The 69,114-nt window shown below is 48.5% G+C and overlaps 6 protein-coding genes and 1 pseudogene across 14 annotated transcripts in view; 4 read left to right on the top strand and 3 right to left on the bottom strand.

The window, feature by feature from the left end:
- Positions 1–1,068, bottom strand: part of LOC120690856 (phytochrome a) — a 7,355-nt gene extending 6,287 nt beyond the window's left edge. For 2 of the 6 annotated variants that reach the window (XM_039973708.1, XM_039973711.1), the window contains exon 1: positions 914–1,068. The gene's annotated coding sequence lies outside the window, so the exon portion shown is untranslated. Of the gene's footprint in view, positions 1–611; positions 823–913 lie in introns of all 6 variants that reach the window. The other 4 variants (XM_039973709.1, XM_039973712.1, XM_039973710.1 and 1 more) reach the window with 4 other exon arrangements.
- Positions 1,069–5,666: 4,598 nt separating this feature from the next.
- LOC120688582 (probable protein kinase At2g41970) lies at positions 5,667–7,812 on the bottom strand. The gene is made up of 5 exons (XM_039970947.1): positions 7,426–7,812; positions 6,886–7,272; positions 6,386–6,792; positions 6,203–6,289; positions 5,667–6,068 (listed from the first exon to the last, which is right to left on the bottom strand). The coding sequence occupies exons 1-5, from the start codon at positions 7,508–7,510 to the stop codon at positions 5,943–5,945; spliced, it is 1,092 nt and encodes a 363-aa protein (XP_039826881.1). The 5' UTR covers positions 7,511–7,812; the 3' UTR covers positions 5,667–5,942.
- A 3,276-nt stretch (positions 7,813–11,088) lies between these two features.
- Positions 11,089–14,969, bottom strand: LOC120688581 (protein NRT1/ PTR FAMILY 8.3-like). Its single transcript, XM_039970945.1, has 5 exons — positions 14,572–14,969; positions 13,702–13,807; positions 13,391–13,608; positions 12,365–12,921; positions 11,089–12,195 (listed from the first exon to the last, which is right to left on the bottom strand). The coding sequence occupies exons 1-5, from the start codon at positions 14,629–14,631 to the stop codon at positions 11,373–11,375; spliced, it is 1,764 nt and encodes a 587-aa protein (XP_039826879.1). The 5' UTR covers positions 14,632–14,969; the 3' UTR covers positions 11,089–11,372.
- A 21,842-nt stretch (positions 14,970–36,811) lies between these two features.
- Positions 36,812–45,794, top strand: LOC120690436 (glutamate decarboxylase 1-like). Of its 2 annotated transcripts, XR_005681746.1 has the most exons (8): positions 36,812–37,188; positions 37,301–37,505; positions 43,885–44,085; positions 44,210–44,424; positions 44,508–44,761; positions 44,847–44,899; positions 45,015–45,551; positions 45,619–45,757. XR_005681746.1 is itself a non-coding variant. In XM_039973076.1 (7 exons), the coding sequence occupies exons 1-7, from the start codon at positions 37,100–37,102 to the stop codon at positions 45,480–45,482; spliced, it is 1,485 nt and encodes a 494-aa protein (XP_039829010.1). In that variant the 5' UTR covers positions 36,812–37,099; the 3' UTR covers positions 45,483–45,794. The 2 variants fall into 2 exon arrangements, 1 of the variants encoding a protein (XP_039829010.1); XM_039973076.1 differs by having other exon boundaries at positions 45,015–45,794.
- A 1,706-nt stretch (positions 45,795–47,500) lies between these two features.
- On the top strand, positions 47,501–50,577 carry LOC120693494. 3 transcript variants are annotated; one of them, XM_039976939.1, is made up of 5 exons: positions 47,501–47,722; positions 47,826–47,855; positions 47,952–47,993; positions 48,099–48,166; positions 50,195–50,577. In XM_039976939.1, the coding sequence occupies exons 1-5, from the start codon at positions 47,591–47,593 to the stop codon at positions 50,217–50,219; spliced, it is 297 nt and encodes a 98-aa protein (XP_039832873.1). In that variant the 5' UTR covers positions 47,501–47,590; the 3' UTR covers positions 50,220–50,577. The 3 variants fall into 3 exon arrangements, with proteins under 3 accessions (XP_039832873.1, XP_039832872.1, XP_039832871.1); XM_039976938.1 differs by having other exon boundaries at positions 48,091–48,166; XM_039976937.1 differs by lacking the exon at positions 47,952–47,993 and having other exon boundaries at positions 48,089–48,166.
- On the top strand, positions 48,174–50,013 carry LOC120693493 (protein ALP1-like). The gene is made up of 3 exons (XM_039976936.1): positions 48,174–49,065; positions 49,150–49,375; positions 49,460–50,013. Exons 1-3 carry the CDS (start codon positions 48,580–48,582, stop codon positions 49,753–49,755), a joined length of 1,008 nt encoding a protein of 335 aa, XP_039832870.1. The 5' UTR covers positions 48,174–48,579; the 3' UTR covers positions 49,756–50,013.
- Positions 50,578–65,813: 15,236 nt separating the features above from the next.
- LOC120693255 lies at positions 65,814–68,587 on the top strand (annotated as a pseudogene).
- The last annotated feature ends 527 nt before the right edge of the window (positions 68,588–69,114 follow it).

Below are 69,114 nucleotides of genomic sequence, written 5' to 3'. Positions count from 1 at the left end.
GAGCAAGATTTCATTTTTTTCCATTCTTCCCCAACAGATGGGGGCTTGAAGTTTTCACTTGAGAGTGACATGAGAAAACACAGAAATTAGGATAACACAGTGCTAACAAACAGCACAAAGCATCAGCCACAAAGACCCAAGGGAAGCAGGTCAACGGATCCCCATTTCCTGCTCACCCTGATCAAGAGATTGCCCTGGTGCTGACGTGCTGTTACTTCTCCCCTCGTCCTTTTTGGTCGTGTCGGGAATTTTATTTGGTGACCACGGACATGGAACAATTTTTTTTTAGATTACATGGACATGGAACATGGACAGTACCGACTGCTGAGAAAATGCAAGTGCAAGAACCACCGGGCACAGGAAAAGCCCCGGGGTGGACTTGCAGCACCCCTTCTCCAGCTCACGATAAGATATAACAGCGACAGACACTATCCTTTCACTAGCCGTCAAGAACCCCAGAAAGAAAAGGGTTTCCTTTTTTTTAAAAAAAATCGTGCATGTGAGAACAAGTTCCAGAAAAGGGGGGTCTCGGGATACTCATCTTCCATTATCTAAACACTAGCTTACTATATTTGCTAATCGCAGCAACCAAACATGATGGCAAAGCTAACCAGAAACGCGGAAGAACCACCCTCTGCACTGCAGCTCCTGCTTGTCCATCCCCCCTAATCCAACAAACCTATCAATCAATCCTTCTAGCGATTGACTAAGCGTCTCTCCTGCTGATTCGCCCACAAAAAAAAGCTCGTCATAACCCCCATACGGCCATGAGTGAGCAAGAGAGACGCGGCGGAGGATCAAGTAACCAGCCCAAGGGCCTCGCTGCAATTCGTGCCCAAGAACAGAACGTGAGCAGACGACGATTAGAGCTAGGCAACAGGGGAGGGGAGAGGAGAGGAGGCGGAGAGCGGACCTGCTGTGGCGGAGGAGCGCGAGCGGAGTGAGCTCTGGAGCAGGAGGACGACGCCCATCCCCGGCGACTCTTGCTCGGCGAACAAGTACACATAAATAGCGGGAGAGGTGGGGGGCGCTGCCGCTCGAGCTCGACGGCAGGGGCCCATATGCCCGGCTCGGGTGGGCGTGCCACCGGCAGGTGTCGAGCGCTGGTTCGCGCCGGCACTGGCTTGTTTGTTCCTTCCCTTCTATTTCATTTAAAAAAAATGAAGCATGCATGATGTACTAAATGAAGTCTATTTGTAAAATTTTTTTAGAGATGAATGTAATTTTTCGCGATGAATTTAATGACGGTAATTAATCAATGATTTGTTACACTAACCATCTTTTAATCGTGCGGTCAAAGGTCTCATTAGATTCTTCAGACTCACTGTAGCAAATCATCAATTAATTACTGTTTTTAGATGCGTCGTGAAAAATTACACGTGTCTCTAAAAAAAATTTACTGATAGACTTTATTTAGTATTCTATGCATGCGAGATTTTTTTAGACCACGTGCGCTAAAGTGCTCCAAGCTAGAGCTGACGCCGACAGGCGGGCAGTGGATAAAATCGCCGAGCTGACTGCAAAGGCTGCGGCGGCCATCTTCTCCCTCGCCGGCCCTGTTTTCCTTCTCCGGGAAACGCTTCTCTCCCCGGCACCGCGGCGACCTGCACTTCTCGGGGATGGGGCTTTCCACTAGGGGACACGGGCACGTGAGGGGCACGTGGGCGCGCCGTGCGCCCCATCCGGGCTGCTCGGGAGGGAAACCGAGGCAGCCCAGGCCCAGCAGCCAGCACAGCACACGGCTTCCAGCGAGTTCTCTCGAACGATGATGGGCGGCGACGTGCCGCGTGCGAGCCCGGGCGACGGCCGTGATGTGAGGGAGACATTCTGTAGATCTGCAGGGATTTTTTTTACCGGTTTCCCGCGCGCACATGCACGCCGGCCAGCGTGTCGGCGGCGAGAACTCTCCGTCGCTGCGATTTTTTTTACCGGTTTCCCGCGCGCACATGCACGCCGGCCAGCGTGTCGGCGGCGAGAACTCTCAGCCGCTGCGATTTATCAGTATAGATCAGAGGATGGAGAAGTATCCAACTGGCTTTCCCTAGTGAAAAAAATTAATACTGCCTCTGTCCCAAAAAAACAAATCATTTTGGGATTTAAAATTTATACTAAAAAACAAATCACTTTACCTTATTTAGAAAGTACATGAGCATGTAAAAATCAATTACTGTCAAATATAGGCAATAAATAAACGTAAATATAGTCATTTTACCTTCTTGTTAATATGTCCTAAAATTTATAGAATAACTTATATTTTGGGACGGAGAGAGTAAGAGACTGGATGGTTGGAAAGGAGACGCTTTATCCTTGGGGGGTAGGTTGACATTGCTCAATGCTTCCCTCAGTAGCATACCTATTTACAGTATGTCCATGTATCTGTTGCCAAAAACAATTTTAAAAAAATTGATGTGATCAGAAAAAGATTCTTTTGGCAAGGAGGTGGACTGAAAAAGAAGTACCATTTGGTAAAATGGAAAAGAGTCAGTCAGCTAAAAAAAACAAGTGGCTTAGGTGTGAAAGATTTAGGGAAAATGAATGTAAGTCTTTTATGCAAATGGTGGTGGGAACTGGAGCATGATCAAGGTTTATGGCAAAGAATAGTAAAGAAAAAATATTTAAAGAATTCCTGCATTTCCCTGCTTAAAAAGAAACCCAAGAATTTCCCTATGTGGAATCAGCTAATATCAATCAAAGATATTTATACTTCCGGCAGGAAAATTATTGTGGGAAAGGGTAATTCCACCAGCTTTTGGAGGGATATCTGGTTATGTGATACTTCTTTAAAGGAAAAATTTCCTTTGCTCTTTGATATCTGTACTAAGCCAGATGCTACTGTTGCTGAGATAGCACAGCAAGGGTGGAGACTATCCTTTAGAAAATGGTTGAATGAGGGACTCCAAGTCCAATTCAGGAAGTTGACTGATCTGTTGAACGTCTTTGCAGTAAACAGTGAAAATGATAAACCCGCTAGAATTGGGGAAATAATGGGCTTTTTTCTGTTAAATCTTTGTATGAACACCTTTGCGTCAATGAATTCGGCGCCAATTACAACTTGATCTAGAAGGCAAAACTTTCCTTAAAGATCAAAGTATGGCTTTGGCTAATAGAACACAATGCCATCCTTACTAAGGATAACCTGGCCAAGAGAAAGTGGTCAGGGGATATGATGTGTTGCTTCTGTAATAGCCTTGAATTCATAGATCACCTTTTCTTTAATTGCTCCACTGCTAAATACATTTGGAGTTTGGTAGCTCTGGTTTTAGGAACTAACCACAGACCCACTTCTTTTGGTCAATGCTGGCAATGGGTTTCTGTTCTCCTACCAAGCAGAAAGCATTTTCATATGATTGGGCTGGCAACCATTTGCTGGGCGATCCGGAAAACCCGCAACACATGCTGTTATGAAAAGAAACTAATCAAAGCTCCAACAGAGATTATTTGCTTAGCTAGTTCTTTTCTGAAATACTGGGCAGGACTTCAGGCAGGGCACAAGAAGTAAGATCTAGAGGCTGGGGCAGCGGCACTTCTCAAGACGGCGCTGCATTTACATGCTCAGGCACATGGAGAAGATACAGGAATGGTGCTCCTTCAGTGACGCGTCAACCTCTGCATCAAGGCGCGCTTTTGCTAGTTGTTGCTTTTCTTCGATAGGTTTGGAGAGAAACTGTAACAGAACGGGCCAAATGCCAGTTGGGCCGGGTTACTGTAGCGACATGCTACTGTAGCACGGCGGCAGTTTAGTCCCATACTGAGAATAGAAATGAATCCAGATCAGCTTAAATACCAGGCCCCGGGAAGCTAAATAACTCCGGTTGCAACCTTTTACGCGAAGCGAGGACGAAAGCGCAAGAGAGTTATTTAGCAGGTGTGATTTACTCAACGTGCAGAGTAGATCTTAGCCGTTATCCCAGGGTAGGTCGTTACAGTGGTATCAGAGCCAACTCTCGCGGTTTCACGCCACATACGGGCAGAAGTGCGTGGGCATGAGCACGGGCGCGTGGTCGCAGATGCCAAGGCATGTGGACGGGCGCGTGCGAGGCACGGACGTTGCACAGGGACCGTTGGCACTGGACGCACGGACGTGGCACATGGGACCGTTAGCACTAGACGTATGGGACGTGGCCAAGAGAGGAGATCCTGGTGGTATTTAGGTTGGTCTGGTACTCGACGGGGACGTCGAGTCCTAAGGGGGGATGATTGTAACAGAACGGGCCAAATGTCAGTTGGGCCGGGTTACTGTAGCGACATGCTACTGTAGCACGGCGGCAGTTTAGTCCCATACTGAGAATAGAAATGAATCCAGACCAGCTTAAATACCAGGCCCCGGGAAGCTAAATAACTCCGGTTGCAACCTTTTGCGCGAAGCGAGGACGAAAGCGCAAGAGAGTTATTTAGCAGGTGTGATTTACTCAACGTGCAGAGTAGATCTTAGCCGTTATCCCAGGGTAAGTCGTTACAGAAACTGTGTTCCTGCTGCTCGTCCCTGTGTGGACGCCTGTTACCTTTATCTCGTTTTGTAAGGCCCCGCTAGAGTTTAGGGGGCACACACTTGTGCTTTTTGTGTCGTTGAACTGATTGCTTGTGTCACCTGACAGTTACCGAGACTTTGTAATTTCGTTACTCTTATAGTAATGAAACTCGGGCTTTGCCCATCTTGGAAAAAAAAAAATCAGAGGATGGAGGCGGCGGCGCCATGCTGAGATATTCGCGCCCGAATTACGTTTGCCCGTGCGGCTTCGCTCGCCGTCGGCAGCTCGTGAGCGATGGGCATGGCCATCAGCCCATGACATGATCTCGCTGACGTTCTCCCGGGCATCAGGTCTCTGTCGCCGGCCGACCTGACTTCTCTGTCTGGTCACCGGCCGGCCCTGGTTGTGTCGCACTGGATACGGGATACTGTAGCACACTTTGATCATTAATTAGATGTATTAAATAAAATCAGTTTGTAAAATTAACTTCATAATTCCTGCGCTATTTCGCGAGACGAATCTAATGAGATTTTTGCCCGTAAAATTAGATGATAGTTACTGTAGTATTACTGTATCCAATCATAAATTAATTACCGTCATTAGATTCGTCGCGGAAAGTTACACTTATTTTTAAAAAAAATTTATAAATACACTTCGTTTAGTACTTCATGTATACAAAATTCACTTAGCACGAGTAACAGCGCCCTGACTACGGCGACACACGGCGGGCGGGTGCTGTGGATGAGCTGACAGCTGAGCAGAGCGGGGAAACAGACAAAAGGTTCAGAGATAGAGGCAGTGACTGGGCCAAACGGGCCATAACAATTCGAGCGTGACTTGTGTAATAAAACGGAGTTATTGGGCTCATGGGCCTAAACCGTGTTCTGTTCCAGATTCGTATGCATAGTAGTAGGGCCGTTACAGTTCCGGCCCGGCTCATATGGTTGAATCTCTGAGCTTGGAGCTGAGAATTTTTAGCTTTTCGTGTTGCGAGTTTCGAAGTTGGATTTCCGACTCTGAAATTGGAGCTTGGAACTTCCGGGTCAGGATTGTCGAAATAGGTGACGTGTCGTGGCGCGCGAACTTGCGATTACTCTTAATTATTTCCAGATTTCACAAGTAAAAAATGGTGCGTTCACACTATCTTAGATTGGCCGAGCAGGGACTTCTCGTGACAACAATTTGACAACAGTTCCGTAAACACGAACGGATTACAAAAAATTTAAAAACTTGCTCGATTACAATATCCGACAGCCACTTTCTCTTTTTTTTTTGAGAAACCACTTTCTCTATCTAGCTACTGGCAGAGGCGGAGCCAGCGTGGGGAGCCCCCACAACCCCCCTTAAGAAATTTTTGGCATAGTGAAGAGGAGGAAGAAGGAGAAGAGAGGAAGAAGAAGAAAAAGAGAAGAGAGAAGAAAGAAGAAAGAAGAAAATGAACCCACTTAGTTTAAGCTCTGGCTCCGCCGCTGACTACTGGTGATCTCCTGTACCTGCAGGCCGGGCGTTCACGAGGGGCTGCAGGGCCTTGACGACGATGGTCATGTTGGGCCGGAAGTCGGCCTCGTACTGGACGCACAGCGCTGCCACCGCCGCGAGCTGCGCAGCACAGACGAGCAACCCAAGCAGATCAGCAGGACGGTCATGGAGTGAGCAAGCAGATGCAACATGCAAGCCATGCCATTGCCCAATGCAGGAGAAATTGCCGTGTCTCCAACGGCGGCGTTGCGTACCTTGGCCACGGCTTTGGGCGGGTAGTCGTCCTTCAGCTTGGGGTCCACGCACTGCTTCACCTTGTCCTCGCTCAGCCTTGGAGTGGCCTGGACAAGATCACCATTCTCATCATGAGAAATCAGAAATGTGATCACGGCAAAGAGGGGGGGGGGGGGGGGGGGGGGGGCGATCTCGGGACCTACCCAGGTGACGAGGCTCTGCTGCCCCTTGGGCATGGTGTGGTCGACGGGCTTCCTCCCGGTGAGGAGCTCCAGCAGCACGACGCCGAAGCTGTAGACGTCGCTCTTCTGCGTGAGCTGGCCCGTCATGGCGTACTCGGGCGCGTGGTAGCCGAACGTGCCGAGCACCTTGGTGGAGTGCAGGCGCGCGGCGGAGTCCGGGGACTGGTTGGTGAGGTTGAAGTCGCCGATCTTGGCGTCGTGGCCGTCGAAGACCAGCACGTTGCTGGAGCGCACGTCGCGGTGCACGATGGGCGGCCGCGCCTTCTCGTGGAGGTGCTCCAGGCCCCGCGCCGCGCCGTACGCGATCCGGGCGCGCTGGCTCCACGTCAGCACCGGCCCGGGCTCCGCGCCCTGCACCCCCTTCTTCCCTGCAACAAGCAATGATGCCATCGAATCGATCGATCGATCTCAGACGTTCAGGATTGGCTGCTTCGCTGCTACTGCTATATACCATGCCTTACCGTGGAGTATGTCGTAGAGGGAGCCCATGGTGGCGAACTGGTAGAGCACGATCCGGTTGTTGAGCTCCAGGCAGTAGCCCAGCAGCTGGGTGAAGTGCTCGCACTTGAGCCGGGACACCACGGACAGCTGCTCGCAGAACTCGGCCTCCGACTGGCCGGAGGAGCTGCCGTTGTCGAACATCTTGACGGCGACCAGCTCCCCGGAGCCGAGCTTGGCGCGGTAGACGCGGCCGTAGGAGCCTTCCCCGACCAGCGCCCTGTCCCCGAAGTTGCCCGTGAGGCGGTTCAGCTCCGCCAGCGGGAACGCCGGGACGTCGATGGGCAGCACCTTGGCCGCCGCGGACGCGCCGCCGCCGGCCCGAGGCATGTTCGGCCCTCTCGGCTGGGCTGCGCATTAACCATACATGGCAACAGGGAGCGCGAGTGCGCACGGTGAGATCGCTGTCACGTCTCTTCATCAGGAATTCAGGATGATGATGTCGATCAAGCATCTATCTAATCGCCGAAGGAAAAGGTGGGAAGAAAGGAGAAAGAAAGAACCTGGTGCTCGCGGCGGCGTGGCGGCCGGGTAGCCGGCCGGCGGGGCGGCGAGGGGCTCCTCCTCCGCGCCGCTGCAGCACCACATCGTCAAGTCTAGCTAGGCGCGCGTGCGGGCCGGGCCTGAAACCTTAATCTGAGAAGCGGCGACAACCACGGTGGATCCGCAGCTCTGTCTCCGTACGCGGCAGGTTTGAACTGATCCCTCTCCGAGGCGAAGGGAGGCGCGGACGATCGAGGCGGCGAAGGTTGGAGAGCGGAGGGGCAATGGCCGGCAGCTGGCGGCTGTTGGACGGAATGGTTGGGCGAGGAAGAAGATGTGGCCCGAGAACTAGTAGGAGCTCGCGCGCGGCGGGTCGACGCGATTCCCGGCGCGCGGCCAGACAGGGCGGCGTCGCAATCATTCGTCCGCTCCGCAACGTGCGGCCTGCGCGCGCGGCGGCGCTGATGTTGCTGGCATGTCGAATCGGTAGGTCGGACTCGAATATTTCCCCTTCTTTCTTGACATCTTTTTCTTTGGGGTTAATTATATCTATACTATTATAAATTTGCGACTTCTGAGTTTTACTATTACAATTTGTCTATTCTGAAATTTGTCTATTCTGAACGATGCCAGTGCAATTCGTTACTATTTTCTACATATTCGATGATCGTAGACCCACGTGGAGGCATCCATATTACACCAAAATGCTTCTACTGTAATCCCCTCTCTCTATCCACCCACTGATATTAAGACCCCACATGTCATCTCCTACCTCCATCCCTTCTCCTTCCTCTGCTTCTTCTTCGTCTCGCCGCCGCTGCTGCCGGCCATGACCGGACGCCACCGAGCCCGCCCCAGAACCTTCCAAAACCCGAGCCCCTCCCAGCCTCCCGTGCTCCTCCCCCCACGCCCTTCCCTCCCAGCCCCGATGGCCGTCGCCGAGGCCATGCTCGAGCTCAAGGGGTGCTGTCGCAGGGGTGGTGCCACAGAGACCTCAAGACGGCGACCACTGCAAGGTTAGGGGCAAATCCGTCGGCAACACAAATTGAAGGGAACAATCGTTGTCCCTAGAGTTCAAATCAAAATCTTGTTGTCCAAATCGAAGCACAAATTAGCGCACAAACACATTAGAGTACTCGAGCTATTGATGGCTTGGATATAGTGCACGAGCTAGCGAAGCACATGAGAAAGATGAAGCTTGCAGCATCGGCAAGTTGCAGGCTCGCTGATGCAAAGGAAAAAAAAATGAAATTAAGAGAAATGCCCTGTCGCATTGCTGCTTCCCACGGCTGTGTCACTCGCCATAGAGCCACACGCCGCTGCGCTCGCCGTACTCTGCGCACTCGCGCCATGTTGTGCACTCGTCTCCTTCCAGCCACGCGAGCAGGGCCGCGCTCGTTGCGTCCATGTGCCATATAGGATATAGCAGGAGCTCACTTTCGCGCCGATGGAGGACCTAGGGTGGCGAGGCGAGGAACGCAGCCACAACAAAGAGAGACGTGGCGGCTGTGAGGGGTCCACCCGCGCGCCGACTTTGTGCCATTGCGCCGGCGAGAGAGGGGCGCGGCATGGATGACCATGGCGAGCGCTGTGGTCCCCACAACAGCTAGAAACCACCTTGCCCCAACGCGTCTGTATCGGGCGCAGTGGCCACTGTGGCGGGGTCGGCGACCGGCAGCGGCGAGAGAGAGCTGCCCGACGGGGAGGGCGAGGGCGACGGGGTGGCTGCACCGTAGATCCGGGCGGCCGCCGGCAATGGCGACGAGATGAAGAAGAGGAGGAAAGGAGAAGAATGGACGGGAAAGGGGATGATACGTGGGGCCCTAGTGAGTGGAGAGATAGGATTCTACCAGAGGTATTTTAGTCTATACGGTAATATGGATGTCTGCATGTGGGTTCAAAGCTGTTGAAGAAGTAAAAAATGGTATATTTGAGAGTTCAAACGAATTGTAATGATATTGTTTGAAATAGACGAATTGTAATGATATAATTTAGAAATTGCAAATTTATAATGACATAAATCCAATTAATACTTTCTCTTCCTGGTTTGAGCACCGTTGTCGTACCGGTACGACGGTGCCGGTGCGGGATGGCACCATTGCCTGTCGTATCAATGTACAAGCACGAGTCAACGTGACAGCGCGTACGTGCGTACAGCCCTGCTGTCCAGCGGCTTATCATCAGCCCTAGTTACTAGTTTACTACTGCAATACTGCATTTGATGGGGCTAAAAGAAGATTACTTAGCTCACTAATCTATTGAAGTTTTAACAACGATATCCTTGCGAAATAGGATCACTTAGGGCTTCTCCAGTCGCTGTGCGTGAAGAGTCGAATCATGCATGCCACGTATGAGCCTAGCTTTTTCATCGGACATACTTCATTAATTTCATATCCAGGGATGGACCTACAACAGAATAGTTAAAAGGTAAAATATTTTTCAAAATCTTGGCTTTTCTCTCCGTGTACGATTGAAACTTCAACACTCAATTTTTTAATCGGTAGGATTCGACTCTTCTTTGGAGGTCGACTCTTTCTCTCTCCTTTAAAGATTGGCATGCTCCAGCGGTGATGATTCGATTCATCAGGTCCACGTCGGCCCAGAGTTCGGCCACTGGAGAAGCCTAGTTTAGCGGCGATGCGTTCAGATGGCCATCAGGCCACGGCACGACCGGAGAGCAACCGGCAACCGCGAACGTACGGGGGCGGTGGTCAGACAGGAGAGATTGCCCACGTTCCCACCGCGCATGCAGCTCCAGGCCCAACCCAACCGCGTTCAGATGGTCCTCCCATGCTCCCTTCACGTCGTCAAACTCAAACAGCAACGACTTGACCTGTCACAACGAAGCTAGTTAAGTTGGACATCCCCTGCAAAAAAAAAACAAAAACAAATCCTAGTCAATCATCAGCCAACCATAGGATCAGGATTTTTTTTTAAAAAAAATACAGGATCAAGATTACAATATTACAGGTTCGTCCGAACGGCAGTCCCGGGAAGAAACAGACGCGTCGGTCAACGCTGACATGCTAGCAATAATAGGCTCTGCATTTTAGGCCCTGTTTAGTTGAAACGCAAAATTTTTTGCGAAAGAATCTTATTAATTTGAAGTACTAAATGAAGTCTATTTATAAAACTTTTTATACAGATGAGTTGTAAACCGCGAGACGAATCTAATGATGCTAATTAATCCATAATTAGCGGATGGTTACTGTAGCATTACTGTTGCAAATCATAGATTAAGTAGGTCCATTAGATTCGTCTCGCGATTTACAGCCCATCCATACAAAAAAATTTATAAATAGACTTCATTTAGTACTCCATACATATGTTGAAATATTATGTGACATTTTTTTTTTACGGGAAGGCCTTACTACTACACGGCAGCACAAACAACAGATAGCTCAGTCAGATGCTCAATCTGCAGCCTGGCTTGTCTGCTCTCCGCAGAGATGGGCGGGGCCGAAGGGGATTGATAGTCGTTGAGGTTGACCGCGAGCCTGGCTGATCAGCTTCCAGCAATCAATCCGGAGTGAACCCAGAACGAAAAAACACGGCAGCCAAATGCCCGACTGTTAATAAAAAACAAACTGGGAAAACACCAGTCAGCTGTTCAGCTATGTGCATCCACTTTCAATTTACAGACATGACCAAGTTAGATGCATGCATACGAAGAGTTACACACATGACCAGCCAATTGAAATCCTTGCTGATACCAGAGTAGAAGCACATGAGATTGTATACATTGAGCAACAACTTCCGAGAGTCAAATATATTACAGAAAGGAGAGAAAATATGAATGTAAAATCAAACTATGTATCCGAGTACAATGAGAGACAGAAGCTTTCAACAAGTACAGACTGTTGTTTCGACCAGATTTAATGCGGCGGGGAACATATATACACTATACAGGTCTTGAAGTGCGCTATCCACATCGACATCGCACCATCGAGCTCCTCTCCCTCTGAACTCAAGTTGCTTTCTTGCTCTTGTACTTGCTGGCGCAGACGACATATACGACCAAGTTCAGAAAACTGAGACCAGCGAGGAGCCAGAAGAAGTAATCGAGGTGCCCTTGGTTCAAGTTATCTGGAATCCATCCAGGGTTGCCTCCCCTTGTCGTGAAGTAGGCGACCATAGTCAAAATAAACGTGCTGAGATAGTTCCCAAATGCTGTCGTGAGGAGCTGGAATGCGCTGCAGAGGCTTCTCATGGCGTCTGGTGACTGATCATAGAAGAACTCAAGTGCCCCGATGAACGTGAACACCTCTGATAGACCGACCAAGAAGTACTGAGGGATTTGCCAGAATATGCTCAGTGGGACTGGGACGTTCTGATCCACCAAGTGTTGCTCCCTGGCAATCGCCAGCCGCTTGATCTCGAGGATTGCAGCTACTGACATGGTTACGACGGAGATTACCAAGCCAATGCCCATTCTCTGCAACTCCGTAAAGCCCTTCTCATTGCCAGTGAATCTCCTAGCTAGTGGGACCAGTATGTAATCGTAGATAGGGACACAAAGAATGACACTTAGCGTGTCAAAAGTGGATAGGGATGCTGGAGGAACCTTGAATGAACCCAAGGATGGGTCAAGCACCATCCCCTGTTCCACAAACATAGTTGACATCTGAGCATAAACAGCGGAAAACACTATTGTTGTTGCCCAGATAGGGAACATCCTTAGCAGTATCTTCAGTTCTTCCACCTGGGTAACAGTGCATATCCGCCATGGATTAGTGAAGTCAGCTGTTTTCACATCAACATCAGTAATTGTAGCAGCCTTGTCCAAACATCTGAAACAAATGTCAGCGGAATATGTTAGGCTCTTAGCTTTCACATCATGGGAAAAGAAGGATACCACAATTCAAGTCATAAATATTCACATCTGGCGACATTATTTAACAATTAAAACATTGATGGCAGGTTAGATGCTTTAGAATTGCATCACAGAAGGAGACTTACCTGAGTTCATCGGTGTGCTCCAATTGTCGGCTCCCTTCAATTGCCGACACCCCATCAGGTAGCTCATACAAGAGGGAGCTGTCCTCTGGGACATGTACATTCCACTTGCGCAAAGAGGCAACAGCCACCTGGCATACTCGTGTAATAGGACTACCTCCTGGTTTCTGGAACCTATAAATTGATGTGCCAGAGAAGAAGCTTATGATTGCCAACCCCATGAATACGGTCGGGATGCCAAAGCCCAGCCCCCATCCTACATTGTCTTGGACCCAAACCAGAAAGCTGCTTGATATGAGAGCACCAATGTTTATTGAAAAATAGAACCAGTTAAAGAAAGATGCCTTCTGGATTCGCTCAGCTGGATCTGTATCATCAAATTGATCCGCTCCAAAGGATGAGACACATGGCTTAATTCCACCAGTACCCAGGGCAATCAGATAAAGACCAAGAAAAAAGACAGTATACTGAAAAGGGCTTGCTGGTGGGCAGAAGGATCCTTCACAGGATGGAGGCATGAGCACAGGCACTGATGCTGAAAGAGTCAGTATTGCCATCCCCTACAATTAAAAGAACAAAAGATGATGTCAAGCTAAAACATAAAAAACTAACAGGGTCCTACCAGGATCAGTTGAATGTAGCACTTTGTGTATGGGCTAACATACAAGCAAGCCTAGTTCACAGAAGTTAGAGGGCACGTTCATTTGTTAAAAAAAAAGAGAGAACAAATTACTCGCATGTACCTTTTCAACATCAATGTTAAGGGTTGACAGATTACAATAAGAGTACAATATCTTTAGATTTTTTTTATTTTCGTGTGTGGGTTCAGGGCGGTGGAAATGGAAAATATCTTTAAGCTTGACAGAGATGCGTCATAGAGATATGTCATTTCGAAGCAAATTGTGTTGTATCAGTAAAAATCACATGCTATCAAGAAGACAATTTCTACCCGCATATGCCATCCATTTGCATTCTTTAATGAGCAGGAACACGGAATGTACCATGGCACTACAGAGCAAAATAACTTACAATGAAGTATATCGTGGAGAATGTTGCAATTGTCCAATACCTCCCCCAGTATGCATCAGCCAGGATTGCTCCAATAAGGGGAGTCAGATAGCAAGTTCCCTGCCATGTAGTCACATTGCTAGCAGCAGAGGCATTTCCATCATGTAGCTTTTTTGTCAAGTAAGTAACAAGGTTTGTAGAGATGCCATAATAGGCCAGCCGCTCACAGCATTCAGTACCTAGGTTAACCACAATAGTTAATTGCAGGTTATAAGGGAATTAAATGGAAGAACATACTTACACACTTAGTGAGCATATTCCAAAAAAATTACCTAATATGAATGGACATGCCTTCCATCTACCAGTTGTTTCCTTCACAACAGGATTTCCAGAAAAGTCGACAGATCCATCTCCAGTGTATATTAGTTGGTTCGGTTCCTGAAACCAAGATCATGTTATCACGCCATTATAATTTTTGTCAAACAAATGGTACAAGTACTAACAGACAAGAGAGCACTTTGACTGCATATGCAGCACATCATACATTGCTGCACAGACTTTGACTAAAACAATATAGCAATCCACAAGGACTTCCTACATTTATTCAGCGAGGCCCAATCCAGACTATTTGTTCAGGTTTTACTTCAACATTAATGTGCAGAGGAAACCACTGCAGCAATATGCTTGTAGCCTGGTACTATGGGGTCATAGCTCCATCAGCTTGGGACAAATTGTTCAAAGAGAAATAGCCTGGAACTGGAAACTTTTCAATCCACACATGAGTTCAAAGAGCCCATAAGACAAATTGTTTAGGCTCAGATACAGATATCAAGCAAATTAAGTAAGAGAAAAGCTTCTAATTAAAACTGCAATTACAATTCCAGAATTTTACTCGTGACCCCGTGCCCATGTATAGAACACCGGAATTATGCCCAAGTATGAAGTGGTGGTGGTGTGCCAAACAGTCCCTAAGAATTGTGTCCTAAAACATCAATCAGGAAGTTCCACTCAAATTATTTCAAATTCGGTGCGCCAAGGTATGATCTTTTTTTTTCGTCCCCTAAAATAGACAAGAAATCTCACGAAAATATCCTCCTACAGATCGAGAGCCGCCACTCATCATCACTAAACACAAGAGCACAAAGCCTCCAAGTAAGGCAACCCCAGCCGGACGAACGATCGAAGTGGTCGAGCCAACTCACCTCCGGAGCGAGGAGCCCCTGCTCCAGCGCGGCCTCCTCCCCGCGCTCCGCGCCAGCCATCCCTAAGGCACGAGCACGCCGGATCGAACCCCGGGCACTCTCCAATCCTCCGCCCGATCGGAGCAAGAGCGGCGGTTATTCTATCCGTATGTCGCGAGGAAGCAACAACCGCTAGTCCAAGGTGGAATCGCGGCGGGAGTGGTATTTATGGGAAGGCGAGCAGTAGCTTGTAGATCTGGGTACTCCTACGTTTCAAGGGCGGAGGGAGTGAAGGATGCGGCACCGGCGCCCCCGCTGCCGCTGCTGTTCCTGTTCCGGTGACCCGTTGATTTGCGCCTGGTGCTGGGATTGGTGCCGGAGTTGGAGTCGGGACGTGCAGGTGGGGTTGGACGTTGCAGTTGGAGTTGGCACTTGGGGGTGCCTTGGAGAGTTGGGGCGAGCCCCCAACGGGTGCAAATTGGTGACTCTTCTGCTTCTAATTTTTTTCAATTCAAAGTTTTGTAGTGCTTTTTTAAAATAATATTTTAATTTAAAAAATTAGTACAAAATTTTGAACTAAAGAGAATATCTTAATTCTAAGAGTCATCAATTGACACCTCTTGCCGCAACCACAAGGGGATAGTTCGTCTTGCAGTACTCACACGCCCGGCGTATAGCCGAAGAGGGGATGCCCAGATTGTTTTTTTAAAAGAGAAGAAGAAAGTCCAAATTATATATTTGGACGCTCAGATTGTATATTTTGTTTTTACTAGGAATTATATCCTACATCCTATATGGATAAAAATATTATAAATATCGGATACGTATATTAGTTATTTAGTAAGGATTGATCCGACTCGCATATGAGATGGACTAAAACACATCTATTAATGACATAACATAGATCAAATCAAGAATTTAAGTAGAAACTCTACCGCTTTAAAAATAGATATAGATATAGAAAAAAAAAGTTTTCTGAAGTTTATTTATACGATCATCTAAAGTTTTTGTGGGTAATGGTAATTGCGAGTCACTTACAGTTTTACTTGCGCTCTTTCCTTGCCGAGCTCCGTTAGGAGGTCAGCGTCCAGTTCTTATTCTTCACATATAATAGTACTCTGTTAAGCAAGATGTGACAGCTTTTGTCTTTGGCTAGTGCGTTCCATTTATCTATTGTCATGCCATAGTTGTCCAGCACGGGGTGGCCTAAAAATTTCCTATGTAAATGCCCAGTCCACTTGCGGGAAAAATATGACTAGACTAGAAGAAAGCGCGCAAAGAGACGCGAAAGGAAGGAGAGAGCATCGAGCCATGTGGCCGACCGCCCACGCCGGCACGGCACGTCCGATCATCCTTTCCTTCGGAGCTCAGACTTCCTCCGCTGTGTCCGCCGCGAGACGCTCAGCTAGCAGTAGGCTGCGATCCGCGAAAATATCGTAGGAATCGGCGGCCGGCGGTGGCGGCCATCGTCCAAAAGTACACCAGCCTGCCGACCCCATCGACATCGCTCCCTCGAGGGCGAACGGAAATGTTTGTTGTGGTATAAAACCGGGCCGGAATAGACCATGAAACCGGGGGGCTGTATTCCCTGAACGGCCCATAACCTACTGTGGCCCACGGGCTAAACAGATGGAGATTATTCTCTCTTGCACTGTGGCCTGTGGGTTCATGTTTCGATGCAACCAGCGGTGGTCGGTGGAGTGCCCCAGGACCCAGGTCAGATGGACAAGCCGAAACGGCGGCACGGCGGCGGGCGGCAAGCCGGCAAGCAAGACGGCGAGAGGCGCGGTCGCTTTGCGGTCAGCGTTGACCGACGCGCAGATTGGGTAGTGGGGTAGTGCGGGAAAGCCGACGCCCGCCCGGTCGGCGTGGGCACGAGCTGCCGCGGCCCGCGGGAGGAATGTGCGCCCGCGGCGAGTCTGTTGTCGAGGCCGAGCCGCTGATCCAACTGCTCGATCAAGATGTTTTTGACCCCGGACACTGGAGGCTGCGGCTGCCTGCCTTGATGCTTGACGGCCATGGGAACGCTGTAATGCCGTGGAGAGCGAGAGGCTCGTTGGTCCTTGCACGCGGCGGGGCCGGGCCGGGTCATCCCTACTCCTACTGCCCGAGCGGGACGGGGATGTCACCGTCCCGCGACGGATCACGGAACGCTCCGCGGCAAGTGCCATTTACCTGGCTTGAGGACCAGAAGCTTCTCACTTTGGGCTTTCTGCCTTTTCTCTTCAGGGATCGTGTTTGCCTTTTTGGCGCCAGAAAACTATGAAACCCACCTCGCATATTGACTCATCGGCTGGACAGGTTTTGCTGGTATGGATGGTCTGAATCACCACGGTTGATTGACTGACATGCGGTGGCTGAGCTAGCGAAAATTTCAGTTGGGTGGAAAACCAAGATCAATATGTATACATTAGATAATATAGTTATTAAGTGTATTTGACATCAAATTTTTATGGCGTTCGTGTAGGCATGTGGTCAGGAAAGCTAGCTGCACTTTACAAAAGGGTCAACTAAAACTAACATTTTCATATAAGTCGTACTTTGTGGTTCTTCTTTGCATAGAGATCATCGATGATTGAATCTGTCGTGAACTTAATGGCAATCTCCCTCAGAGTCAGAGTATAGGGTACATATGCAATATTGAATCCTCGTTCCTTAACAAAAAAAAGAATAGACCTGGGAGAAAAATGTTATGTTTGCAGACCTTAGGTGGGGGGGGGGGGGGGCTGCCTGCCGGTTCCCTTTCCTACTGATGTGCAAAGATATCAGGGGCGGATCCAGCGTGGGGGCAGGGGGGCTCAAGCCCCCTTACCCCCCATGAACTCCATGGAAAGAAGTAGGGGAGGAGGAAGGGAAAGAAGAAGAAGAGAGGGAAGATTTGAGGAAGAAGAGAGGGAAGATTTGAGGAAGAAAAAGGGAGATGAGCCCCCCAACCCCCAAAGCGCAGATTCCGAATCTGAAAGGTATCGCAGATGATTAATTGGGTGATCTGATCATTGTAGGACGCACTTAACATGCACTTAGTTGGAATCCTCGGTTCCAACCGCAGGCTCGATGCAGCAGCAAAATCCGTTCCAGAATACAGCTACGTTTAGAGCCCCCAAGGTGCCAGCTCCACTACGACCAGCAACGTGCACGCCTTACGGGGCAGCGGCTGTAGGTTATCACAAGATAGGATTGAGTAGGATTGAGTGTGTTTCTCCTTTGTAATGATTTGGTGCCTACGTGCGGTCCAGAGCGGTAAAGGTCCGCCCTTATAAACCCGACCTCTGGCTTCATCGCACAAACAGGCGACACCAACAAGTGGTCCAGAGCGGTAGAGGTCCTCCCTCGTAATCCCGACCTCTGATGTATACCACGAATCAAGCAATGAAGGAGATTTACTTTCTCAGTCCTATCTTTGCATTAACCTGATAGCACTTGTCCGTTCAGCTTGCATATTTTCTTCCTTCCGTCCAGAGTCTTTTCTTTTGTTGCTAACGATCCAAATTGAGTTGCTGGCTTGTGGTCAGGTGGGGACACCCCTTCTAGCTGGAAGGCAGTTCGGACCTCTAAGGACCTGCTCAGGAGAAGTGGTGCCCGTATCCTGGGGTAGAGAAGCTCCGCGTAGCTTAGCCTGGTAATGTACCCTAAGCCTACGTACTTCACTGCCCTGTTACGAGTCCCCTAGTATCCGAGACTGCTGTCCCTAGAGGTCCCGGGCTCCTTTCTAGTATAAGGCTTGGTTCCCTACACCTTGCTGCAAGATCCGGTGGCGTAATTCATGGGATCGTCAGCAACGCTCCAAGTCCACTTCGGTGGCCCACTCCGGCGGAGACCGCTCGCCACGGTCGACTCAAGTCCACTCCGGTGGCCCGCTCCGGCGGAGACCGCTCGCCACGGTCGCTCAAGTCCACTCTGGTGGCCCGCTCCGACGGAGACCGCTCGGCACGGTCGACTCAAGTCCACTCTGGTGGCCCGCTCCGGCGGAGACCGCTCGCCACGGTCGCCCGCTCCGGCGGAGACCGCTCGCCACGGTTGCTCAAGTCCACTCCGGTGGCCCGCTCCGGCGGAGACTGCTCGCCACGGTCGCTCAAGTCCACTCCGGTGGCCCGCTCCGGCAGAGACCGCTCGCCACGGTCGACTCAAGTCCACTCCGGTGGCCCGCTCCGGCGGGGACCGCTCGCCACGGTCGCTCAAGTCCACTCCGGTGGCCCGCTCCGGCGGAGACCGCTCGCCATGGTCGACTCAAGTCCACTCCGGTCGCCTGGAGCCGGGTCCAGGGAAGTAGTGCTTGCTCCCTGGGCGGTTCAAGGTCCGTGCAGCCGCTTAGCTCGGTTCCGTACCCTAAGCCTGCACCTTCGCCGCCCTGCGGAGAGCGCTCTAGTACCTGAACCTGGCAACAAGTGCTACGACCTTAAAGGGGTCCGGAGCACCCGCTCTCGACATGAGCACGCCAACGAGTCAGCATTGCGTCACGATAATGGCCCCACCTGCGGGTTCGAACCTGTAACACCTCTGGTGTTTAGCACTGTTAAAACAGGCCATTAACATCAAATGACATAGTAAACCCTATTTTGGTGATTAATTAAAAGCCGAGTTCCGTTTAAATACACCAAAAAGTCAACTCTCGCACCTTTGCTCAAATGAACTTTTGCCCAAAACAAAAGTTGTAGAGTTTGACAAGATAAACAACTTTCGTGTTCAAAGTTTCTCAAGTTACAACATGGAATTTTGAGTTAACCCCGAAAAACAAGCGGGATCATTTAAACTTGAATTCAAATCTTTAACTTTCAAATCGTTGCTCAAACGAAGTTTTGCCTGAAAGGAAAGTTGTAGGAAATTTAATTTTGAACAACTTTCGTGTTCAGAATTTTTCAAGTTTCAACTGAAAATTTTGAGTTTGGATCAAGTCAAAGCGTTGACAGTTCTTTTCTCTCTCCACTCCTATTTCTCTCTCCTCTCTCTCTCCCTCGCTGACCCTCCCCTGCCCGAGCGCGCAGGCACTCGAGCACTGGGCTCGCTGCGCCGCCGCCGCCGCTCGCTGCCCTGCTGCCTGGCCGCGCGCCGCTGACCCCCACCCCCGCTCGAGTGCGCACGCCCCGCAAGCCGCTGACCTTCCCCTCCCCTCCCATCGAGCTTGCAGCGCTGCCCCGTCGACGAGCACGCCGCGCCAAGCGCTCGGCGATGCGCCACCATCGTCGCAGTGGCGCCCAAACAGGCCAGCCATGCCCTGCCGAGCCGCGGACCACGGCCAGCCTTCATTGCCGCGCGCTACCGACGCCACCAACCCACTCGCTGCGCCCTGGCACGCCATCAAGGCCGCCCGGCGAGCACGCCACCGCCAGGCCGCGCGCACGGCCGCCGCTCCCTTCTTCTGCGCCCAGCCCCCTCCTCACGCCCTCACTTCGCCTTTTAGCTCGCGCCGCCCGTGTGCCCGCACGCCCGCACCCCATTCCCCGCGCCTGCGCCCCACCCCTTCGCCCAGAGCGGCCAGCGCCGCCGCGCCACTGCGCAGCGCCGCCGCGCCCCCTTTTCCGCCCGCCGAGCCACGGCGCTCGTGGAGAGCCCAGCTCACCCCTCCTCCACCCCCACCGAGCACCCCGCGAGCTTCATCTCACCCCCAAGCAGCTCCCAGACCCGCCCATCTCCACCCGGAGCCTCCCAGTGCCGCGGAACGCCGCCGCCGCCGTCGTGAACACCGCCGCCCGCCCGCCCACCTTGGAACTCCCTGCTCCGCCCCTCCTCGACTCCAATCAACCCTCGAGCTAGCTTCCTCATGGCTCCGTGAAGCTCCCCGGCCTGCCCTTCCCCTTCCTCCCGCGCCGGAGCGCCGCCGCCGCAGCTCGCCATCGCCGCCGGCCGTGCTGCTACGCCGCCACCCCTGCTCCGGCCATTCCCGTCGACCGCATCACCCACCCCTAGGTAGAGCTCGGTGAGCTCTCACCCCTGGGCGCCGTCCCCGCCGCCGGCGAGCCTCCTCCTCGCTGGGCAACCCCCGCCGCCGCCTCCTCTGTCCCCAACTCCGGCCAGGGGCCCCTGCGCGATTAGTTTTAGGTCTCCAGGGGGTTTTGTGAAATTTCCAGGGGTTCCTTTGCAATCTGTGTTTTTGGTTTTCTAGATTTTCCAGTGAACTTGTAAATTTGTTTAAAAATCGTAGGAAAATCGGAAAAATACAAACTCAACTGTTATGGAATCCTAACAAAGATATCTACAACTTTTGTTACATACACCTTTTCATTTGCTCAATAGTTTTTATTTCATTTAAAATACAAAGAAAATATACTTTATATTAGATCTCAAATTACAAGCATGAGTTGTTAGCCATTTTTGGTCAGTGGGGTACATGTTAGATGTATAACCTTGTGAAAAAGTTTCGTGGACAGTTGACATGCCTAACTATCAGTTTCTATAAATCTTGATGTATGCCTAGGAGGGATAGTTTCATTTATTCAAGTTGTTATGATATGTTTCATGGGCTAAAACTTTTACAGTACTTGTATGTTAGTTCCCAGAGTCTAAATAAAAAGTTTGAGAAATTTTAGTTAAGTCAATCTGGAACACATGATTTTTGGTGAGGATAGATACTTTAAATCATTAAAAATAGTTTCTTTACATTAAAAATTCTAATAATTTTTCAAGGGGTTAACTTTGACTTTATAACCATTCTGGTAAAAGATGAGGTTCTGGAAATTGTTATAACAGTCTGTAGAATTTAATTTTGATCCATGCAGATACGCATTGTACTATTTTTCATGCCCTGTACAAAGCTTGTTTAATTGTGAAAAATTTATGACAAGCTAATCTTTAGGTAAAAAACACTCAGTTAAAATTTCATTACCAGTACTTGCATAGTTTGATCTATAAAATTCATTTTTGTTTCTAGCAGTAGCTGTTTATTTTATTTTTCATGGTTAATAGGCTGCATGAAATGGGCTGAAAATTTCACAGTAGGCAAGTTACTCAGATATGTACCTTGCATAAAAATTTCAAACCCAGAATCTCTGTTTAACTTTATTTATGATAAGGACTTGCTTAACCTAGTAATAAATGAGAAAAACCATTCTTTTGCTGCATAGGAAGAAAAGGTAAAATCCACCGTAGTTACTTTGTAAAGTCAGATATAATGTTTATTACTCTATAAATGATTGCCCAAAATGATGTAACAGAATATTTTGCAAATCATCTTAAGTTGCGTTGGATTACAACTATTTAGTGAAGAATTGAATAAATCGTATCAATAAAGTAACTCACACATATGCATTTCCTATAGATTCGACTACTCTCCCAGACGGTACGTACGAGCTGGTGCCGGAGTCCGGGAGTGAGCAGCGTGAAGCTCAAGTGAATCTAACTGAAGCCACTGAAGACCTGAACCAAGGTTCAGAAGAGCCCAAGGCTAGCTCCGCTCAGGAAGGCAAGCCCCGGAGCATGTCCTACATATTCTAAATTTATGCAACTTTTCATGTTCCTGTTTATTTGTGCATTTAAGTTGCAGGAATTGTTTGGAACCTTAGTTGCATGATCCTAGGTACCTATGTTTGAACACTAGTATGTGTAGGTCGCTAGTTGGCTATGCTAATGGTTCGGTAGAAGTCGAGTGATTTCCTGTCACTCGCGAGCTCATAGGAGTTGAATGCTTACTACACACTGCAATATAAGGATTACGGGCGGGGTTGTTGTACTTGTGATACCCCGTCTGTTTAGTGAAAATGGATAAGGCCGCGGTGTGTGGTAGTGGTGGTTAAGCGTTTGAACGTACTAACCACATGCCGAGAATATGGTAATCGGTAAGCTTAAGTACCTGATGGAACCGGCCATGGAACATACTCCCCACTGTCTGGTCTATGGTCACGCACGGGTGCAGGGCACCCTAGGACGGTGGGCCTGTTTCATGCCCGGGGAAAAAGGGGAAAAGTCGCGTGGGTGATTGCATTCCCCATGCGTGTGTTTAGGTCTGCCTGGCCAGGTTAACAAATTCGATTCGAATCGTCCGTCTCTCACGGATATTGAGACTGCTTAACCCTTTTGCCACATAGAGTAAGAAGTGGAATAAGGATGATGAAAAATATGGTTGAATGAGGAAAAATAATTGTTTTTCACCATGAATGCTTTAGGATAGATGCTAATGTAGAATGGTTAATCAAACTAGAACTTGAAAGCTAAAATCGGAAAATAAGAACTTACTCTTTATTGCTTTTCGGCAAGGACAAACCCCTCAAGCCAAAGGCCTTGCATGTCTAGTTAGAGGGCTAGTTATATCCTAGTCGGGTAAGCCTTGCTGAGTATTAGTATACTCAGCCTTGCTTGTGGCTCCACTTTGTTTCAGGTGATACATTTGAAGATCAGATAGCTAGTTTGACTTGGCCGTGTGTTTTACCTCCTAGTTGGTCGGTGGAGTGGGATACGACTTCGGCCAGCGATGGCAATGCCGAGTGATGTCATGTACGGGCTTCATCATGATATCATGTATCGTCGTTTAGAACTCGTTTTATTGCCGCTGCAATGAACTCCGAACTACTTTAAATTCGGACTTCAAGTACCTTTCGGAGATTTCGAACTTGGTTTGTAATAATTAAGTTAAGACTCTGTAATGTATTGTAACTATGAATTGTTGTACTATCTGGACTCACCTTCGTGTGGGTTACATGTAAGCTTTGGGTTCGATCGACGCTCAGGTGGATTCTTCGGGACTTTACCCGACAGCACTGCTGAATTACTCCGTTTGAAGTGCGTGTTAGCCGGGATTATCTTTAAGATGATGGTTAGCGCACTTGAGCCGGATTAATTAGGACGGTACTGCCACAGCTGGTATCAGAGCCGAACAAAGCGCACACCCGAGAGTACGACTAGATTTTAAAAGTTTTACTTAAAACTTAGCGACATAATCGCGTTTGGTAAATACGTTGGTTCGTTAAGAATCGTGTACAGTACGTAAAGCCCTAGGGAATATTATGGGAGTTTTTTGGTGGCTATCTAACTTATGGTTTATTTATAACTGACTTCCAGCACATTTCTTCTGTACTTTAAATTCAGCATTTTACATTATGTAACGACGCACCTACGCTAAGGTAAGACGGTAAGAATCCTCAGTCAACTGAGAAAGTTTGACCTTCCCGTCGGTGATGCGAGCCGAACGCTGCCCTCAAGCAGTGGCTTACTTGAGGTGCTGCCAATGTACCAACTATTAGTTGGCTATATTGGGAGTAAAGTATACTCAGTCAGCTGAGGGAGTCTGACCTTCCCGTCGGTGATGCGAACCGAACACTGTGCTCAAGCAGTGGCCTACTTGAGCTGCTGCCAATATACCGACCATCGGTCGATTATATTGGGAGTAAAAAGAAACTGTGAATACGTCACCTCGGTAGCGTATGAGCGCTGTCCATGCAATGTTGGACGCATGGATGCTGCTTCTATAGTGAGCGGTAATGTATGGGGACGCTTTCATGTGTGCTTGCATGAAAGGTTCAATGAATATATCTGTCAATTTTCTGCAGGTACACTAACCGCGATTACGTAAGTTAAGCACGGTTAGAACTCAGCTAGAAATATATATATAGGGAGAGACGTAAATTGTGCCATGCCACCGGTGCTAACCCCGTAAGTCCAAAACTATTTGGCAATTGTTTTCCTTGGGAGGACGAATAGGTCGTGCATGCATCATGCTCATATAATTGAAAGCCCTTGAAAATAGATGTGGATTAGTCAGCAAGGTTAAGGGTTGCACGTGAGCACGGTTCATCTTCTCTAAATTAAGGTCTATCTAGAAATGGGTCATTTCTGCTATACCATGGAAGATGGATTTAATTGACATGGTTGATGACTCCATCTGTAGAAGTGCCAGTGGATGATTTTGCCCCAAAACTTGTCTACTAGCTGCTGTGTAAAATTGAGAATTTTTCGACTTGTATACATTGGGGTAAAATCGCTTCAAACCAAATAGTACGACTTGTGCCAATCAAGTTAGGTAGCCTAATCATCAACACCGATCTTATACTCCTACCATTTGAGGGTATAGATATCATATTGGGGATGAATTGGATGACTCAGCATGGTGTTATAATAGATATTCCTGCCAGAGTGGTTGAACTAAATTCACCAAAATACGGAGCCACTACTCTCTATTTACCCTTCCGAGAGTGTGTCAATTCTTGTGCCTTTGCCATGAGCGCATCCAAACTAGAAGAAATTCCGGTGGTATGCGAGTACACCGATGTGTTCCCGGATGACTTGTCAGGAATGCCACCAGATAGAGAGATTGAGTTCGTTATTGAACTACAGCCAGGCACTGCCCCTATCTCAAAGAGGCCATATAGAATGCCACCTAAGGAGTTGGCCGAGTTAAAAATCCAACTTCAAGAGCTTCTGGACAAAGGCTTCATTCGCCCCAGTGCATCACCTTGGGGTTGTCCAGCCCTCTTTGTAAAGAAAAAGGATGATAGTTTGAGGTTGTGTGTGGACTACCGACCTCTCAATGCGGTGACAATCAAAAACAAATATCCCCTTCCCCGCATTGATGTTCTCTTCGATCAACTGGCTGGAGCTAGGATTTTCTCAAAGATCGATCTTCGCTCTGGCTATCATCAGATCAAAATTCGTCCATGTGATATTCCTAAAACCGCCTTCTCCACACGGTATGGACTCTATGAGTATTTAGTCATGTCTTTTGGTCTCACAAATGCACCTGCCTACTTCATGTATCTCATGAACTCGGTATTCATGCCTGAGCTCGACAAGTTCGTCGTGGTTTTCATTGATGACATCCTTATTTATTCCAAGAATGAGGAAGACCATGCTAAGCACCTGCGCATTATTCTCCAATGTCTTCGGGACCATCAGCTCTATGCTAAATTTTCCAAGTGTGAATTCTGGCTAGATAGTGTGAAATTCTTGGGCCACACTATTTCCAGCGAAGGCATAGCCGTGGATCCTAGCAAAGTGCAAGAAGTGATGGACTGGAAACCTCCTACCTCCGTTCATCAAATTCGCAGTTTTCTTGGTTTAGCCGGATATTATCGCCGATTCATTCCGGATTTCTCCAGAATTGCTAAGCCAATGAGTGAACTATTGAAGAAAGGAGTAAAGTTTGTGTGGGATGAAAAATGTGAAAAGGCTTTCCACACCCTAAGGGAGCAGTTGACTACAGCACCTGTCTTAGCTCAACCTGATAATACCAAGTCCTTTGACGTGTATTGTGACGCGTCGGGTACTGGTCTTGGCTGCGTGCTCATGCAAGACAATGGAGTTATCGCTTATGCGTCACGAGCTCTTCGACCTCATGAACAGAATTATCCTACTCACGACCTTGAATTAGCAGCTGTCATTCATGCTCTAAAGATATGGAGGCATTATCTTATGGGTGCTCATTGCAATATCTACACCGATCACAAAAGTCTCAAATATATCTTCACTCAAGCTGACCTAAATATGAGACAAAGACGGTGGCTAGAATTAATCAAGGATTATGATCTTGAGGTGCACTATCACCCAGGCAAGGCTAATGTTGTAGCAGATGCACAAAGTCGCAAAGCTCATTGCCATTGCCTATCCGTGGAATCCTATTCTGAAACCCTCTGTCATGAGATGAGGAAGCTCCAGTTGGAAATGATTCCCCAAAGTACATTAAATCACATCTCAGTTGAACCAACTCTTCATGATCAAATCATTATGGCCCAGTTACATGATAAAGGTGTGGGGATCATTAAACAAAAACTCTCTCAAGGAGAAAGGAAGTATAAGTGTTTTCGTCAGGACCATAACGGAGTTCTATGGTTTGAAAGTCGTTTAGTTGTTCCGAAAAATCATGATCTTCGGAAGCAAATTCTCGACGAGGCACATCTTTCCAAATTTTCTATTCACCCGGGCAGTACTAAGATGTATCAAGATCTTAGGCAAAATTTCTGGTGTACTAGGATGAAAAGGGAAATTGCTAAATATGTCTCGGAATGTGACACCTGCCAGAGAGTCAAAGCCAGCCACTTGAGAGTAGCCGGTTTGCTTCAACCTCTGCCTATCCCATCGTGGAAATGGGAAGACATAAGTATGGACTTCATTGTTGGATTACCCAATACATCCCAGAAGCACGATTCCATTTGGGTTATCGTGGATAGACTAACCAAGACGGCACATTTCATTCCAGTACATACTACTTACACTGCCAAGAAGTATGCTGAGATCTATCTCGATCGTATTGTTTGCTTGCATGGGGTACCCAAGACAATCATTTCTGATCGTGGGACACAGTTCGTTGCACGCTTTTGGGAACAGTTGCAAGCATCTCTTGGGACAAAATTGATTCGAGGCTCAGCTTATCACCCACAAACTGATGGACAAACTGAGAGGGTGAACCAAATCCTGGAAGACATGTTGAGAGCTTGCGTCATTCATTATGACAAGAGTTGGGACAAATGTCTAGCTCTAGCGGAGTTCTCATACAACAATAGTTATCAAGAGAGTTTGAAAATGGCACCATTTGAGGCCTTATATGGTCGACGGTGTCGTACCCCTTTGAGCTGGTCGCAGGTCGGAGAACGAGTGGTATTTGGGCCCGATCTCGTAACAGAGGCAGAAGAGAAGGTGAGGGTAATACAAGAGAATTTAAAGGCCGCCCAGTCTAGGCAAAAGAGTTATTTTGATAAAAGGAGAGACCCTTTGCAATTTGAAGTGGGTAATCATGTCTATCTTCGCGTCTCGCCAACCAAGGGCGTGCAGAGATTCGGAGTAAAGGGCAAATTAGCTCCCCGATATGTTGGCCCTTATGAAATCATTGAGATTTGTGGACCCGTAGCCTATAGACTACGACTTCCTCCTCGACTGGCAGCAGTACATGATGTTTTCCATGTTTCTCAACTCAAGAAATGTGTTCGGGTTCCCACCGAGATCATTGAACAAACAGAAATATTGGTAGAACCAGAACTCTCTTATGTCGAATACCCTATCAAGGTTCTTGATCAAAAGGAAAGAGTCACTCGAAGAAAAGAAGTTAAAATGTACAAGATTCAATGGAGTCACCATACCGAAGAGGAAGCTACCAGGGAAACTGAAAGCTACTTAAATCAGAATTTCCCCGGATTTCTGAATTCAATTGGAGGTACACCTCTTTCCTACACGTAGCATGCTTATCTGAATCTCGGGACGAGATTCTCTTAAGGGGGGTAGGCTGTAACACCTCTGGTGTTTAGCACTGTTAAAACAGGCCATTAACATCAAATGACACAGTAAACCCTATTTTGGTGATTAATTAAAAGCCGAATTCCGTTTAAATACACCAAAAAGTCAACTCTCGCACCTTTGCTCAAATGAACTTTTGCCCAAAACAAAAGTTGTAGAGTTTGACAAGATAAACAACTTTTGTGTTCAAAGTTTTTCAAGTTACAACATGGAATTTTGAGTTAACCCCGAAAAACAAGCGGGATCATTTAAACTTGAATTCAAATCTTTAACTTTCAAATCGTTGATCAAACGAAGTTTTGTCTGAAAGGAAAGTTGTAGGAAATTTAATTTTGAACAACTTTCGTGTTCAGAATTTTTCAAGTTTCAACTAAAAATTTTGAGCTTGGGTCAAGTCAAAGCGTTGACAATTCTTTTCTCTCTCCACTCCTCTTTCTCTCTCCTCTCTCTCTCTCCCTCGCTGACCCTCCCCTGCCCGAGCGCGCAGGCACTCGAGCACTGGACTCGCTGCGCCGCTGCCGCCGCTCGCTGCCCTGCTGCCTGGCCGCGCGCCGCTGACCCCCACCCCCGCTCGAGTGCGCACGCCCCGCAAGCCGCTGACCTTCCCCTCCCCTCCCGTCGAGCCTGCAGCGCTGCCCCGTTGACGAGCACGCCGCGCCAAGCGCTCGGCGACGCGCTGCCATCGTCGCCGTGGCGCCCAAACAGGCCAGTCGTGCCCTGCCGAGCCGCGGACCACGGCCAGCATTCATTGCCGCGCGCTACCGACGCCACCAACCCACTCGCTGCGCCCTGGCACGCCATCAAGGCCGCCCGGCGAGCACGCCACCGCCAGGCCGCGCGCACGGCCACCGCTCCCTTCTTCTGCGCCCAGCCCCCTCCTCGCGCCCTCACTTCGCCTTTTAGCTCGCGCCGCCCGTGTGCCCGCACGCCCGCACCCCATTCCCCACGCCTGCGCCCCACCCCTTCGCCCAGAGCGGCCAGCGCCGCCGCACCACTGCGCAGCGCCGCCGCGCCCCCTTTTCCGCCCGCCGAGCACGGCGCTCGTGGAGAGCCCAGCTCACCCCTCCTCCACCCCCACCGAGCACCCCGCGAGCTTCATCTCACCCCCAAGCAGCTCCCAGACCTGCCCATCTCCACCCGGAGCCTCCCAGTGCCGCGGAACGCCGCCGCCGCCGTCGTGAACACCGCCGGCCGCCCGCCCGCCTTGGAACTCCCTGCTCCGCCCCTCCCCGACTCCAATCAACCCCCGAGCTAGCTTCCTCATGGCTCCGTGAAGCTCCCCGGCCTGCCCTTCCCCTTCCTCCCGCGCCGGATCGCCGCCGCCGCAGCTCGCCATCGCCGCCGGCCGTGCTGCTACGCCGCCACCCCTGCTCCGGCCATCCCCGTCGACCGCATCACCCACCCCCTAGGTAGAGCTCGGTGAGCTCTCACCCCTGGCCGCCGTCCCCGCCGCCGGCGAGCCTCCTCCTCGCCGGGCAACCCCCGCCGCCGCCTCCTCTGTCCCCAACTCCGGCCAGGGACCCCTGCGCGATTAGTTTTAGGTCTCCAGGGGGTTTTGTGAAATTTCCAGGGGTTCCTTTGCAATCTGTGTTTTTGGTTTTCTAGATTTTCCAGTGAACTTGTAAATTCGTTTAAAAATGGTAGGAAAATCGGAAAAATACAAACTCAACTGTTCTCGAATCCTAGCAAAGATATCTACAACTTTTGTTGCATACACTTTTTCATTTGCTCAATAGTTTTTATTTCATTTAAAATACAAAGAAAATATACTTTATATTAGATATCAAATTACAAGCATGAGTTGTTAGCCATTTTTGGTAAGTGGGGTACATGTTAGATGTATAACCTTGTGAAAAAGTTTCGTGGACAGTTGACATGCCTAACTATCAGTTTCTATAAATCTTGATGTATGCCTAGGAGGGATAGTTTCATTTATTCAAGTTGTTATTGTATGTTTCATGGGTTAAAACATTTACAGTACTTGTATGTTAGTTCCCAGAGTCTAAATAAAAAGTTTGAGAAATTTTAGTTAAGTCAATCTGGAACACATGATTTTTGGTGAGGATAGATACTTTAAATCATTAAAAATAGTTTCTTTACATTAAAAATTCTAATAATTTTTATAGGGGTTAACTTTGAGTTTATAACCATGCTGGTAAAAGATGAGGCTCTGGAAATTGTTATAACAATCTGTAGAATTTAATTTTGATCCATGCAGATACGCATTGTACTATTTTTCATGCCCTGTACAAAGCTTGTTTAATTGTGAAAAATTATGACAAGCTCATCTTTAGGTAAAAAACACTCAGTTAAAATTTCATTACCAGTACTTGCATAGTTTGATCTGTACAATTCATTTTTGTTTCTAGCAGTAGCTGTTTATTTTATTTTTCATGGTTAATAGGCTGCATGAAATGGGCTGAAAATTTCACAGTAGGCAAGTTACTCAGATATGTACCTTGCATAAAAATTTCAAACCCAGAATCTCTGTTTAACTTTATTTATGATAAGGACTTGCTTAACCTAGTAATAAATGAGAAAAACCATTCTTTTGCTGCATAGGAAGAAAAGGTAAAATCCACCCTAGTTACTTTGTAAAGTCAGATATAATGTTTATTACTCTATAAATGATTGCCCAAAATGATGTAACAGAATATTTTGCAAATCATCTTAAGTTGCGTTGGATTACAACTATTTAGTGAAGAATTGAATAAATCGTATCAATAAAGTAACTCACGCATATGCATTTCCTATAGATTCGACTACTCTCCCAGACGGTACGTACGAGCTGGTGCCGGAGTCCGGGAGTGAGCAGCGTGAAGCTCAAGTGAATCTAACTGAAGCCACTGAAGACCTGAACCAAGGTTCAGAAGAGCCCAAGGCTAACTCCGCTCAGGAAGGCAAGCCCCGGAGCATGTCCTACATATTCTAAATTTATGCAACTTTTCATGTTCCTGTTTATTTGTGCATTTAAGTTGCAGGAATTGTTTGGAACCTTAGTTGCATGATCCTAGGTACCTATGTTTGAACACTAGTATGTGTAGGTCGCTAGTTGGCTATGCTAATGGTTCGGTAGAAGTCGAGTGATTTCCTGTCACTCGCGAGCTCATAGGAGTTGAATGCTTACTACACACTGCAATATAAGGATTACGGGCGGGGTTGTTGTACTTGTGATACCCTGTCTGTTTAGTGAAAATGGATAAGGCCGCGGTGTGTGGTAGTGGTGGTTAAGCGTTTGAACGTACTAACCACATGCCGAGAATATGGTAATCGGTAAGCTTAAGTACCTGATGGAACCGGCCATGGAACATACTCCCCACTGTCTGGTCTATGGTCACGCACGGGTGCAGGGCACCCTAGGACGGTGGGCCTGTTTCATGCCCGGGGAAAAAGGGGAAAAGTCGCGTGGGTGATTGCATTCCCCATGCGTGTGTTTAGGTCTGCCTGGCCAGGTTAACAAATTCGATTCGAATCGTCCGTCTCTCACGGATATTGAGACTGCTTAACCCTTTTGCCACATAGAGTAAGAAGTGGAATAAGGATGATGAAAAATATGGTTGAATGAGGAAAAATAATTGTTTTTCACCATGAATGCTTTAGGATAGATGCTAATGTAGAATGGTTAATCAAACTAGAACTTGAAAGCTAAAATCAGAAAATAAGAACTTACTCTTTATTGCTTTTCGGCAAGGACAAACCCCTCAAGCCAAAGGCCTTGCATGTCTAGTTAGAGGGCTAGTTATATCCTAGTCGGGTAAGCCTTGCTGAGTATTAGTATACTCAGCCTTGCTTGTGGCTCCACTTTGTTTCAGGTGATACATTTGAAGATCAGATAGCTAGTTTGACTTGGCCGTGTGTTTTACCTCCTGGTTGGTCGGTGGAGTGGGATACGACTTCGGCCAGCGATGGCAATGCCGAGTGATGTCATGTACGGGCTTCATCATGATATCATGTATCGTCGTTTAGAACTCGTTTTATTGCCGCTGCAATGAACTCCGAACTACTTTAAATTCGGACTTCAAGTACCTTTCGGAGATTTCGAACTTGGTTTGTAATAATTAAGTTAAGACTCTATAATGTATTGTAACTATGAATTGTTGTACTATCTGGACTCACCTTCGTGTGGGTTACATGTAAGCTTTGGGTTCGATCGACGCTCAGGTGGATTCTTCGGGACTTTACCCGACAGCACTGCTGAATTACTCCGTTTGAAGTGCGTGTTAGCCGGGATTATCTTTAAGATGATGGTTAGCGCACTTGAGCCGGATTAATTAGGGCGGTACTGCCACAGAACCTCCCCCGAAGGTGGACCCGGGGGCCACTGTCGGTACCTCTGGACTAGGGTACCCCCTCTTGCTCTGTCAAGACTCGTGTAATTATCTGTAGGTTCGCCCAAAGGAGCTGAGCAGCCGGACCCCTGGGGTCCGGCTCCATCTCACCGGACCAACGGCCCTGGACCCGCTCCCAGCTTTGGGACGGGTCCGGTGACGCCACGTGTCCCAGAGAAGGGAGCACTCAGCCAAAAATAGCCGGGGGCCCCGGACCTCCCACGGGGTCCCGGACCCCCATATACTATCCGGACCCCTCAGCAGGGAGGGAACAGACACCCCGCCTGGGGGGGTCCGGAGCCGCCACGTGTCCGCAGGCGCAGGTACGCGCGCACGGCTGCCAAGCTTCCTCGGGAAGACATGACCACCTATCGCATTCAATGCAGGAGACGTTGAGTGCGCTCTGCCATGGCAGATCCCGAGGAGACTTTAGCCAGGCTGTACTGTTGGTCGCGCGTTGCCAAGGTGCACAGCCCAGCCGCTGGCACCACTCATGCCATGCACGTTAGTCTGCCACGCCAGTTAGACACGACAACTCAGCGACGGAGTATCATAACGCCTACGCGGTAGACCCAACAGTCTACGCCGCAACCTATACTACCTCAACGGACACCTCGCCGATGGGACAGGAGAAGACCCCCCTCGGTCAGAGAGTCTACAGGACGATGAAGTGTATCCGGCAAGAGATTCTCTATCACTGTAGCTCCATTAGTGTCTATTTAGTATATTATACATCCTTGTTGAACCCACCTGTCGGGGTCCAACACCTGTGTATGCGCCCTCCTTGCTCTATAAAAGGGAGATGCCTGTTAGAGAAGGGTCAGGTCCAGAAGAGGACTGGAAGGCAGAGGATAGACTCATCCACCGACACAAGAGCAATACTACTCTCAAGTGGACGTAGGGTATTACGCTCTGGCAGTCCGAACCACTCTAAAATCCTCGAGTGTTAATGTGTTCTTTCCAGAGGGGTAGATCTGTCGAATAGCTTGCACTTTCCCGAGTATCCACCCTCAGGGATTAGGCGGGTGCACTACGCCACCCGGCTGTGGCCCTCCTCTTAGAGCCACGGCATCTGGCGCCGTCCGTGGGGATCGTGCAAGAGTTGGCCAGATCTTCGCTCTCCTCCTGGATTCTGAGGTTGAGCTCGTCCTCTGCAACGACGATGAGAAGATGAAGAATGGCACGGCGTCACCTACGCCGCATGCCCTAACACCGAGGCGGTAGCGTCCTCGGTGCGGTGGCGCACGGCAGCGGCGCCTGCTGTGCGTCGCCACTACGACATCTCAGAGCCGGCACGGAGGCGCGCAGGGGCGACGCCTGCAGCGCGTCACCCTGCGACACCCTAGCGTCGGCTCAAGGTTTTCTCTCAAGCAACCACCGGGGGTCTCCTCTGCCAAATGTCGTGGTGTGGCAAACCACAGCCGGGTGGCGGAATGCACCCGCCTAAGCCCAGAGGGTGAGTACTCGGGGGTTAGCTAGGATTAGTTCGATCTCGTTCAAGAACACGATGAACACAGCCGGTTTAGAGTGGTTCGGGCCGCCAGAGCGTAATACCCTACGTCCACTATGTGCTGTATTGCTCAAGACTGAGGAGTTTGGAGCTGATTGCAGCGTGTGTCTGAGTGCGCTCAGGAGAGCCTGTTGTGTACAGCGAGCGCCTCCCTTTTATATCTCAAGAGAGGCGCGTACATGGCTGTTGGGTCCCTGCCAGATGGGTCCAACCGGTGTAGTATAAAATAACGTACTGTTCATATATTATGGCGATGCAGGCGAAGGGGATCTCTCTCCTAGATTTCCTTGCCTGTTCCTTGAATCCCCCCGTTTAGCATGACCAGGCGCTGTCTTGTCGAAACAGCGCCAAGCGCAGCTAGCGGCGTCGCCTGCCACGCAGCTGAACGGGCCGTGTAGCTTGCGGCGTAGGCAGCATGATGGAAAAATGACGTGCCGTCGTATCCAATTAACGCTGGCGACGGGCTCTGCGCGGGTGCGGCGCAGGCGGCTGCACTGTGTACCTCGGTAAAACGCGATCCACAGTGAGGTCTGACAAAGGCTGCCCCGCGCACCGTGGTGGCAGAGCATGCCACAACCTGCCGCATTGAATGCGGTGGGTGGGCGTGTCTTCCAGTGGAAGACCCGCGCCCGCGCCCGCACCTGCGGGACACGTGGAGCCTCCGGACCTCCCCTGGCGGTACGCTGGCTCTATACGCATGGGAGGTCCGGACAGGCGCGGGGAGGTCTCGGACCCCTATGAGGGGTCCGGGCCCCCGGCCGTCGGTTCGGAGCTCGCCCTCCTCTGGGGACACGTGGCGTCACCGGACCCGTCCCAGCGCGGGGAGCAGGTCCGGGGCCATTGGCCCGGTGAGGCAGGGGCCTGACCCGTGGGGCCCGGCAGCTCCGCCCCTTATGGCGTTAATCGCAGATGACTATGCGAGTCCTACCCCGTTGCAGTAGAAGTGGGTATCCCTGGTACAGGGTACCGACAATGGTTATTTTGTTATTTGTAGTCAAAATTGAAAATGTTTGATTTTAAAAAAAAATCTAAATGTAGCTATATGAAGGGAGTAAGCTATATGGAGTAGTTTCTAGAGGCAAAAGGAACTACTGATATGCCTTGCAAAGAGGGCCATTAAGAGGGATATGAAAACAAGAAAGAAAGAACCGCACTATATTGCACCTGCCGGGAATTTTCTAGATTTTCTTCGGCAGGAGCCTCAAGCTCCTGTGGACCATAATGGGATGACATGTCCATCACTTTGCACTCAATAGGTGTGTGTAAAAGTTGTAATTTCTAGTTAGATATGGAGTGCTTGTGGTGTGAGCTCAGATACTACATCTTGTACCTAAGTTAAGGCATTCATAAAAATAAGAATGATAAACTCCGGGATCCAACTGAATCCTTGTATGGTTTTATGGGTTCGTTGCATGATTGCCGGCATGATAGGCTGCGTACTAACACAGCCACATGCTGGATGCAGCAGTATTTATCGCAAATTAATTTAAGAACGGAAACGCTGTCATGTTGATCATGACAGCCTCGCACGGATATTTTAGGCATTTAGAGCTAGGACAGCCGGACTGAATAGGGATAGAGATGTTGAATACTCCTAGATCTGGTGGGGAAGTTTTTCTTGATCTAACACGGGAAGTATTGAGTAGTATTTTTTTTGGATAAACAAGATAATTAAGATATATTCCAGCTATGAGTCACTTGTATTGTCCAATGTCCACCGGTTTCAAGAAATTTTTAATGTGCATTTCCTGATTTTACAAGATTAAAAGATATCGTTTCTTGTCTTTCGTTTCAGGTAATTAAGAAGGCTAATCCAGAATCTCGGGTTCTGTCTTGGTCAGGATTCCATGCAAAATGTCAGAGGTTCATTAGCATGAGCTCGACCGCAGGGACCAGCGGACTAGTTGGTCGTCTAGAATGAGGAGAAATGGTCTTTGACATCTCGCTATAATTCATTGACTCGGGGGGGGGGGGGGGGGGGGGGGGGGAGGCTTTGATTTTGGGAACAGACAACAACTTCTACTTAAATAATCACGTATCTCTTCTCATTTACGAAAGCATTTTTTTGTCAAGTTTTGTATCTTTATCTACGCCAAGTGTAAAATTAAACCATGCGAAGATTACTGTAGGTGGCGAGATCATCATGAGAGCGTTGACCCAAAGCTCAAGAATAGTAAGTCCCTTTGTTTAAGCAAGCCTTAGTTGCTGTTTGTTTTCTTTGTAATGACCACTGGAGAGGCATATTCTTACACTAATTAATACTCCCTCCGTCCTGAAATATGTTTCACTGTATCCAGATTCATAGAATGTTCAATGAATCTGGCAAAATGTCAGAATAACTTATATTTCAGGACGGAGAGACTAGCGCATAGGCTCAAGCAGATTGCGGAACACGATCCCCCAACAACCACTCCAAAGTCCAACTTCCCATCTGCCACACCCGCAGTCTCTTTTACATCTCGCACTATTTTTTCAGAGGGAGCGAGCTGATCCGAAGCTCCAAAACCATAAGCTCTTAGGGTTAGTTGCTTGTTTCCTTTTGTATTGACAACTACCGGAGCAGACACGTTTTTTGCAATCACTATGTTCGCTGTGCTGGTGCTGGTGGCTGGTGCTGGAGTGGTGTGAGAGAAAAATATTGTTGGCTGGCTGGTGGCTGGAGGCTAGTATTGAAGCTGTGTGAGAGAAAAATACTGTTGGCTGGCTGGAGGAACCAAAACGCGAACAGAAACAGCGAACAGAGTGAATGATTAACCGTGTGTACTTATCGACAATAGGCTCATGCGAAGGGCCGGGAGAATGATCTCCCAACCACCACTCCAGTTTCCCACCATGCCACACCACACGCACGTCGCTTATTATACGTACAAATACAAATGAACAGGCCTTTCAAAATCTCAATCTGCCTACTGAAGAAACGACTGTTGCTGAACGCATGTTAGGTTACAGAAAACAAACCGTTTTCAAATCAGTACAGGAGTTGTAAAGCGCGTCGCAAAACAAGAGCAGAATCGATTATTGGTCGGCCCCACACCGCCCATCATACCACATCACGCATTAATTCACGCTTCCCCGGCATCAAGGAAACCAACACGTGGACTAACCCTTTACTACTAGTAGTATTCAAGAGAAAATTATAAAAGGAAAGCGACAAATACCATTTTTTCAAGAGGGAGAAGAAAAGGAAACGAAGGAGGAGATCGATCGAGGAACGTGGAAGGAGCAAAGGAAAAAAAAACTTACCTGCCTCAGGTAGAGATGGGCTCGGAGCTCACCGACCGGTTTCACTTCGTCCACACCGTCGCCGCCGCGGCGGCGTCCTCAAAAGAAAATTCAGCGAACGCGTCCACCATTTCGCGTTCCACTATTTAACATCCTGGAAGCCAACAGCTACGACCGAGTTCTTGCTCATCACCCCCTCCCCCAAGCCAACAGCGGCGAAGGCCCCAGTCAGAGCAGAGAGAGAGAGAGAGAGAGAGAGAGAGAGAGAGAGAGAGAGGAGCCTTCTTCCTCCTCCCCGGCTGCCGGTGGCGAGAGATCGACGAGCGAGCGAGCGAGCGAGATGGTGCTGTCCCACGGCGTCGGCGGCGGCTCCGATGAGTCGGTGCACTCGACGTTCGCGTCCCGCTACGTCCGCGCCTCCCTCCCCAGGCACGTCGATCGACCGTCTCCTCCCGGCGGCTCGCCGCCGCCTAGCCGCCCTTGCTGCCGTCGATAGCATTAGTACTGTTACCTTATTAGTAGCGACCTTTCTATCTCGCAGGTTCCGGATGCCGGAGCAGTCGATCCCGAAGGAGGCGGCGTACCAGATCATCAACGACGAGCTGATGCTGGACGGGAACCCGCGGCTGAACCTGGCGTCCTTCGTCACCACGTGGATGGAACCCGAGTGCGACAAGCTCATCCAGGCCTCCGTCAACAAGAACTACGTCGACATGGACGAGTACCCCGTCACCACCGAGCTCCAGGTACGCCGGCTTCCTTTATTTCGCTCCGTCGATCGGCCGTCGGCACCGCATCGTCTCTCTCGCCTGATGATCCCTGGATGGCTGGGTGCCAAGTCTCAAATCCATCGTCCTTTATTACTTTCCCCTTGCGCTGCCTCTGCTTGGGCCGGCGGCGGCGCCGGCGAGACCCTGTTTCTGATTGGTCCTCGCGGTTGGAAACAGAGCCCTGGTTTTTGACTGGCCCACTTGGCGTCTGATCTGGCCGCGGATATTTTAGTTTATTTTCGGAGAACAATCTGGCCTTGGATCCAGAAAGCAATCCAAAAGAGAACGATCGAGTACCCAAGCCATGCAGCCAGGCAGCAATCACATGCGCGTTGCAAGCCTCCCCCCAAGTTCCAATCTGCCATCTCTTCTCCCTGCTGCTCTCCGCCTGGACTTCTCTTCCTCCGCTAGTCCATTCCTCCATTTCCCCTTTCACTGTGTTGGAACGAGCACTGCTAGTCAGTGCTGTACTGCCCATTTCTCCCGGATACCTGCCTTTGAAGCATGAACAAGCGTAACGGAGAGAGCACACTGGTCCGTGTAGCCTGCAGGGTGGACCAGGCACGAAACCGGCAGCCTAGCAGTAGCAGCGATGTCGACAGAAACGAAAGCCACAGGCGCCGAAGAAAACGTACTAAGTGTCACGTGGTCAGACGCGTAGCCCGTGGCCGGCCGGATAGATTTCCTCGAGACCAGCCTGCTCGTCGTCTTTGGCTGTTTAGTTCAAAATTTTTGGATGTCAAATCGACTGTTTGATCAGATTTCGGAAGGGTTTTTCGGACACTAATTAAAAAATTAATTTCAGAACTCATTTGGGAACCGTGAGACGAATCTTTTGAGGCTTTTGACCGCATCATTAGCACATGTGAGTTACTGTAGCACTTATGACTAATTATGCACTAATTAGTCTCAAAATATTCGTCTCGTCGTGTACATTCAAACTGTGCAATTAGTTTTACTTTTTAACTATATTTAATACTATATGCATGTATTTAAAGGGGAGATAAAAAATTTTGGGTGAAAATTTTTGGTAACTAAACGGGCTATTTGCCTGCGGTGTTCGTGGCAGCCTACCAGCGGCCACCGACACCGCAAGCAAAGACTCCTCTTCTTTTCTGGTGTTTGCCTTGCATGTCCATCTCCGAAACCAAGAACGTGCGTGACCAGTGCCTGCCTGCCAGAGTGCCCGCAGTGATTTCAGATCAGAGAGCCCACTGGCCGGCTGCTGGCTGCCAATTGGCCCGGTCGCCTATGCCATCGGGCATGGCCTGCTACTCGCCGACTTTTTAATTTCCCGCCGAGCCACGGCAGCCGGTGGTGCCGTGGGCGGTGGGCCCGTAGCGGTGCTCCCATCCTTTCGGTCGGCAGCACCAAACGAAAGATGATGATGAGGCGACGCAGGAGGACGAGTTCAGATTGTGGAAAAGGCCACCGATCCCGATCCTGAACTCCCCGAGTGTTCGACTAACCTGAAGCAAGATTAGCAGTATCTGATCCTGGATCTGTGGCGCACGGGTCATGGAAAAGGTCATTGCCTCCTATCCTACCCACGAGGAGGCTGCTGTAGTTGTGTTATCGGTCCTGCTTTTGGGGAACACTATTCCTTTGCATCATACACTGCAGAGTACATCTTCACTGTACAACTGTACAGTATTTTTGGCCCGTGCACGTACTCCTTTCCTTTTGCCTGTCCGAAACCAAGGGAAAATGGGGAACGTGTGCAGCCGCAGCCGGTGTAACCGCGAGTGTCTGTGAAACGGTAGCGCTTGCCCACCGGTGGACGCCGGTCGCGATCGAGAACTGCATGTGACGCACCGGCGGCGTTCGCCCAACTTGCTGATGCCTGTACGCTGCACCTGGCTCCCCCGTCCCGAGGCACCTGAATAAGCTACGGCAATAAAACAAACCGGGGTGGCTTCATGGCCCAATGAGATTCTTTTCTCAGAGAAAAAAGAAGGATATCGGAAGAGATCTGCTGGCCCCGCTGCTATCCACAAAAGCAAACAAGTGGGTTTGGAGCTGGGGAGATGTGGTGGTGTTGGTCATTTGCACGGCCGAAAGGTGGAGCTGAGGGCGCATTTTAAAAAGGCTGTAACTCTAACATATAGTTCATGCCCTTTTTGAATGAAAAATGTGTCATTAAGGAACGACAAAATTAGGAGAGCCAAGAGGGAAAAGGCCAAGTTGCTCTTTCGGTTCAAGCTGTGACCTTTTATGATATCAGAGCAATATTAATAACTAGCAAGGTGGCCCGCGCTAATAGTGCGGCTAGTCTGATTTCAGCTATCATAGTAATATGTACATAAAATTCATTTTTTTCTCTAGGTAGTTTCTTTTTTTCTCATAGTGATGAGGTATATGTGTACATTTTTTTTAAGCATTCCAGAAGTAGGGCCATTTATTTCTACTTCGATGGAACCAACTGTTCATACTATTATTACTAAGTTTTATAATTTTATTCTAAATTTAGCTTTTTACTAATCAAAGTATCACAATAATATTTTGTGTTATTTATAATTCTAAAATTAGATGTAAACTAAGATTAGCTCATATGGTAGAACTTGTCCACTTGTGTTCAAGACTAAAAGTTCTCGACTCAGCATGAGTCCTCACATTCAGTGGTAGTAGATATGCCAGTCGACAGCGAGATGCTTGTAGTGACTTTGGGATCTACTTGCTCAATCCCCTGGAGGTGCTCGAGAGTGGTAGAGTTGCGTGCACGTATTCATAGAGGTGAGTATGTGTGCATGTTTGTGAGCATGTGTGCTTGTAATTTATTTCATAAAATAAAATTCTAAAAATATCTATTTAGTAATTGTATTTGTCATAGACTTCTATTGTAGCTATTTTGCATCCCAATTGGTATGCAAATTGATTGCTAATTTTCTTTATCCTTTAATTCCATATTTAATTTTTTATTAGTCTGATTTGACATGGAGCCATTGTGTAAACTGCTAATTTATTTATGATAATTTCCTAATTTTTAAAATTTTAAATATATATAGTATTCTTATTTAATATGGATTTTTTGAGTTAGTCTAGATAGTTAGATCTTCGTAATGCTTCAGCTCGACATACAGACATACAGTTTGGTGATGGAAGCCACACTCCACAGCATGAAAGAACACACCCGCACGATGCCCAAATTGAAACAATCTGATATGGATACATGTATCACAAATATTTGAACTACAATTCCATAGCCCAATACGGGCATATGCAAGTCATTCCCGTCGTTTTGTTGGAGTGCTCGTTAGCCTGATCAGTTTCTCTAGGCATGCAGCAAAACAATTTTTAGTAGCTATTTACTTTTCATATTCGGTAAGGATTTTTAATCGAAAGCAAGTTTTATTAATTTATCAATTCTGAAATTATATATACAACCCGTATTTGATGTGAACTCGCCCGTTAGCCTAATCAGTTTCTCTAGGCGTACAGCAAAATAATTTTTAGTAGCTATTTACTTATCGTATTCGGTAAGGATTTTTAATCGAAGGCAAGTTTTATTAATTTATAAATTCCGAAATTATATATACTAATCGTATTTGATGTGGACTCTTTGTTACTAATTGTATTTGATGTGGACTCTTTTGGTTAATCTTGACCGTTAGATCTTCATAAAATCTAAAAGTGCAAATCCTTCTCTTTTTTAGATTAACGTGGGAATTTCTAGACCCTCTCGGCGAACGTGGTGGCTTCTTTTAACACTCCTTTAATAATATAATAGACTAGGTGTATAGCCCGCGCATTTGCGCGGCTAGTATTGAAAATTCAAAAATTCGCATGGTGTTGTATCCATAGTTAAAGATTATAATATTTTTTACCATACATCATCCTGTTCATTGTCGTAAATTATGTTTTATTATTGGTTAAAACAATTCAAATATGATCTACCTATAATAATAATTTGTTTTGTGTTAGCTTTAATAATATTATGCATATAATTATTCTTATTTTTATTTTATTTTGATTGATTGTTGTTAGATTTAGTTTTCATTAATAGTATATGTTTGTAACTAACACATAGTTAAATGACATTTTATATTTAAATTTTCATAATGGCATTGGTGGTTGATTTTTAATTAGGCATAGGGGTATTTTAGGCTATTTTTTTTATCATAATGGCAGTGGTAGGTAATTTTTATTTTTCTATTTTTCTCCGATTAACGAAGAATTTTTTAGACTTTGAGAGCGAATGTGGAGGCTCTGTTTGTTGGCCAAATAATAAGATAATAGATTTATCATAATGGCAGTGGTGGGTAATTTTTATTTTTCTATTTTTCTCCGATTAACGAGGAAATTTTTTAGACCTTGAGAGCGAACGTGGAGGCTCTGTTTGTTGGCCAAATAATAAGATAATAGATATAGCCGGCTGCTGGCTGTAAGGATCCTTAAAGCCGACCTCTCAGTCCACTCATGTAGTAGTTAGTTCTTCATCATTAATATATAGTCTAGTTGTCCCTCTGACAAAATTTCTTGGTTCTAGCAGCTCACTTTTTCTCTCTTCTTCACCTCAACATTTAGTCTGCTTACAACCTCTTACAATACTTGCTCTCAGGAGTTCAGCACACCTGCCTTGATCAGACAGTTGGGTTAGATCAGGCAGGGGCGGAGACTAGGCCTGGGCATTCGGTTCCTCCCGAACCGATCGGTTCGGTTCTTCGGGTTTTGTACAAGTTCGGTACCTAAGAATCAGAGACCGATCGGTTCTTTACAGGAATAGGCACCGAGGAAGTTCGGTTTCGGTAAGTTCGGTTCGGTTCCGGTTATTATCGAACTTACCGAGTCCACTGGAGAGGGTGCTGCCACCGCACCTCGCTTCGCCACCGCGCCTCGCTGGGCGCCGCCGCGCCGTCCCGCGGGCCCCGTCGTCGATCCGCCGCCGCCGCGCCGTCCCGCGGGCCCCGTCGTCGATCCGCCGCCGCCGCGCCGTCCCGCGGGCCCCGTCGTCGATCCGCCGCCGCCGCGCCGTCCCGCCGTCCCGCGGGCCCCGTCGCCGATCCGCCGCTGCCGCGTCGTCCCGCGGGCCCCGTCGTCGATCCGCCGCCGCCGCGCCGTCCCGCGGCCCCCCACCGTCGATCCGCCTCCGCCGCGCCGTCCCGCGGCCCCCACCGTCGATCCGCCGCCGCCGAACCGTTCCGTGGCTGCATGCTGCTACCGTTGCTCTTGCGGCCGCGAGGTCGTGCCAGGAGGGAGGGAGGCAGGGAGGCGCAGGGAGGCAAGGGCCCGCCGCCGTCGGAGGTCGGGGCCGTGGGGCGCGGATGCGTGGCCGTGCGGCCGAGCGGGGCGAGGCGGGGGCCAGGCGACTGCGGGGGCTGGCGGCGTGGTCGAGCAGTCGAGCGGGCGGGGTGGCCGCCTGGGTGCGCGCGGGTTGGGGGGAGTCAGGCGGCTGAGGTGGGGATGACTCGGGGTAGGGTTTGTAGTTGGGCCGGATTGGGCCTTGGATAGACTAGTTGGGCTAAATTTGTGTGGGCTCGGTTCTTCGGTTAACCGAACGTAAGAACCGAAGAACCAAGTAAAATTCGGTTCCTCAGAACCAGGAACCGAAGCAGAACCGAATTTCCTCGGTTCCGGTTCTCGGTATTTACGGTTCGGTTCTCGGTTCTCGGTTATATTTGCCCACCCCGAGCGGAGACAGGGGGCGGGCGGGCAGGGGCCTGGCCCCCCTAATGCTCCCGTAGCACCATTAGCGAAGGTGAAACTCATCCAGCGATGATTTGCGGTAAGACTGTTGGCCCCTCTCAATTACTGCTTGGCCCCTCTAATGATCAAATCCTGGCTCCGCCTCTGAGATCAGGAGGCGAGGCGCTTCGAAAACGAAGATTGACCTGAAAAAGAAAATAGTCTGTGATGATTCGTGGCGGGCGCGCATGAATCATCGAGACACCTAGATCGATCCACCGGCCATTCCTTTTTTTTTGCTGGTGTACACCGGCCATTCCTTGAAGCACAAGCCCAACACTATCTCCCCCCCCCCCCCACCCCCCCCCCCCCCCACTAGTATTCGAATCATTCTCTACGTTTCTCAGGAGTGGTTTTAGCATCGGATTCCAAACTTTAACCAGTGTGAAATCTCAGCACCCGTTAGTCGGGAAAAAAAATCTCAGCAAGCGCTATAATGACAGTTCCCTCTGTAGTCAGGTATTTGCAAATTGCAACTGCCTTTTAAATTTCTTAAGATTGACGAATTCTTTGAGAAATGTTTTTTAAAAATATTTTCTCAAAATAATGATTGTGAGTCAGAAGTTCTTCCAATTCTGAAATTAGAAACAATATTTACTATCCAAGGAAAAAATGCAGCACGACCATCGTTGTGATTTGTGAATCTTAACTAACATCAACGGTGATTCTACAGAACCGGTGCGTGAACATGATCGCTCATCTGTTCAACGCCCCTCTCGGGGACTCCGAAACTGCCGTCGGAGTCGGCACCGTCGGCTCCTCCGAAGCCATCATGCTCGCCGGACTGGCGTTCAAGAGGCGTTGGCAGAACAAGATGAAGGCCGCCGGCAAGCCCTGCGACAAGCCTAACATCGTCACCGGCGCCAACGTCCAAGTAAGCAGAAATCGCAACGCCCAATTTTCCACAACCAGTAGCCCAATCATTTGGTATGCAAGTACCAGTGTGCTAGTTTATTTCCATTGGATAGATCTTCTGAATAATCGGCTGGGAAATGCAGGTTTGCTGGGAGAAGTTCGCGCGCTACTTCGAGGTGGAGCTCAAGGAGGTGAAGCTGAGCGAAGGGTACTACGTCATGGACCCGCAGAAGGCCGTGGACATGGTGGACGAGAACACCATCTGCGTCGCCGCCATCCTCGGCTCCACGCTCAACGGCGAGTTCGAGGACGTGAAGCTGCTCAACGACCTGCTCACCCAGAAGAACACCGAGACAGGGTAACTGGCACTCTCTACCCACGTATGGTGACATGCCAGCCGTGCGATCCTTAACGACGAGCTTGATCTGAATGCGCACGCAGCTGGGACACGCCCATCCACGTGGACGCGGCGAGCGGCGGGTTCATCGCGCCGTTCCTGTACCCGGAGCTGGAGTGGGACTTCCGGCTGCCGCTGGTGAAGAGCATCAACGTCAGCGGGCACAAGTACGGCCTCGTCTACGCCGGTATCGGGTGGTGCATCTGGAGGACCAAGGAGGACCTGCCGGAGGAGCTCATCTTCCATATCAACTACCTCGGCGCCGACCAGCCCACCTTCACTCTCAACTTCTCCAAAGGTCTCTTACTTCATCCTGCCCTGTTTCCCCCTGTGCACACACCACAGTCTGGCTATTGTGCTCACGGCGCCCACCATGATTTCAGGTTCCAGCCAAGTCATCGCGCAGTACTACCAGCTGATCCGCCTTGGCTTTGAGGTAAAATTTGCCATCGCCTGATACCATCAATGGATTATGTGTGTAAAAGAGTATTCTGAATTTTCTTAAAACAAAAAATAAGAAAAACGTGTGCTTCCTACCAATAATAATGCAGGGTTACAAGAACATCATGGAGAACTGCCAGGAGAACGCGATGGTGCTGAAGCAGGGCCTGGAGAAGACGGGCCGGTTCAACATCGTGTCCAAGGACAACGGCGTGCCGCTGGTGGCCTTCTCCCTCAAGGACAGCAGCCGGCACAACGAGTTCGAGATCTCCGACTTCCTGCGCCGCTTCGGCTGGATCGTGCCGGCCTACACCATGCCCCCCGACGCGCAGCACGTCACGGTGCTCCGCGTGGTCATCCGCGAGGACTTCAGCCGCACCCTCGCCGAGCGCCTGGTGCTCGACATCGAGAAGGTGCTGCACGAGCTGGATGGGCTGCCCGCCCGCGCCCCCAGCGGCGACCTCGCCGCGCTCGCCGCCGCCGAGGCCAGCCAGAGGGACAAGGACAAGCAGCGCGAGGTGATCTCGCTCTGGAAGAGGGCCGTCCTGGCCAAGAAGAAGACCAACGGCGTCTGCTAATGAGGAACCCATTACCCATGCATAAATGGCCTATGGGTGCAGTGCAGGCCAGTTACAGTACCAACCGAAATTACCCCCCCCCCCCCCCCCCCCCTTTTTTTTTTCTTTTTCTCAACTTCCAGTGAAATTGTCGTATATTGTGTTTAACCCGGATGAAGGCTGCAATTTGTCGACGTTAATTTTTAGAGGGCGGAATTGCTCCTGCTCGATATGATGTAGCGAGTGTACTATGTTACATGTTGGGCACCGGTTTCATAAATATTGGTTTTGTGACATTTCTTCAACTTAATAATAATAATAAATTATTAGTAAGGTGAACTTGAAGTAAGCACATCTCCATCAGATATCTCTTTTTTTCGCGAACGTGACTGAGCACGTATTTCATTAAGAGGAAAGCAATACGACCATTACAAACCTTAATAGGCAGAGGCTATAAAGGCGAAAACAGAGCACCACCAAGCAAGTGGCGGCGCGACCTATACAACAAACAAGAACAGCAAGAATAATAGGGGAGATAAAGGGGAACCCACAAACCTAGACGACCACACAACCGAACCTGCAACAGAAACTACAACGCCAAGGGTTCAACGGCCGACACCACAATAAAGGTGGCAAAGCATCTACCCGACCCACCGAGACGGCAAAGCATTCGTCCGAAGAGATCCGAAGAGATCACCAACCAACACGACAACGGCGACAAAGCATCCGCCAGAGCAGGACGACGACAAAGTATCCGTCAGCGAACAAAGAGGCGGCAAAGCATCCGCCAGATGACGACCAAAGCAACCCGGATGATGTAGATGAAACAAGCGAAAAGGCAGGCGCAGAAGCGGAAACTCTCCAAGAAGAGTAGACGACCACCATCGGAAAGCTTCAAGACAACGCCTTCAGTAAGGGAGCGACGCCACATGCGCTGTCATCGTCCGACCAAAAAGGTCAAGGTTTTCACCCGGAAAACTCGCCGGAGAGGAGGGAAGAGGGATAAAGAATGACGCCTTCAACAAGGTGTGTTTTGATAATAGTAACTATTTTTATGTTTTAGGTAATAGTAGCTGCAGCAAATTGCCGAAATGCAATCACCAAGAATAGGGTAGAGGAAAAATCCCTTATATTTATGGGAGAAGAAGGTGTGTTTTGGTGATTACCAAAACTTTATAGGTAATAGAGATTGAATTGGTAATCTGCTGGAGCACTTCCATCACTAAAATATTAATTTTTCAGTATTGGTGAGAGGGATAAGTAATGTGTTGGAGAAACATTAACGCGAGGGCTTCAACGCGCAAAACACACGCGTGGATCCGTTGCAGAAGTCGCGAGTCGATCGCTGCAGGTGGGTCTTCTCCACGACCTCGCTCTTCTTCTACACGACCTCGCCGGAGGCCACCGATCCAAAGGCTCCTATAGCCTCCGAGCTTAGAAAAGGAAGGGAGAGGTGGTAGAAAGGTCCGGTGGTGGTGGGTTGAGCGGACGGTGCGGAGCTGCTGGCCGCCGGTGGTTGGGAGGATAACTGGTGGATCAGTTTTTTTTTTGAAACGGAATTTTTCATTCCATTGCTTATCCGCTGCACTCTCAGCAGCTACAATGCTCTGAATACAGCACGGGAAATGAGGTAGTATAGGAGCCTCCACAGAACACACACGCCAGAGCGCAGCTAGTTCGTGCGCCACTCTATTACAAGATCGAGGAACGGCCTGTAAGTTAAAAATACAATTCAGAGCAACTAATTCCTTCAGCTCGGAAATCAAGCTCCCCACCACCGACAGTTCCCAGCATTTGGACTCAAAAGCTTGCTGAACTTGCCGCGCGTCAGTTTCTAGCTCAATTCTGGAGATGCCCAAATCAATGGCCGCCTGCACTCCTTCGAGACATGCCAGATGCCACTGCTTCAGCCTGAAGCGGGTTTAGGGCGTGATTGGTTGGTCGCATGACCCCTCATCGAGGCTCGCGGGGTGCAACCTTGGGTTGTTTGGTTACTTGTATTAGGTATTGGGCCTGGCCAGGCGGATGCAAAAGGGGCCTCCGGGCCTGGCTCGCGGGAAACGGCTGAAACCCTCGTTTCCCCGGAGCCAGGCTCACTCGGTGCGGCGGCGAGTGCGCGGGCGACGAAAATGGCTGCGCGCGTGCAGGCGGGAAGGACTAGGGTTACTGCTGCGATTTCGCGCCATTCTTCGCGTATATATCTTCACCGCTCCTCCTCCCACCTCCCACTCGCTCCTCTGGTCCTCACCGCCGTCCAGCAGGTTCGTCGTCTCCCCTCGCCCTCTGAGATTCATCCCCGCTCCCCTCTTGCTCTTGCACAAGCAGATCGAATCCCTCCTCTATTCTCTGTGCTTCGATTTGTAGGTGACATTAGTGAGGAATCCGAGCTGCGAGGCAAGTGATTTCGAAACCCTAGCCCCTTTCTTTTCTGGTTGGTGCCGATTTATTGGATTTTCCTAACCCTAGATTCCCCAAATCGTGATCTCAAAGGTGCAACCGCTCACTGGATCTAAGTTCTTTGCTTGTGTAGAGGTAAAGATCTATCTTTCTTGCATTTATTTCGATTTTGGTTATGTTCTAGTAAAGATTGGTATGCTGCATGGTGAAATCGAGTTTCTTTTTTGTGTAGGACTTCAGATATGCTGGTCCTTCTTCTCTTTCCCTCAGATCTGGTCGTCAATTGGCTTGCTGCTACTCCTATTGTGGTAACGAAAGCACAAACCCCTCCTCCTAATTTCTTCTGTGCTTTGCTGTGCCATGGATGTATTTTTTGTGGGAAGAATCTGAGCATTTGATCATATCAGTGGTGCTTTATGTTGTGAATCTGAGCATTGTTGTCCATGTCAATGATGTAGATTGTGTTAATCTGAGCAAACTTGTCCATGCCAATGATTCTTGTTTTGTTAATCTGAGCAAACTTGTCCATGCCAATGATGCATCTTTATTATTCTGAGCAAACTTTTCCATGCCAATGATCCATTCTTTGCAAATCTGAGTACACTTGTCCATGCCAATGTTACCTCTGTGTTGTAATATGAGGACACTTTACTTCATGTTTGTGCAAACACTTAAGCTCCTTATTCTAATTTTTTAGATAGTCCTGGAAGACCAAAGACAAATGCTTATTGTTCATGCAGCTGCTCTAGTCACTGCTATGTATGTATTTTTTATCAGTAGGATTAGAATGGGTCAACTGTCCCGACCTAGTATTACTTATGCCCCAATGAGTGTTATGAATGAGGAACGACAAAAGAACCTGAACAAAATCTATAACTGCAATGATGTAGAGTGTGTAAACATGCTTCGTATGAGGAGAGCTCCTTTCTTTCAGCTTTGCAATTTGCTTAGGGGAAAAAATCTGCTTAGAGACAGCATACATAGCAGTGTAGAAGAGCAAGTTGCAATGCTTTTGCATGTTGTCGGCCACAACCAACGTTTTAGAGTGATACACCAAAATTGGAGGAGGTCTGTTGAGACAGTGCATAGATATTTTAAGGAGGTGCTCTATGCTATTGGGGAACTTAGGCATGACCTGATTCAACCTCCATTTAATGAAACACCACTTAAGGTCAGGAACAGCCACAGATGGTATCCATATTTTAAGGTAATGAACAATTAGTATAATTAATAATAAATCTTGCATAATTTGGTGTATAGCATGTAACAAGAATTATTGGGTGCCATGTAGGATTGTGTTGGGGCAATAGATGGAACTCATGTATATGCTAGAGTGCCAGCTAAGATGCAAGCAGCCTTTAGAGGTAGGAAGAACTACCCCACACAGAATGTGCTAGCTGCAGTTGACTTTGATTTGAAATTCACATATGTGCTGGCTGGTTGGGAGGGATCTGCACATGATGCCACAATTCTTGCTGATGCACTAGAGAGGGATGATGGGTTAAGGGTTGCAGAAGGTAAATAACTAAATTGGCTATCTTATTTGAATCAGAATATGCATAACAATATGACTAATGCATGTTTATATATACTTGTTCTAGGTAAATTCTATCTAGTAGATGTTGGATATGCATGTCGCCCTGGATTCCTTCCTCCTTACAGGGGTACTAGATACCATCTTAATGAGTTTGGTGGTCGACACTATCCAACCAATACAAGAGAGTTATTTAATTTGAGGCATTCAAGTTTGCGTGTAACTGTTGAGAGGGCATTTGGGGCTTTGAAAAATCGATTCCGTATTATTGACAACAAATCCTTTCACCCATTCAAGACAAGTCAAATTGGTGCTTGCATGCTGCATTATACACAACTGGATACTTGGTTTTGGGGGAGATGAGGTTATACCTGTTGAGTCTACTTGGGAGCCCAACAGACTTTATGATCAGGGGCATGGTGTTCCTATGGATGACAATGCAGCTTGGGCTCAGAAGAGGGATGAATGGGCTAATAGCATGTGGGCTAATAGGGGTCACTCACGCACCTAGATTCCTGTACTAGGTTATTTCCATTTGTTTTCTGAACAATGCCCTTTGTGGTTTGCTTTTATGTTGTTTGAATCATGGACAAGTTGCTATGATGTTGGTTCTGTTGATTTGATTATATGTGCATATGTGCATTTCTATTGATTTTCTTAATTCAAACTGAGCATATGCCCATTGCCAATGATGATGTTCTGTTAATTTGATCATATGTGCATTTATATTTATTTCCCCAAATGAATCTGAGCATATGCCCATTGCCAATAATGATGTTTCTTCTTTTTTGCAACAACATAGCTTGCATCAATGGCATGGTATGTAGTTCATGTTGGTCGACAAACTGGTGTGTTCTCAAGTTGGGGCGATTGCCATGCTCAAGTGGATGGTTTCAGTGGTGCTTGCTACAAAAAATACAGAACTAAAGAAGAAGCCTTCTCAACTTTCTATGGGCAACCAGGAAGTGTGGCGTCTGCTGCAAACAATCTCAACTTGATGCCTTTTTCACGTAGAGATGTTGTATTAGTAGTCCTGTGTGCAATGTTGGTAGTTCAAGCTCTAGCCATTGTGTATTTAATTAGGAAATTGATGTAATATTGTGTTCAAACTACCTATCCAAACTCATGAACTGCTTGCTGGTAACCTCACCACTTCATACAAAGAGGTTATTCAACCAACTTGTATCCAGCCATCCAAACAACTATGAACTTGCATCTGAATTCAAACTTGGCTATGCATGCATGTAACCAAACAACATCTCTGGCTGGCCTAGCTGGACTCAGCATGCAACCAAACAACCACCTCTTGCATGCACACAGCCTGGCTACTGAGGGCCTGGCTCTCGGATGCGAGCCAGGCTCACTGGAGAAGACAACCAATCACGCCCTTAGTACATGCGGGAGTCGCCCCCTCCCTGCAAGGCTGCAATGATCAGACCCCTGCATCTCTGATGATGAACCCCTAGCCTCCCTCGCCGCCGGAGTTGTTACAGAAAGAAGCATTGCAGTTGATTTCAGAGTGTTAGGCGCTGGTCTCTTCCACCTTTGTGTATGTTTCGGCAGATTTCATGGGCCTCTTTCTGCAGACTGAATCAGCTCAGCCATGTAGCTCTCGATCATCCTGACAATGACACAGGCCGGCAGCCTCTTGCCCTCCTCTCTAATTCTGTTACGCTCTGCCTACCAAGTCCACATCCCAATCACCATTGTCAGCTGAGGGCGTTTCTTCAGATTCAAAATGTATCTGATTGCATCCCAAGGCATTATCAATAGCAGCCAAGTGCTCACGGTGCATGCTCATTCAAAATGGACAAGGACATAGCAGCTCGACGGTGGTGGCGGGTTGCACGGCGGCACCACCAGGGACGAGGAATGTTGACGGCGCTGGAGGCGTGGGCCGCAGTCAGGGTTTTTCCCCGACCGGAACCGGTTCGGAAACCGCGGTTACCGGTCAAACCGGTTCCGGTTCCAGCCGGTTTCAAGCTGGCCCAAATTCAAAATTCAAATTTGAATTTCAAAAAATGAAAAATTCCCAAAAAATTTCTAAAAATACTTCAAGTTGCGACGTATCTAATGGTGTCAAATTTTTTTAAATATTCGTTCATTTAGTATACTTTGCAGGCATGTGAAGTTAAACCAAAAACGAAAAAAAAATTGGGCTGGCCCATTAAGACCCACTTTGGCTCGGCGACCCTATGAAGCGTCTAGAACTCACGCCGCACTCCACCCACGCCAGAACCCTATCCGCCGCCCCACCGTGCGACCCGTCCGCCGCCCCCACGCCGCGGCCGGCGCTCGGCGCCGGCCAGCCGCCCGGAGTGCGCGGCTAGCCGGCCGGTTGCTCCGGTAAGCCGGCCCGGTCGCTGTAATAGCCCGAAAATTCATATTCAAAAACCATTCGAATTCAAGACATTTTTTTAAATCTAATTGCATAAACTCTTTCTTGAGCTCAACTCCTTGTGTGCCTAATCTTCCTCAAACTTAATCATCATTGTCTCACACACACACACACTTGAACCAATCAGCATCCTTTATCTCCTAATCTCTATTTCTCTCTTCATCAAGTGAGCTCACACGTACCCCATCCACACATGCAGCAGCACACTTAAGCATGCGCATGCAGCCACTTGTATGGATGCGAGCTTCACGGACCAAACTTTGCACCACTTGCTCTCGAGGACACTGAGACACAGCGGCAGCATGCACGTGCACACTCGGAACAGCGTCGCCGGCGTCTTTTACTTCTTGGCCTCACCTGCCCGTCACTCGCGACCACACGCGCCACAGTTCGCTCTGCCGCACCCGCCACCTCGCCACAGTTCGCTCTGCCACACCCGTCACCTCGCCATAGTTCACTCTGCCACACCCGTCACCTCGCCACAGTTCGCCCTGCCGCACCCGTCACCTCGCCGCAGACCGCCGAGCATCCCGCTGCCGGCCACCAGTGCGCCGCTCCATGCCAACCAGCCCCGCGCACGCGTAGCTGCAGCGCCGTCAAGCACAGCGCCGCGCGAGGCCGCACATGCCCGGCTGCATCCCCATCCCCGGCCTATAAAAGGCGATGCCGAGTTCTCTTCCCCGCCGCGCCATCCAGTGCTCGCTAAGCCTTCCCGTTCCACTAGCTAATCCACCGCTCACAAGAACCGAGAGTCATCCCCTCGCTCGAGCTGTTCCCGGTGAAGGTGAGACCCATGGCAGCTTCTCTCATCAACTCCACACATCCCCATCGTTGCCTCCTCTCCTGAGCCGAGCTCAACGAAGCTCAGGAAGCCACTGCCATGGCTGCCACGCGGCCGGAGCCGACTTGCGCCTCCCATGCTCGAAACTGCCAAACCGGAACCCCCTCGGCCTCCTCTTTCTCCCCATGATCTCAGTTTCTTTTTACGATGGCCGTGCTACCGTTTGGCAAGCTGCAGAAGCTTCACGTGCCTCCCATGGTGGCCAACGCAGGGAGCACGAAGCCCCTGTATGTCGTGCCCTTTCTGTTCCTTTCTTCTTGGGCCAAGGTGTTAATCACATCTAAAAGCCCAAGTACAGATAACACATGCTCAGCCCATCACGTACAAATCATGCCCATGATTGGAGCTGATCCATTTTATTTAATCACCACACCCTATATTACACTTCTCGTATTTCACCCACCCAAGCTCCAATTCAATTAATTCTTATTCCTAAATTTTTTCTTCTAAAATCACATACTATCTATTACTCCTATTTTATTTCCTTTCCTTCCGAGCTCATTTTATTTTTATATGTTGTGCTTGTTTGTGTGCCGCTGTGCCGTTCTCGCTCGTAGTCGACGGAGTGACCGAGGAGGAGAACGCCCAGGAGTTTGGTGGACAGTACCGCGAGCCGGAGTACGCAGAGCAGTACTGCGAGTCGGAGCCCGAGAATGAGTACAGCGAGCAGGAGCTCGACTTTGTGAACGGCAAGTTCAATCCCGCCCTTTAATGCATATTTTGTCCTAGATGTTATAAACACAACCTATTGGCCTGTTTTATAAAATTGCATATGTTTTGCCTGCTGAAAACATGGTTGGATAGCCACCCCTTGATTTGTTATAACTATTCCTTGATCACCTAGATTAATGTCTAAATGTGATCTGTTTGGACGTTAATCGCTGCTAGAACGCTTAGGACTTTAAACACGATACAACTCATTTTATAAAGGAAAAATGTGTGAGTGTGTGGGAAGGGAAAAATGTGGAATTTCGAAAGATGAGTTTGGACGAGATGGATGGCACTTCTGTGTGATTTGCCGAATGGTGTGCTCGAACCTGTGTGGTTGAGCAAAGATGGGAGATCTCCATCTTGTCATAGTTAAGGACCGAGTTGGTGTGTCATCTTGCCTAACTCCACTATCGTGCAAACCACTCGACCGTTGTATGGGCAACGGCTTAGCATAAACCCCACTAGTTTGTCTGATAGCCATCAGGAGAGCTGAGAGCAACGGGTGACCAAGAAGAAGGGATAAGCTCTGTGAGACTAATGCCCCGGTTAAACCTCGGTGATAGGTCGATCCCCTTAATGGATCCCGTGGTGGCTAGTCAGGTCTAGCTAAGGTGGGTAATGGCTTTGTTGGGATCTGCACCGACACTAAGGTGATGGTGCTGTGGTACCCCCACTTGTGGGTAAAGTTGCACACCTCTGCAGAGTTACAAATCTATTCGAATAGCCGTGCCCACGGTACTGGGCGAGTTATGGTTTGGTCACACAACTAGTGTTTCTGCTGGGAATGAATGGGTTGGCGTGAGTGGTTTTGAGAGAAATGTCCGATAGTTGTGCCGTGTGCTACGGCGAACGAGGAGTCCGGTAGCAATTGAAAACTAAGATCCTGTGTGGATCAACCCCATACGGTGACAAAAGAATTGCTCTAAGAAATTTTTTTTCAAATAAATCCATACATAAAATTAGCTTTCCGCAAAATAAATCCTAGCCTTATCCTTGGTTTATCCTGTGCATTATATTCTGTTTATACCCCCTTTGTGGGTGTGGTTGGACTTGCTGAGTACGTTTGTACTCACCCCATTCTTAATTTTTACAGAAGAAGATCCAGACTTTGTTCCCGAAGACGTTGAGTAGAGGTTCCGTCCTGCACCCAACCTTGCCTGTGAATAGGGTCACCCGCGGGAAGTTCTGTATGGCACAAGACTCTGATGACCCCCTCTTCGTAGTTAATATCGTTGTGTGGGTGTTAGTTGTTATCCTCGCGATAGTGGCGCTTCACTGCCCACCTCCGCGTAGAGTTGTTGGTGATGTACCATCTGATGTAATAAAAGTGTTATCAGCCTCCTGCGACTGATATTGTATCACTTTTAAGTCTTCTCTTATGAGGGGACGCTTCAGTCGCGGATCTACCGGGCCCCAACGCGCGACCGGCACTCAGCACCGGCAAGCCGCCCGGAGCGCGCGGCTAGCCGGGCAGGAGCTCCGGTAAGCCGGCCCGGCCGGTTGCAGGTATGAACTCGAATTTGTTTTATCCTATGGGATGATTTAGAATATTAGATGCTTTGTTTTAGGATTTAGGTAAGATTTAGGTGTATGACTTAGGTGTATTTAGGATTTTATTTATGTGATTGATATGTTTTTGTTGTCCATTTATGCAGATAGATAATGGCAGGCAGAGATAAAGATGTTGTATGGAAATATGGTGAAAATCTTTATCCCGGATGACAATGCAACTATTGTCATACGTAGAAAAGAGGAGGTGGTGTGAATAGATTGAAACAACATTTGGCTGGGCGCGGGGCGGAGTTGGTCCATTGCAGGAATGTGCCGCCAGATATGCGGGAGTTCTTTCAGCATGACATTGAGAGGGCTAAGAAGGCAACTGCTGACCGGGCTCGAGAGAGGTTGAGACGGCCAGGGTTCACCAAACCGTCGGTAACCGGTCCGGGTCAAACCGGTCCGGACCGGTTCCGATTTGGTCCGGTATGAAACCGGTCCAAATTCAAAATTTAAATTTGAATTCAAAAAATAAAAAATTCCCAAAAAAATTCCTAAAAATACTTCAAGGTGCGACGAATCTAATGGTGTCAAATTTTCTTCAAAATTCGTTCATTTAGTATAGTTTGCGGGGATTTGAAGTTAAATAAAAAAATGTGCATACAAAAATATACAAATACAAATACAATGTAAAAGTAGTACAAAAGAGGGTTGGAGGATTCATTTAGACTAAAATATGTTATACAAACATTTATTTAGTATACTTTGCGGGCATTTGAATTTAAACCAAAAAAGAAAAAAATTGAATTTGACCGGTTACTAGTCATACCGACCGATTACCGGTCAAACCAGTCGGTATACCGGTACGAACCGGTTGAACTGCGCCATTTGAATTCAAATTTGAATTTGACCGGTTTCTACTGGTAACCGGTCAAACCGGTCTGGTAAACCGGAACCGGAGGCCGGCGGTTACCGCTAACCGGTCGGATATTTTAACCCTGGAGACAGCCGAAGTCTGCAGCGGAGGAAAACTATCCCGGTGATAAAGAAGATAAGGAGGCTTAGCTGCAGCGTGCCATGGACCTATCGAGAGCGGAAGCAGAATACCGACGGGGGGTGGAACAGAGAGGAGGTGCATACGAGCATGGAGGGGGTAGTGGTTCGATGAGGGGGAATCCTATGCAGAGGATGTTTCGAAGGGCAACTTCGCAGAGGGAGAGTCCTACGGTGGATGACTATAACTTGGCAGCCGGTGGGAGAAGAGGAATGATGCAACCAAGGATTGATACAGGCTGATGATGGTGAAAGTGAGCGTAGTCCACCATATTAGGAGTCCAAGGATAGCAACTCAGCTGATGATGGTGATGATACTGACGGTGCTGATGTTGATGCTGCTGGTGGTGGTGGTGGTAGTGGTGCTGGTGGTGGTGGTGCTGGTGGTGTTCGTTTCACAGGTATATATTGCACCTACATATGCACACATGTTTCTGACTATGAGTACTAATTATGATATATGGTTGATTGCAGGGGAGACTCCATTCACACATGCTACTCAGGACACAGACCATGGAGCACCGCAATCGCAGAGGAGAACGGTTGGACCGACGGACTACGACACTCCACAGTACTCTTCTTCCTCCTACAGCGATACCTCGTAGTCTTTTCACTATACCATACCTGATATCAGCATGCAGCCACCGACGAGATGGGTGTATGAATGGAAAGACCCTCATTTTTACACTATGTTAGTTCAGGAATGAGAGACAACATCGGCGTTGACGGGCTAAACTTGACAACACTACAAGGCTGAGCTGCTTAGAGTGCGAGGAATCGCTGTGTTGTCCACCGCCGAATGCCAAATCGCGTCCCAAATGGGGGTCTTCCCATTTCTATGTTGAACTTTTATTGATGTGTATCAGTGTATGCACGATTATGACTATGGTATTTGTAGGCACGCATATGACTACGGTATTTGTATGTACACTTATTACTATTGTATTTGTATGCATGATTATAAATTATTAATTTAGTGTGGTCTTTTACATTAATATGTGCATAGCTCATGCCAAAATTTTCATTTATTTCACACCGGGGAACCACTTTACAACCGTCGGATTTTTTTAAAAAACACCGGTTTCCGCTCAAACTGGACCGGTTTGAGGGTCTAACCGGGCGGCTTACCGGTACAAACCATCTGAACATGCATTTTTTATTTGGATTTTTTTTAAAAACACCGGTTTCCATTCAAACTGGACCGGTCTGAGGGTCAAACCGCACCGGATTACCGCAACCGCTGGGCGGTGTGATCCCACGGGTCGGTAAAAAAAACGCTGGCCGCAGTTAGCCTTCTCCGATGCGAGTGTACCAGTCGCGGGCGTTGATGCCAACAGTGCCCCTTTCGACGCTTCGCCATTCTGCCTTTTGGGCCACGAAATTTTCTCCATAGTCCATCGTCGTAGATATAATATGAGGTCACAAGCCCACCCGGATCCTGGTCTCCACTTTAGCCCTTGTTTAGTTGCAAACTTCAAAATTCTAAAACTATCACCTCAAAAAAACAAAATTACATGCATGGAGTATTAAATCTAAACAAAATAAAAAACTAATAATATAGTTTGTTTGTAAATTACGAGACGAATCTAATGAGCCTAATTATATTATGATTGGACACTAAATTGCTACAGTAATTGCTATAGCAACTATGCACTAATGATAGATTAATTAGGCCCATTAGATTCGTCTCGTAGTTTACAGACGAGTTCTGTAATTAGTTTTGTGATTAGTCTATGTTTAATACTTTAAATGTGAAAAAAATTCATTTCAAAATTTTTACAAATACAACTAAACGAGGGGTTAGTTTTCTTTTCCTTCGCTGCCGTCCATTGCAGGTGATCCGGCCCAAACTGGCTCCCTGTTCTATATGGTCCTATGGTGCCGTCGGCTGTCTGCACAGCAGCACTGCAGCAGTAATGCCATTCCATTTTGCTAAAAAAAAGTAATGCTATTCCATCCAATCCAATGACCGAAAAAAATGCTATTGCATCCAACGCTGCCAATCACAACCGCCTGATTTACAGCACCTAGCCACGTCTAGGTGATGCTGTGATGCAGGCTGCTCCACGTTCCACCTTTCTTGGACGATGCGTATGCATTGTCTCCGTAGAACAACACCTGTACACTCGCCGCCGGTAACACGACCATACTTTGATCCACGCTGCACGGACCACCCCCCAACACACACACACACACACACACACACTCGCCAACCTTTGCCGATCCCAGCACACCGCACCCAGTCCCAAAGGGTCGCGAACCAATCCAGGCACGCCGCGCTTCTAGAGCGGCAGCAGCATCAAGCCAGCGCAGATGCACACGCGGCCGCCCCGGCGCCGTCGATCCCCGCTGCCCACCGCGATCTGTTATCACCGTCGCGCCCCGGCCGCTCGTCGCCATCGCCGCCTCTCTTTCTCCCCGGCTGATGGCTACGCGTTCGCGCATGTGGCGCTGAGTGCGGGGCGCTCTCGCTTGGGTTCTACGAAACGGACCCCGTGCCCGTGCGCGCGCGGTGCGCCTGGCAACGGAAAAAGCGCTCGGCTTCCGGCGCGCGGGCGGACGTCGACGCGTCATCATTGTTACCCGCACCCACGAGAGGTCTGCAGGCTGCAGCCGGCCACTTGGTGCGCGACAACGTCGTCAGCAGCGCACCACTACCTGAACACTAGCTCGTTTAGGGCTGCAGAGGAGTTTTGGCTTCTTTCTCTCGAGTGGGAGCGTCAAATCAAGAATGTGCTCGGTGGCTTTATACTTGGCCAAACGGGCCGTCCAGTCACGGTACTAGCCCGGTGAAGCACGGCACCGCGGGCCACGGCAGCGCCGCCGTGCCCAAGCATCATCGGCTTAGGCACGACCCTACGAGAGCGCCGACACGCCGACATGCCGTGCCGTGTCCCTGGGCACAACAGCATGATAGGCCGGAATGGTGGCCAGGGAGGTGCGGACAACGGAGGCCGGAGACGGCGGCGGCTGGGGAAGACCTGCGCAGGCAGCTGCCGAGGGCGACGACGGTCTGTCCGTCTGTGCAGGCAGCGACGGCGAACGCGGGCGATGCAGGAGCGGCGCGTGGAGGAAGGGCAGGCGTGGGCGAGTGGTAGGTGCGGCGGTGGTGCGTGAAGGGGGCAGGAGTGGCATTGCAGTTGCAGCAGCGAGAGAGAAAAGGGAGTGGGGATTAGAGTTTCAATATTTTTTTCGAGCAATATCGGACGGTCCCCACCTACCATTAAAATAGACCATTTTACAAAAATATACCCCCGCCATACCGAGGGGTGAATTACAAGTGAGGGGTTGGGAGGGAATTGGGAGAGATACAAAAGGAGAGCCAAGATCGCCAAGCTTGAATCGCAGAGAGGTGCTTCTTGTCTCTGCACGCCCAGTTGTCGAGGTCCTTGGCAACCCGGCTGAGCACTTCCAGGGTGGTGTATTTAGCGTGATCGAAGATCAAAGCGTTTCTAGCTTTCCAAACATGCCAAAGAAGCAGAAGGAAGAAATCCACACGAGCAACATCTGGGAGGGCGATGCCGGCACCAATGTCCCACGGACGGTGCACCAGAGTTTCTGTCACGGAGACGCCGAGTTTCGCCCAGACGGCCTGGACTTTGGGACAGCTGGAAAAGATGTGTGCGTCTGTTTCGAGTTCACCAGGTCAGAGAACGCACCAAGATTCCTCGAGGGTCCTAATGTTTCTGTGGTGGAGATGTGCTCTTGTATTTAGGCGACCACGTTCCAGAAGCCAACCAAAGAACTTAACCTTCTTAGGGAGCAGGGTTGTCCAGATTTTCATGGCTTCACTTGGTAGGCTCACGCCCTGAATGGCCTGGTAGGCTTCACGGGAACTAAACGGAGCACGGGTGGGGTGTCCAGGAGGTGGACATCCTGGCATTCATCCAAGGCAACATGCAGGAGGCAGTATTGGAGAATCCGCAACTCAGAATTTGGAGCGTTGGTGAGCCTAGCCCACAGGTGAAGACCGAGATCAGAGCCAAGCAATTCTCTGACAGAGATGTCCTGGGTGACAACGTGAGAACAGGGAACGCTTCTCGTAGGGGACACCCAAGAAGCCAGCGATCCAGCCAGAAAGAGGTTTGAGCACCATTGCCAATGCGAACGCTACTTAAGTCTCGGTATCGTTGCAACTCGTGGCCAATCAATTTGCCAATGTAGGAGTCGTGGTCAGCTCCCAGCCCAGAGCCGGAGCGCGACATGCACCACTGCTTCCTGGGGGCTGAGCTATCATCGTGCAACTTATGGACGAACTTCAGGAGTAGACAATGGTTCATGTCCTCTAGGTTCCTGACGCCAAGCCCACCTTGTTCTTTGCTCTTGCAAATGTCTTCCCAAGCCACTAAGCAGCTCGAGCCATGACACTTTTCTTCCCCAGTCCAGAGGAAGGCACGCCGTTTCGCTTTGAGATGATCCCTGACATTCTTTGGCAGGAGAATGGAAGACATGTTGTAGATGAGAGATTTCAGTATTTGGTTCTGAATTCGCATGCCTTTCAGTATTTGACACCCGATTCGCACGCCATCTAGAATTCGACACCGGGATGCAAATTGTTTCAGTTTAGGTGTTTTCAGCCCATTTTCATCCTTTGACTGATTTTTTATTTTGTTTACCCTTTCCAGCTAACATGAAGTGTCGATTTTGCCCCTGCCCCTTACCTTCTACCTCCCGTGTTCGTCTCTCTCGCTCGTTCTTAGCGGACTCCACCAGCAGCGATGTAGGGTCGAGATGGCGGACTAGGGAAGTGAATAGTTCTTTCTAAAACTTTAAACGTTGCCGGCTAACCGAAACAAATGCGGAATTAAACTAATCGGTCTAGCCAAGACTACACCTATCTATCTAAAACTTGCACCTTACAAAAAATCCTAATTGAGCAACTAAGGTGCCGGGCTAGGTAGAGCTCACATACATAATTCTAGTTTGCAAGGTCACACAAGTCTATACAACTAGTACTCAAACAACCAGGGAGCTCCTACACATACTAATATGCAAGGTTAACAAAAACTAACACAACTAGTAGTTCTCAAAAGCAAGGCTACACAAGCTAAACTAGAGAGGTCAAAACTAACTTAGTTACACAAACTAAGCACGACAACTAATTATGCTACACAAGCTAATTAGCTACACTAGGATCTTTACTTATAAACTACACAAGCAAAAACATGATTAGCAAGCTACACAAGCTAACTAATCACTAAAGCGACTACACAAGCACAAGATATATATAAATGTAAATACAAGGCTTGTGATTTGGAGAATGCAAACCACCAAGAAGAGTAGATAAAGTTGACACAATAATTTTTATCCCGAGGTTCACTTGGCTGTCATCAAGCTAGTCCCCGTTGAGACAAGCTTCAAGGTTGCCGCCGATCCTCTTGCTAGTGGTGACTCTCAAGTCACACTCTCTCACGTGGAGTGCTCACACCGACATCTAGCACATGATCCGGCTGGACCACTTGTTGCTCTTCGTGTCTCGCTCAACTAGAGTTGCTCTTCGCGGCTCCCGCGGGGTGAGCACAATACCCCTCACAATCACTTCTCCGGAGCACCGCACAATCTTCTTACGGGTTTCACGATAGAGACACACCACTAAGCCGTCTAGGAGGTGGCAACCTCCAAGAGTAACAAGCACCACCGGCTTGCAACTCGATCACCTAGTGCCAAACTCTTGCAATCTCTCAATGCAACGCACTAGAATCTCTCTCTCACAATCGGATCACACTCTTTGCAAGCAAAAGTGAGTTAGAGGGCTCTTAAGCACTCTCACACAAGGACACCAAGTCCCCAAGGTGCTCAACCTCTCAAATAGCCGGCCACCACCTCAATTTATAGAGGGAAGCCCCAAACTAGCCGTTACACTCAAATCCCGTGAAAACAGAGTTTTTGCGGACTGTCCGCCCCACAGGGCCCGGACGGTCCGTCATTTCAAATCTAACGGCTATATCCTCAATAAATGCTTCTCGGAGTTGACCATTACAGCCCGAGCGGACGGTCCGCAGTTCATTTGGACACCCCATACAGAAAGACCAAGTTTCTGTGTCCGTTTCAGGTTTTAAAGGCGGACCGTTCGTCCCCAAGGACCGGACGGTCCGCAGTTCATTTTGGACCACCATCCAGAGCCAAGAACGGTTCTGTTCGAGCTCAAACGAGATAACTGCGGACCGTCTACCCCCCAGAAGCAGACCGTCCACATGTCTATTTCCAGTAGAAATGTACCTCGGTAAAACGGCCATAACTCTTAGCTCCGACATCCAAATTAGGTGATCTTAGACTCTATGGAAAGCTTATTCAGAGGACTACACAACCCAACTGAATATTTGATCCAAAACATAATGGATCAAAGCAGTATTCCACTCCAAGAGCCAACTAGTTTTCGGAGAACACCGAAAAATCTTTCTTGCTTCCCCAAGTTGATCAACATCAACTCCAACATCTTTTTCTTTGCAAATGTGCCAACAACACCATGTGCATGTGTGTTAGCATTTTCACAATTATTTTCAAAGAATTTTCAATTGATCTCACCACGCGACTCGATTCTAGCAATATCACAATGTTAGATTGCTCAAGTGGCACTAGATGACCGATATGCAAACAAATTTGCCCCTCTTGATAGTACGGCCATCTATCCTAAATCCGGTCATGTACTTCTCTACACAACCTTTGACCGGTGAAATAAAATGCCCTGCAAGTCATACCTTTGCCTTGTGCATTCTATTTCATCTTCCCAAATGTTGATGCCACACAAGCACCAATCTCCATCAAGTCTTTTGATCATTATCATGAGTCAACATTTGGCTTGATCTTTCTTGAATGATATGATCCACTACATATCATCACATGATATCTTTGGTCCATCGATCTTGACCTTGCTCGCTCTTCACCGTCGCCTCGGTCCATCGGTGCCAAGTCTTGCTTAAGTTTCACCGCCTCGCGGTCTATCACTTCAAAGCCTTAACTTGCCCTTCACCATTGCAACTGGTCCATTGAGTCAAGCCTTGTCTTGATCTTCTCCACTTTAGTCACATGAGTCCATGTCATGTCTCATATGCAATGAGTTTCTCCATCACACTATATGAGCATAGCATCAACACTTAGCCATTTCTCCTCCATGGCACATGTTGCTCATACTAGTGTCTTTGTGTGGACTAATCACCTGTATATTTCAATATAAATACTTATTAGTCCACCTAAATTGTCACTCAATTACCAAAACCAAACAAGATCATTTCAAGCGTCCATCAATAGCAGTACCCCGGCTAGCGCCAGGAGCGCAGCCGCTAAGGCCAGCGCTGTACACCACCTGCTGCTCCGGCCGCGGCCCCTAGGCGGGACCTGTGAGGCCGTCGTGCTAGTCTCCCCGAGGAGAGGACCCTGCAGACCGCCGCCAGCATGCGCGGCCATGGCGGCTCAAGCTCACGCGTGAGAGATTCATGCCCGGATTCTTCGAGTACAGGACGCGAGTGGTGGGGGGATGGATTCTTGGATTCCTGGATGGCGAGAGGCATAGCGAGCTCCGTAGCACGTGCCTGGTGATGCCAATTTTTTTTCTCCACCTCTCTCACAAACAGCGCAGGCCAGAGCTTAGTTCCAATAGGAATCAAATGCAAAGTCTCACTCAGGAGGGGATATCATGAATTGGTGAATGCAAGACTCAAGTCATACCCATGCATTACGGAGACAAGCTTCAGGAGGACGCTGGCGGAGAGGAATCGGTTCGGAAGAGATGTGCTGCGGTGGCGGCGCGCAGAGGAAAGAAACGAAGGAAGAAGCAATTCGTGCGTGAAAGGGATATAAGAATCAGGGGCAAAATCGACACTTCATATTAGCTGGAATGGGAAAACAAAATAAAAAATCAGTCAAAGGATGAAAATGGGCTGAAAACACCTAAACTCAAAAAATTCGCGTCCCCGGTGTCGAACTCTAGAAGGCGTGCGAATCATATGTCAAATACTGAAAGGCGTGCGAATTCAGACTCAAATACTGAAATCTCTCGTAGTAGATGGGCAAGCTGCTCAGGACGGCATTGACCAAAACAGGCCTCTGTGTGTCGGTCCCATTGACCACGGGCCGGGTCGTTCTAGGGTCGTGCTTTTTAGGGCCGTGCCAATGCTGGCCCAGCGGGCCTGGCCCATTTTGCCAACTATAAGTGGCTCGACAAAACCCTAAGACACTCACATGGGAGACAGTCACTCATATGCATGCGTACACAAATAACCCTTATTAGAAGCATTTATAGGAGACTGGCTAGCTTGATATCCTTTTAGATTATTTTTTTGCGAGGAAGATATCCTTTTAGATGGATGAATTCACCAATCAAAAAATATTTTGGTATCAACCCACGTTACCTTCCATTGAATAAAGGAGCAAGCACAAAGGGCGTCATAACTGGAATTTGGTTGGTGATGAATTGGGGGTACAGCTGTCCCCGCTAACCACCAAGGTATACTTATTCTCCTTGAGATGTAAGTTGCTAATTGAAAAGAGCATAGAACTGGTAAAACTGTATCTCCGTCCATAGAAAATTTAAAAAAAAAATCTTTACAGGTAAGTTTTTAAGTGCAAAAAAGAATAAAAAAAATCTTGAAACAAGCAATTTGAGGTTGGCGACAAAATTGACAAAAACACGGTAAAATAAAAGGGGTAATGAAAACCATAATATCCAAACCTTAATTTCATTTTCCCGCACCAGAACAATAAAGTGGCTCCCCACCTTTTCCTTCCAAAAAAGCAGTTATTAAGGTAAGGACTAAACAGAGAGTGATAGAGAGGCGATAGCTCATTCCCGCTAACCCCTCCACACGTTGCTGTCTGCGGGATCGCAGTTAGTTTTCAGTGATCGCCTTTACTTGACTTCCGTTAACAATTCGCCGCCACTTGCATCCGGACCAAAAACGCAATGAGGCTATGAGTGGTGGTGGTGGTACATACAATTGGGACGGGGCTTCCGCGGCGGAGACTTTAACCGATCAAGAAAGAATATTTAGGAGACGTCAGGCGAAGTGCTCCCGCCTCATCGATCGCACTCTCGCGCAGGAACTGATGAACTGGTCTCAGTTGGTTTTCTCCAACTCCCAAGCAGAAGCACTGAAGCAGCACAGAGAGGAGGTGCCCAGTGGCGGATCTAAGAGGGGGCTGGGAGGGGGCTCCAATTTTTAGGAGCAATGGTTGAAGAAAGGGGGTGGGGAGCTGGAGGTTGACGATGACTCCTTCCCCGCGACTTGGGCCAGTTTTGATGGAAAATGAACAAACCTGCTCATGACAGCCCAATTAGAAAGCCCAACGCAGCCCCAATTCCCCCCTCCACGGCTCCACTGGCCAGTGGCCACCAGCCCAATCCGGCCACCAAGCACCACCGCACGTCCGCACCACGCCACCAGCCCAATCTCTCCAGTCTCCAATCCCTAGTACTGCCTCCCGACCTTGAGACCCTGACTCACGGTCACGGGGCCTCTCGGCAGCGCGAGGCTGAGCGCCCGAGCGGCTGGCGGCGGCGCCCTGGCGGTTTGCGGCGGTGGGGTCGAGCGGCCGACGGGGGCGAGCGGCGGCCAACGGCGGGTCGGCGGCGACTAAGCGAGAGGTGGGGGCGAGCTGGCGCAGTGGCGCGGCCGCACTCCTGGCAGCAGTAGCGCCCGTGCCGTGCAGCTAGGCAGGCAGAGGCAGGCAGCAGCCAGCAGTGCAGCAGGCAGTGCGCAGAGGCAGAGGCAGGCAGCCAGTCAGCGCAGCAGGCAGAGGCCCCAGCAGGCAGCAGCGCGGCAGGCAGAGACAGGCAGGCATTAGCGCATTAGACTGCCACCATTCACAAAGGTATGGAAGCAAACAGCCCCAATTCCACCTATTTTCAATTGTTGTCAATAATTCAAGAATTAAATCTTCAATGTTTATTAATATTTTGTAGAATTGCAAGATGTCGAAGAGAATATTGTTCACCTATTATTCAAGCAGTAGCAGCACTCCTACTCCTCCAGAAACTAATGCAAGGCCCCCAAAAAACCGCAGAGTAGAATTTTGTGCATCAGATATCATTAGTGACCCTGGATTGCGCAAGCCAATTGATGAGTATCCGTTTGAGATTAGAGATCAAGTTAAGAGGACATATGCTTTGAGAGGTCCAACTCAACAACCAGTTGGCTTTACATTTCCTCGCTCATGGCAAAGTGGTGAATGGAGATCTTTTCAGCAGCATTGGTTTGGGACTTATGATTGGCTGGAGTATAGTGAGTCAAAGGATGCAGCATTTTGTTTTTATTGTTATCTTTTCTTTGATCCAGGAAAGCCCGATAAATGGGGGAGCAGTGTCTTTGCAAAGGTCGGTATAGACAAATGGAAGAAGGCTTTGGAAAAATTTGATAAACATGGTGCTTCACATTCTCATTGTAATGCAAGACTGAAGTGCGATGACTTTATGAATCAAAGAACAAGTGTCACTCGGAAATTTGAAAAGCAAAGTAAGGAGGAAGATAATCGATACAAGACTCGCTTGTCATCTTCTTTAGATGTTGCAAGGTTCCTCATACAACAAGGTGATGCTTTCCGTGGACACGATGAGTCCTCTACTTCGCTCAACAAGGGAACATTCGGAGAGATGATTGACTGGTACAAAGACAAGGTCGAAGTGGTTAAGGATGCATATGATAAAGGCTCTAAAAATTGCCAGATGTTGTCTCCTTTTATTCAGAAGGATCTTACAAAAGCTTGTGCAGAAGAAGTCACATCAGTGATTATGGATGAGATTCGTGGCAGGCGATTCTCGGTGCTTATTGATGAGTCTCGAGATGTATCTATAAAGGAGCAAATGGCTATGGTTCTGAGGTTTGTAATCTACTAGAGACTCTGCATTGTTTCCTTTCCATTGTATAATTTTATATTCATGCTAAGTTGCTAACATATAACTTGATGTGTAGGTTTGTGAATGATGAAGGAAATGTGCTAGAGAGATTTCTTGGACTTAAACATATTGAGAAATGTACATCTATTGCATTGAAAGAAGCTTTGGTCGGTATGATTTCTAGCCACAAGTTAAGCATGAGTATGATTCGTGGACAGGGTTATGATGGAGCTTCCAATATGAGAGGTGAATTTAATGGCGTGCAGAAATTGGTTCGTGATCAAAATCCTTATGCCTTCTATGTGCATTGTTTTGCCCATCAATTGCAATTAGTGGTTGTCGCCGTTTCAACTTCTACTCCAGCTATTGCAGATTTTTTTAACTATGTCCCTTTGATAGTCAATACTGTGGGTGCATCTTGTATGAGAAAGGATATCTTGCTTGCAAAATACCATGATAGTTTGTTAGAAAAATTAGAGAATTGTGAGACTGCCACCGGAAGAGGTTTAAACCGAGAAAGTAGCCTTGCTAGGCCTGGAGATACTAGATGGGGCTCCCATCTTAAAACATTGCTTCGTATTTTGGTTATGTGGGAGGCTATATTGGAGGTGCTTGAGATCGTGAAGAAAGATTCCATTAAACCTACATGTACTGGTGGTGCTTTTGGTCTGATTAGTAAAATGGAAAGCTTTGATTTTGTGTTCATCATGCATTTGATGATTGAAATATTGAGCACCACAGATACTTTGTCACGTGCTTTGTAAAGAAAGGATCAAGATATTGTCGAGGCAATGCATTCTATCATGAGTGTGAAAGAGACCTTGCAGGATATGAGGGACAATGGATGGGAGCCATTATTCAAAAAAGTGAAGTCATTTTGTGATAAAAATGAGATTGAAGTGCCAGATATGGATAAGGAGGTAAATGCTAGAGGGACATCTACACGTAGAAGGCAAAAGGTAACAAACATGCATTTCTACCATGTTGAGATTTTTCTTGCTGCCATTGATGCCATTTTGACCGAGATGAATCATCGATTTAGTGAAGCTAGTTCAGAGTTGTTAGTATGCATGGCTTCACTTAATCCAAGGAACTCCTTCTCTAATTTTGATGTGGATAAGCTTGTGAGACTTGCTGAAATATATGCTGAAGATTTTGATGTCGGTGATCTTGCGGTGTTGCCAAGTCAACTTAAAGCATTCCACCAACGTGCTAAAAGAAATAGAGAGTTTTTTGGGTGCACAGAACTTTCAAAGGTTGCTAAAATTATGGTCAAGACAACCATGAATACCTCTTACCCATTGGTTTATCGGCTCGTTGAGCTCACATTGATACTTCCAGTGGCAACAGCTTCGGTTGAGAGGGTTTTTTCAGCTATGGCTCTTTTAAAGACGGATTTGCGCAGCAAAATAGAGGATGTATGGCTTAATGATTTGATGATATGCTATGTTGAGAAGGAGATATTTAGAAGCATTAGTAGTGACAAAATCATACATCGGTTTGAAGATATGAAAAAACGCCGTAGGCTTGTGCCTAAAGACAATTTAGTGGTATGCTTAAATCTATTTGAATTTCATAATTTTTTGACATTATTATTTGCCCGTTCACTTGTTTATTTTGTCTTGTGTAGATTGCTCCTCATGGGGAAGAAGAATAACAGGTGTCATTGTCAGCGTGTCTCATTATGTTTTGGTTTCATGTTTTTTAATGGGCAAAACTTCATATTCGTCTTTTGCTACTTTTTGTAATGTACTTATCTATGTTTTCATGAACATGTCGTTCTAGTATTGATCTAGATTGTATGCTGGCAGTTGGCTTCAGCCCCCCTATCATTTTGTCCTGGTTTCGCCCCTGGAGGTGCCGAATCCCATCAGGCTAGGTACAGTATGACCTACCAATGCAAAGCATGTATCTCTGTCAGCCGGGTGACGGGGCGAGGAAAGCTGCGTGATGATAAGCTGAAGAAGCTGAGCTGAGGAACCCTAGCCAGCTGCTTCCTGGATGGACTGCCGGGTTTCGATCGGAAGAAGACAGGTCAGACGGGTGGGGGAAACGAACTCTCTGTGTGTAACCGGCCAGGGAAGAACAAACATTGCTTTCACATTCAGGTTTCATCAGTCTCCAGTCATATCACTTTGGGCCGGGGGTTTACTTGCGTCCACACACTGCGTAACTAAACACACGCATGCAGTTGTGGATGTGCATGTGCCTCTCTATATATATTGCCTCTCGAAACCATCTTCGAAACAAGCTCGCTCACTTTTCCTTCGAGTTTGAATTGAATGTAACTACTGAGATATGATGCGAGAAGAGCACCCGGTTTGCCTGTTGACTCACATTTTTTTGTGTAAAACAAAATGCTAGAGAGCGGTTAGTAGCAATATTAAAAAATAAAAA

The sequence above is a fragment of the Panicum virgatum genome, chromosome 9N (assembly GCF_016808335.1).
Source record: "Panicum virgatum strain AP13 chromosome 9N, P.virgatum_v5, whole genome shotgun sequence".
In the NCBI taxonomy this organism is placed as follows: domain Eukaryota; kingdom Viridiplantae; phylum Streptophyta; class Magnoliopsida; order Poales; family Poaceae; genus Panicum; species Panicum virgatum.
The sequence above is the reverse complement of the archived record's forward strand: the minus strand, read 5'-3'. Positions and strand labels throughout refer to the sequence as shown.

Coding starts and splice junctions, on each gene's coding strand:
- LOC120688582 (XM_039970947.1), bottom strand. CDS start 7,510: ATGTGGTGCTGCAGCGGCGCGGAGGAGGAGCCCCTCGCCGCCCCGCCG. Junction 7,273..7,425: donor CACGCCGCCGCGAGCACCAG/GTTCTTTCTTTC, acceptor GTTAATGCGCAG/CCCAGCCGAGAGGGCCGAAC. Junction 6,793..6,885: donor CCTCTACGACATACTCCACG/GTAAGGCATGGT, acceptor TGCTTGTTGCAG/GGAAGAAGGGGGTGCAGGGC.
- LOC120688581 (XM_039970945.1), bottom strand. CDS start 14,631: ATGGCTGGCGCGGAGCGCGGGGAGGAGGCCGCGCTGGAGCAGGGGCTC. Junction 13,808..14,571: donor AGGGGCTCCTCGCTCCGGAG/GTGAGTTGGCTC, acceptor TCTTGGTTTCAG/GAACCGAACCAACTAATATA. Junction 12,196..12,364: donor GAGCACACCGATGAACTCAG/GTAAGTCTCCTT, acceptor CATTTGTTTCAG/ATGTTTGGACAAGGCTGCTA.
- LOC120690436 (XM_039973076.1), top strand. CDS start 37,100: ATGGTGCTGTCCCACGGCGTCGGCGGCGGCTCCGATGAGTCGGTGCAC. Junction 37,189..37,300: donor GTCCGCGCCTCCCTCCCCAG/GCACGTCGATCG, acceptor TCTATCTCGCAG/GTTCCGGATGCCGGAGCAGT. Junction 44,900..45,014: donor TGATCCGCCTTGGCTTTGAG/GTAAAATTTGCC, acceptor ATAATAATGCAG/GGTTACAAGAACATCATGGA.
- LOC120693494 (XM_039976937.1), top strand. CDS start 47,591: ATGGCTGCGCGCGTGCAGGCGGGAAGGACTAGGGTTACTGCTGCGATT. Junction 47,723..47,825: donor TCCTCACCGCCGTCCAGCAG/GTTCGTCGTCTC, acceptor TTCGATTTGTAG/GTGACATTAGTGAGGAATCC. Junction 47,856..48,088: donor TGAGGAATCCGAGCTGCGAG/GCAAGTGATTTC, acceptor TCTTTTTTGTGT/AGGACTTCAGATATGCTGGT.
- LOC120693493 (XM_039976936.1), top strand. CDS start 48,580: ATGCTTATTGTTCATGCAGCTGCTCTAGTCACTGCTATGTATGTATTT. Junction 49,066..49,149: donor GATGGTATCCATATTTTAAG/GTAATGAACAAT, acceptor GGTGCCATGTAG/GATTGTGTTGGGGCAATAGA. Junction 49,376..49,459: donor TGGGTTAAGGGTTGCAGAAG/GTAAATAACTAA, acceptor TACTTGTTCTAG/GTAAATTCTATCTAGTAGAT.